The 68322-nt window shown below is 38.2% G+C and overlaps 1 protein-coding gene across 2 annotated transcripts; it reads right to left on the reverse strand.

The window, feature by feature from the left end:
- Nucleotides 1-1188: 1188 nt before the first annotated feature.
- LOC133454909 (nucleus accumbens-associated protein 2) lies at nt 1189-56011 on the reverse strand. Of its 2 annotated transcripts, none has more exons than XM_061733634.1 (7): nt 55978-56011; nt 18992-19178; nt 16829-17602; nt 11861-12037; nt 7675-7780; nt 7249-7346; nt 1189-4611 (listed from the first exon to the last, which is right to left on the reverse strand). In XM_061733634.1, the coding sequence occupies exons 2-7, from the start codon at nt 19101-19103 to the stop codon at nt 4070-4072; spliced, it is 1809 nt and encodes a 602-aa protein (XP_061589618.1). In that variant the 5' UTR covers nt 19104-19178; nt 55978-56011; the 3' UTR covers nt 1189-4069. The 2 variants fall into 2 exon arrangements, with proteins under 2 accessions (XP_061589618.1, XP_061589619.1); XM_061733635.1 differs by lacking the exon at nt 55978-56011 and adding an exon at nt 20235-20733.
- Nucleotides 56012-68322: the final 12311 nt, after the last annotated feature.

Below are 68322 nucleotides of genomic sequence, written 5' to 3' on the forward strand. Positions count from 1 at the left end.
AATCTATAAGGGTCTAACTTATGCTATACAGCAGGGTCCTAATAATTGGCACAAATTCACACCCACATATTCACAATCTAAGGCACTGTTCACACTCCTTTAGTCCTACGCTTGAGTTTATCAACACTTCCCGGCCTAGCTACTGCATCAATTTAATTTGAACTCAACTTAAATTTCTAATGCATTTAGTAGCTACGCAAAATGTTTCAGATTTAAAAATATACAACTCAAACCAAAAGGAATGTTTTTTTTTTCTTCTGAATTGACAATACGAAGTACACACTTCCTGATTATTTAAACAGTGGAGTTACTTCAACTACTTCAAATTTTCGGGTGGTTGGTACACAAAGTTGCAAGTTTTTCCATAATCTTAAGTCATAACCAAGAAATAGGTTACTTGAAAAATACATACATGTCTTTTTTTGTCATTTAAAAAAAAATAGTGCAATCAGTAATTAAGATGATGGCTCCAATAGACAAGGGGATATCTTTATTTAATTACAAGAGCAATTTAAGGGGAATAAATTAGAGCGATTATAAAGATATAAAGTAATGACTGAATCTTTTCATTTCAACATTAGAGGCATTCATAAGTGTTGTGATGAGGATAATATAAATCATAGAGTAATAAAAGCCTGCAGGCTACTTGAACATTGCTCAGTTTTGCACATTTTAGGGAAGCGCTCCCTGCTGTTTAACACGTTGGAAGACCTTGTTCACATCATCTTAAAGCCACTCTCTGCAGCAATACCACTTCTAACCACATGGGGGCATACTCATCGGCTGTGCTGACGAAAATGTCACTGACAAGCGCCCAGGCCCGGTTCTAAAAGGGTGCATAAGCATGCATTGCACCCTTAGTTTATGTGTTTGCATGCTCAGTTGAAAAGACGGGAAAAAAAACTGACAAAAACTTCAAATCTTACCAGGAATATTTGTCTTATTTCTAGTTAAAATGTCTCATTTTTAGTCAATAAATCTTATTACACTTAAAACAAGAGTAATTACCAGAAAAATAACTTGTTATTTGACAATTTTCACCTGTTTCAAGTCAATTTTCACTTGAAATAAGTAGAAGAATCTGCCAGTGGAACAAGATTTATCTTCTCATTACAAGCAAAAAAATCTTGATCCACTGGCAGATTTTTCTATTTATTTTAAGTGAAAATCTACTTGAAACAGGTGTAAATTGTTGTTTTTTCCAGTGATGAATCTTGTTTTAAGTGTAATAAGATTTTTTTAGACTAAAAATTAGCCATTTTAACTAGAAATAAGACAAATATTCTTGTTAAGATTTTGAATTTGTGCAGTGTAGATTATCTGATGGGTGAGGTAGCCCAGACTAAATGTAGCATTTTCTTTGTTCTGCAGCAATATTGCTGCAATAAAGCATTTGAAATACACTTTAAATATTCTTGTTTTACTAGTATCATTCCGCTTGAAATTATGGGAAAATGCATAATTTAGTGTTGAATAAGGTGCCAGGCATGTGCCCCCCCTCTGATCTGAGATGCAGCCCTAGTCATCATTTTCTAGAACCGGCCCTGCAAGCGCCCCATTGTTGTCAGAAGTTTTATTTATACATAGTATAGTGGCTTAAAAAAACAAAAATCACTTGTGTTTTAAGTTAAAACATCCATCTAGCCAAAATCCAGTCCCATTCATTGTGGTGCATTTGTAAAATTTCCAATTTAGCAATTTATGTAAAAAAAAAGAAGAAGAAAAAAAAAGAAATGTATAAACAGGGACTTTGTAATTGACTATATTCTATCGAGGCCTGGGCCTTTAACAAAGCAGTGCTACAGTTTACATTCATTAATCATCTTGGCCATTTGATCACAGCCCTGGTTCATCCGTGACGGACCACACGTCTTTCAAGAAAAGAAAATGTAACATCCTCATTATTATCTAGTGCAATCATAGCCCTGCCTTTCTCGTACAGAGCCATCTTAAAGCTTGCCCTAAAGAAACCAAGATACTTGGGTGACAGATGGAGAAGAATTGGGCAACGAAACATGAATAAGAAGAGATCAAATCTAGCAGGGGGAATATATAAGTGCTGTACTTTCTCCGTAGCTCTTAAAATTGTGCATTTCTGTCGCAAAGAGAAGAAAAAGGATGAAAAAAAAGGGTCTGCTCTTGTGATTAAATGGGCTTTCATTCAAGCAAAGTACAAGGGATACATACAACGTTGCATCTTTTGAACTCAATGCATGAAATAATAACGAAAGGCTGCTTGCACCGCGCTCTATGCGTGGCAACAAGCATGAAAAGAGACATCAAAAAAGAAAGCGAGTATGACAAATGCATGACCTAACCCCCCCCTCCCATCTAAAATATAGAAACAGTCTTCTTCAGAGAGCCGTTGTTTCTATCCAAGGCCACAAATGCCTGATTAATTATGTAATCAGGCTGATGTGGTGGCAATTTGCAGTCTTTACAAGTCCATTTTGCCAACTCCTCCGTTTCCCACCCTTTAACCTTCTTGAGTGCAAATGCAGCAGCACATAAGCCAGGATAAACTGCTCTTAAATTTTTTATTCAATAATTTACCCACCCACCCTTTCCCCAACAGAAGGAGAAGAAAAAAAAAAGCCAGGATGGAAGCAGGTCTGTGTAGTCTCTGTACATGTAAGATCACATCAAGGTGGAACAGTGCTTCTCTCTTCTCTTCAACCACTCAGTGTAGTGCTCGTCCTCTTTCTCTTCCATTGATTCACTCCCCTCTTTTTGTGGCGGCAGCTTCAGTTCGTAGTTAAAAAGGAAAACAAAACAAACAGAAATTCAAACTAACAGTAACGTGTCCAAGATGGTCAATCCCGGGTTACACCGAAGGCCAGTTCTAATGGTGGTTAGACTGAGGTCAGATCCCAGAGAGAGACGGAGAAACGTCATTCTGTGTTTTTTAACGGCATATAGCTCCAGGCAACAATAGCTCTTATCTTTAGATGCAGGGTTGTGGCTTTGCTGTTCTTTTCAGTAATTCTTTCAATCCATTGTTTGTATTAAATGCATGCAAGGCTGGACTTCAGTACATGTTTTCTCTCTTTGTGTCTCCAAGATGCTTGTATTTCAAAAGATTCTTCAGTTCAAGTTCAAAAGCGACATGTTTTTCTTTTCTTTTTTCTTTTGTGAACCGTGTATTGTTTGAATACGTCGGTAAAGAGATTAAAGGTTTGCATTGTAGACTGGTTAATGTTTGTTTTGTGTGTGTGGTTGGATTGATGGAAAGAGAGGTCTGGAGCAGACACAGGCATCACATTGAGGATCTAATCCGATACGTCACGGCAGATATGCATGAACAAAACCGTTGCATGTGATAGATTTGTTTTTGGATTGTGAAGAAAAGTTTAGCATTCATGGAAATAAAAAAAAAAAAAAAAAAGGTTTCGTAATGTTCATCATACATCCTGAATTAACAGGGAAAAAAAAAGATGTTGCGTTAGAAGGTGCTTTGGACGTATGTGACCTAACGTTGTAATCCTGTTTTATTTGCCCTCCCCCTGCGTCGTTTCTTCTCTCCTCTTGATCTGGGTTTCTAAAGGTTGGGCTGTTTTCAAATGCACGTTTCCAAGAAAATGAAATCATTTTTACGAGCTATTACACCACACTCCGTAAGCTTGCCCGCAAAGCAGCTGTAGCTTTTATAATGCACTGAAATGATGAATCATTACAGCTATTTGTTTATCAGGCCCTTTTTTTTTTTAATTTTGGTGCAGGAGCTCAAATACTGTGTGTTCCTCGTACAACGAAATACAGGAACGGATTAGAAGAGGGGGATTTTCTCCATGTGCTAATGACCGTCCGTGCCTGTGTCTACTTCTACTTGTCAGTGTTTGTACTTCCACCTTGGGAAAGTGTGCAAGTACACGAATGCACACATGCACATGCATGTGCGACCGACTTATCGGTAATAAGATCCATGAGTGCTCTGAAGAATTTCCATGGAGGAAGCAGAGAGAGACGGAGGATGAGTTGGTGGAAATGACGTTAGAGTTTGAGAGCAAGCAGAAGAAAATGCATGTGTTAAAAAGATTTCACAACACGAGAGGCGACCCCAAAGGGACGTTCACTGTCCGTTCACCCTCAGACCTTGTCCAAAACTTTCCACCTTCTGCTCGGTCGGTGCGTCGCCCGCGTCGGCCCCCGGGATCAGAGCCGGCGCCCCCTGCGATCTGTCTGCACCCTCCGACCCGGCCGACCCGGCCGACCCGGCCTCCTCCTCCTCCCCCCCGGGTTCCTCTTGCACCGCCGCTTCACCTTCACCTTCGGCGTTTTCCCCGGCTTCCCCGGACCCGGGGCTGCCCTCCGTCAGAGGTGGGTGAGTCCTGAAAGGGCCTTTGCGATCCGGGTACAACCTCTGCTCCAGGGTCTTGAAGTCGGGCTCGAAGGGGAGGGGGACTCCGGTCTGGGTGGCGCCCAGGCCCAGGCCCAGACCTACAGCAGCACCCATGCCCATCCCGGCACGGTACACCTCCATGCCGTCGGGGAGCATGGACTTGATCTTGGGCAGCCATCTCTTGCGCACGCGCCGCGCGTTCGTGCACATATCAGCAGCAATCACATTCATTTCACTCTCCTTGAAGTTAGGGTTAAAATTCTGACAGTAGACTGGAAAAGAGAGAGAACAGCAAAAACCCCATCATGACAAGTTTGTGCGTGGTCTTAGTGCTGGGCGGTATACCGGTTCATACCGAATACCCGTGGTTATTTTTCTTATGATATGAATTTTTCATATACCGTAATACCGGTGAGTGTGTACCAGGGGTCACCAACCTGGTGCCCGTGGGCCAGTTCTAAAAATAGCACTAATCACGAACTAGCTCTGTCTAAAATTGTATTTAATTGTGTTGCTATTCTTTTTAAATTACATTCACAGTGATGTAAACTCAAAAACAAATACACAAAAACGTAAATAAAAAAATATATATATATAAATCATGAAAAAAATGTAATATACGAACGCCGACGTAGTTTGGGTCAGGTCAGTCTAGTGCGCATGACCAACCACCGCTTTGCTGAGACGCGCTCGTGAGCGCTGCCAAAAACATGGCAGGAAAAAGGAAAAAACGTATCATTTTCACAGTGAATGTGAGAGAGAGTTCTTTTTTACTAACGTGAAAGAAAACTCTGTGTCTCTCATTTGCGATGCGACTGTGGCGACGGCTAAAGCCTGATTTATGGTTCCGCGTTACACCAACGCAGACCCTACGGCGTAGGGTGCGCGGCGCCGCGTACCCTACGCCGTAGGTTCTGCGTTGGTGTAACGCGGAACCATAAATCAGGCTTAAGCGGCACAACGTGGAGAGACATTTCAGTACATGTCACAAGATTTATTTTAAAAGGAGTAAATTTTTTGTTAAATCTTACATGATTGATCATTTGTACAAACATGGTTCAGAGTTCATGATTTGATAAAAACTGTTAATGGCTTGTGAAAATTGAAAAAGATTTCCTGCGAATTGTTGTAGAAATGATCATTTGAAAATGAAACTCTTGGAAAGGTAAATAAGAAATTAAATATTGCATGTTGAAATGTATCTGTTTCCTACCTTGTTTAATCATTCTGAATAATTATTATTGATGAATCATTAACGATTAGTGTCTTCATTAATAATGATGTTAAATTAAAGGTAAACTGTGTAACTTTGTTATTTCAGCAGTGTTTTATCAAAGTGGTAGCCCTTTGCATTACTCAGTGTCCTTGAAGTAGCTCTCAGTTTCAAGAAGGTTGGTGACCCCTGGTATGTACAGTACGTTGGGAACGCCGCGCGGCGCTACGTTCCGCCGCTGGACACTGTTTGTGAGGAGACTGTTTAGCAGTAGTGACGCACCGATTGTTCGGTAACCGAAATTGTTCGGCCGAAAATGGCAAAAAAACCCTTTCAGTGTTCGGTGGAATAAGTGGGAAAAAAAGCGATCTTAGAAACCGATTAATAACGGCGTTGTAATATAAGGAAATAGACTGGCCGCTCCCGTAAATGTTGCACCACAAACATAAATCATTGGCCAACCAAAAAGTAACCCCATAAGAATTTTACCTAACATTCACCAGGAGGTGGAACCAAAACAACATAATGCTGGAAATTAAAAAATGTTCAGTTTTTTACGTTAAATAAATATTTTCTACCTTGTAATTTTGTAAAAGATCAGTCAGACAACACTTAAAGTCTTTAAGTGTTGTCTGACTGATTCTCTCACTTCATTAGAATCATAAGTGCCACCTCATTGTAAACGTCATCATTTTGTGAGGCCATGCAAACCTGTATTTATACTAGTGTGGACATTAATGTTTTTCTACAATATTTCCTCCTCATGACAGTAAAATAGGCCATTCTAAGTCAATTTACTGCAGCAATTCCTTTCCAAATCATTAGAAAATGTGGTTAACACCCAGTTGTGCATGAAAAAAAAATACAGTGATATACCGTGAAACCGATATAATTTTTAAAAATACTGTGATTAGGCTTGTGTTGAAAAAATCGATTTCCCAATTCTAAATCGATTCTCATATTAATTCCTAAAAATCGATTCATATGTCTAAAGATCGATTTTTTTTTTTTTTTGGTTATTTTTTTGTTTACCCCCAAAAAAGGAATGTTTTGTTGGACACGAGAATAACTGGTGCCATGTTTTTGCCTTTAAATATGTTTAAAGGTATGAAAGCATTAAAGTGTTAGGTTATAATTGCATACATTGTCTATATTTCATTACTTTATATACTGTCTTGGGGTTGCATTTGCAAAAAATGCTAAAAATCAAAATCTCAAAAATTAAAAACCAAAATAGACCGAAAATGGAACAAATAAAAACGGAATGTGGGAAAAATTAAAACCGATTTCATCCGTCTCTGTTTCCTCCCTGGATGTGTTTGGTAATTCTGACCCACGATGTTTCTGAAAGCAGTTCTATCAGCATTCTGGGAGCTGATTGGTCCTTACAGCATCATTAGCTGGATCTCAATATAATACTAGTATTCATATTTTGCAGAACTACAGTCATATAATTCATGCAACAGCTCAAAAAACAGTTTTAATAACACTAACCCAAATCAATATCGGAATCGAATCGGATCGGATCAAATCAAATCTTGATAATCGATTCTGAATCTTAAAAATCGGAATCGAATCGATTCTTGACATTTGAATGGATCCCCAGCCCTAACCGTGATATAAATGTTTGGTCATATACCGCCCAGCACTACGTGGTCTCTGACGTGCATTAGGTGATTTGGAGGAATGAGCTTACGTTTGACAGCGTTGAGGACCCGGCTGTCCAGGGGTTTCCTGCTGGGGTCACTGGTGGACGAGCGGATACCCGTCCCACAGCTGTTGGCCAGAGTGTTTCTGCAGTAACACACAGTCCACACCAGGGGGCAGAGTCACCAGCGGGCACAGACAGTACATCAAAACGGGACACACAGACATACACTCACACACACACAGACATACACTCACACACACACACACACACACACACACATGCATACACACACACACACACACACACACACACACACACACAACTAACCGCATTGCACAACATGGCTACAGACGGAGTGTGAAAGTTGGTTTGTGGCAGGAGAAACAGCTCTGGTGTCATACATAGTTCTCAAATCTGAGAGAATTAGATAAAAACAGATGATGTGTGCCCGCCCGTGTCCTTTGCACTCACCTGTCAAAGAACGTGGCCAACAGACGGCGGAGTAACACTTTGTGTTTGATGCCGGCACACAAGTGGCAGTTCATCAGTTGTCCTCGTGTCATGAAGACCTGGCTGCCTGCAGAGGTAAAAGTATTCACACTCATTACTCAGGTAGAAGTATAGATACTAGAGTTTAAAAATACTCCTGTAGAAGTTGAAGTATCAACTCAAGTTTTTTACTCAAGTAAAAGTATAAAAGTACTGGTTTCAAAACTACTTAAAGTATAAAAGTAAAAGTAATGTAAGGGGGAAAAAAGCCATTAAGGACAAAAGCCATTGAAAATGAATGCATCTTAGTATAATGTAAATATATTAAAGAAGCATATATGTGTACTATTGAGCATTAACATGTGTTTCAGAGAGCAGCAGATATGATGACTAGTTGCCTATAAGTATTGTAATGGTGCAAAAAGTCAAACTTCAGAGCATGTTATCATTTATCCTAACCTTTATTGGAATGTACATCCAAGTTTAGTTGCAGGAATCTGAGGGAACGGATGTAAGAACAAAACTGGACAAGAACATCTGAAACAACCACAACCAAATTCACTCTATCCGGATGGAGCAATTTAACTGGATAGTTTTTATTTAAAGGCCGAAATGAAATAGAGTAACGAGGCTGTAAAATGTAAGGAGTAAAAAGTACAGATAATTGTGTGAAAATGTAAGGAATAAAAGTAAAAAGTCATCTGAAAAATAATTACTAATAATTACTTACAGTGAAGTATAGATAACCAAAATATCTACTTAAGTAAGGTAACAAAGTATTTGTACTTGGTTACTTGACACCTCTGGCTGCCTGTGATGTTTGGACAGAAAGACATTAACCTGATTTCCTTGTCAGTGATGAGTCTTTTTACTTTTGTTTCATTTATTCTTTCAGACTTTCTCTAAACTGAAGTCCAAATGGGAATCAGGAACTAGAGAGAGACTGCAAGATCATGACAACAGCACGATACTAAAGCCGTCTTTGACTTGCAGACTACGGGAGAGAGTTACACGTTTTCATTGAGTTTCATCGCTTTTGGAAATTATATTATACAGTAGGGCTGTTCGATTAATCGATTTTAAATCGTAATCGCGATTATGTAATTAGAACGATGTTAAAATGTGAAAATCGTAAAATCGATTTTTCAAAAAAAAAAAAATTGTAATTTCTATTTTTTTTTTTTACCTTGTCTGCACACATATTAATGATTGATACCATATTAATGATTGATGGAAATACCTCTCAATACCTGCGACAAGTGCCCCATGGGAGAGGCTCTTTAGTGTAGGAGGGGGCGTTGTAACCATGGTGATATACTAACATGCCACCGGGCATCCCTCAAGACAGATGCCGTAGACCGGCTCGTGTTCCTTGCAAAAAACTTGCAAATGTGAACATCAAATGTAATGACTGACATTACACACCTCCACCTCCTTCATGGGTTGCATTATTATTTAGCATGCAAAGACCCAGTTTAGTTTAATTAGAAAATGTCTTGTTTTATTTAATATATTTGGAAATATAACTTACTGTATGTTTGCAAGTGCTGATTTGCTGATTTTTTTTTCAGAGATAAAACTTTATATTTTATTATATTTTTTAAAACTTTTTTTCAACTTATTTTACAGAGTTTTGCACTTTATTCATTCATTTTTGGTTTAATAAGAGCAAAGTTTGCACTTAAAGCCCAATGGGGCAAATGTTCAATAAAAAAACAGCATATTTGAAATAATTTCTTTGCCTTTTGTCAATTCACAAAATAATCGTAATCGTAATCGAAAATCGGATTTTGAGAGAAAAAAATCGAGATTTTATTTTTGGGCAAAATCGAACAGCCCTATTATACAGCAAATCGACAGAAGTTGATCATGTGATTGACTTGTCATAGTCACATATGCCAAAATGTTCATCTGTGTCTCTCTCTTACACTGGGAAGCATTCACACTTGATTGTCTTACCTTAAAAGAATCAAACTGAATTAATTCAGCATGTTTGCGACTGTCAGACGTAGACATAATGCTACCTTGATGATAAGTGCTATCTGTTCTGTGGGAGAGTCTCTTGTCTCACTCCCAGCAGCAGCAATGTCTGACAGACATATGCAAAACTTCAATGTTTGTCTCATCGTACAAAAAAAGAAAAAATCACAAAAAAAAACGTTTCCCTTTGCTTCTCAGAGATCTGTAAGGTCCATTTGGCAAAGACTCGGAGCAGGCAGTCACGCTTCTTACTCCAGACCGACTTCCGTCTAGTCACTCGTCCATAAAGGCCTGATTGATGATAACTGCAGAGATGGCTGTCCTTCTGCCACAGTCTTAAATCTCTGCAAAGACAACTCTGCAGCTTTATTTTATTCCTCTCAAATCGACCGGGACGTTGATATAGGTCAAACCCACGACTGCAGCCGGTATGAATGACTTCACGTACGCTGAGCGTCCTTGCTTTACGAGCTTGTCCCGGGCCGTGCAAACACTCATCAGACGCTCTTTCAGTGAAGAGTTTCAAGTAAGGGTAGGAATTCAATTTAAAGGAACATACTGGAGGGAAAAAAAACCCTTTGTCTATAATTAGATGTAAACTTTCGTTAGGGAAGAAAATCATATGATTGGAAGCAGTTTTGAGTCAGAACGAAACGTGTTTGCAGCTTAATGGAAATGAATATCATGGAAATGTTGATACGGTCCCTCTACTTCTAACTTTCTTAATTTATAACAAATATCTCTTTAATGAAAGCAGAGGCCGTTAAATCCCCTTTCATTAGTTAGTTAATATTTATTTCGGTCAATCAACAAACAAACAAAAATCCACAAACAAGATAACACAGGTTTTTCCCTGGTCAACATTGTTATTATTTGGCCGAAAAGGTCTGGGCTGAGCATAAAGCTTATCTTGCCCACCTTTTAACTGAATAGAATATACAAAAAGAACAAATGAAGTATCATAAGTCTACACAAAAAAAATAAAATAAAAGAAAATAATAATAATAATAATAATAATAATAATAATAATAATGATGATGGTGATAATAGTAATAATAATAATAATAATAATAATAATAGCAATAATATGATAATAATAATAATAATAATAATAATTAATAATAATGATGATGATGATAATAGTAATAGTAATAATAATAATAATAATAGCAATAATATGATAATAATAATAATGATAGCTCTGAAAACAGAAAGTGAAAAGATGCTGAGGAAACCGACAAACCCAATTTAAGTTGTCATCTCATGCATGTGTGCATTCTTCTTTGTTTGCTTATTGTGTTTCTATATATGTGTCCATTACCTTTGCTTTGAATAATATCTTGTATGCTTTTATTGAGTTTGCTAGTTTAAGGTCATTATCTAATGAGTCCACAGTTTTACTCCTAAAACAGATAAACATCTGCCCTTTGTTCATTACATCTGTTGTCAATTCATATGGACTTTTGCTAGTCTGTAAATATAATTTAACCTACAACGTGTGACTTTAACAGCCTTGATGTTTCCTGTTTGTTGGGTAAGATCGAACAACTAGGGGCTTTTAACCCTTTACTGTTTTTGGGTCAAAATGACCTAATTTTCCCTTCCTTCTTTCCTCCTGCTCTCTCCTTCCTTCTTCCCTTTCTCTTTTCTCCCTTCCTTCCTTCCTTCATAAATTCCTTCCTTCCTTCCTTCCTTCCTTCCTTCCTTCCTTCCTTCCTTCCTTCCTTCCTTCCTTCCTTCCTTCCTTCCTTCCTTCCTTCCTTCATAAATTCCTTCCATCCTTCCTTCCTTCCTTCCTTCCTTCCTTCCTTCCTTCCTTCCTTCCTTCCTTCCTTCCTTCCTTCCTTCCTCCCTTCATAAATTCCTTCCTTCCTTCCTTCCTTCCTTCCTTCCTTCCTTCCTTCCTTCCTTCCTTCCTTCCTTCCTTCCTTCCTTCCTTCCTTCTTTCCTTCCTTCCTTTCTTCCTTCCTTCTTTCCTCCCTTCTTCTCTTCCTCCTCCCTTGACCCTCAGACATCTTTCCCTGATTCTTTACGTAAGTGTTTTGCGTTTTGAATCATCCAAATATCCCTATCTCACATGTGCAGGTCTGAATGCTTTTCCCAGTGCTGTTGGAAGCTGAGCCCGGTATAATACCAGTTACTGAGTGTGTGGGAGTGGACGGACGTGTTTGTATATACGACTGCCTACCAGCAACCAACTCCAGCTTCTCCCCCGGGTCCCCCTCCGTGTAGAGCTTGGGGTGGCAGCGGTAGCCGATCTGGCTGATGAGGCTCGCCGGCAGCGCCACCAGATCTCTGCGGATCAGCACACAGTTCCGACTCTCCAAGGACAAGGGGACCGCTGCCATCTCGGCCTTGTCCTGGACTAATAAGAATCAGTAGAAAACAGAGATTCAGAAGAAAAAAAAAAACATTTTAAAACTTAGCATAGCAGGTTTAGACAGTTGTAGGCAGTACTGGAGTTTAAAAAAGAATCAGGGGGGATGGTGGATTTTATCATATGGGGACAGATAATTTGTGCTGATTACAAATAATATAATATATTACAAATAATAGCAGTGACCAAAACACCTGCAGAAATACTGCAGGAATGACATAGCAGCAGTTAAATGCAGCCTTCTGTAAGCTTTAAATATCCACTGGGCTTACATCAAATACATCAAAACACAACAATAAAAAACACTTTTCTGAACTTATCAATATGACTCTGTCCTTCACAGGATAAGTAACATGGATCACTGCAAAAACTCAAAATCTTAACAAGAATATTTGTCTTATTTCTAATTAAAATGTCTTATCTTATTACACTTAAAACAAGACTCATCACTGGAAAAAACAACAATTTTCACCTGTTTCAAGTAGATTTTCACTTAAAATAAGTAGAAAAATCTGCCAGTGGAAGAAGATTTTTTTGCTTGTATGTTTACAAGCTTTCTACAGACTTTCTGATTGCACTTTTATTATTGCACTAAAAATGTGCACTATTACAGAATGGATGTTATGCTTTCTTTCTATTGTTTCATATTAATGTATACAATTTTACGTTAAGCAGGACAGGTTTCTGTTTAAGAAAGATACTTATTTTATTCAGTTCATTGTGTTATTTTGTATTAAAGTGAATTGCTGGATAATATGCATCTAATTCAATTCAGGTTCGAGTCAAAAAGTTAAGAAATCGTTTCAGGGGGAAGGCAATCAGGTTATTTATTTTTCAGGGAGTTGGCAACCCTACATAAGATGCAAATGGAAAATACTTCCAGTCTCACCTGTAGCTATCCTCTATGCTCAAATGAAAATAAAAGTTTTACAATTAAATGTGTAAAGCAGGTTATTGTAATACAATAAGGGTTTGTTGTGTTTCGTAAAGTTTTGATCTTTCTGCAGAAGTATCAGGAACTTAATTGTTTGAAAATGGGGACTTATGAATAAGGCTGGGGATCGATTCAAATGTCAAGAATCGATTCGATTCCGATTCTTAAGATTCAGAATCGATTATCTCGATCCGATTCGATTCGATACTGATTTGGGTTACTGTTAATAAAACTGTTTTTTCAGCTGTTGCATGAATTATATGACTGTAGTTCTGCAAAATATTACTACTAGTATTATATTGAGATTCAACAGCAAGTATTGCAGCTAATGATGCTGTAAGGACCAATCAGCTCCCAGAATGCTGATAGAACTGCTTTCAGAAACATCGTGGGTCAGAATTATCAAACAGATCCAGGGAGGAAACAGAGGACGAAAGAAATCGCTTTTATTTTTTCCCCATTTATGAGAATTTGGTTTTTAACATTTATGCAAATGTAACCCCAAGACAGTATTTAAAGCAAAGAAATATAGACAATGTATGCAATTATAACTGAAAACTTTAATGTTTTCATACCTATAAACATATTTAAAGGCAAAAACATGGCACCAGTTATTCTCGTGTCCAACAAAATATTGCTTTTTTGGGCATAAACAAAAAAGTACCAAAAGTTGTAATGTAATGATGAAAAAAAAAAAAAAAAAAAAACATTTTTTATTTTTTTTTTAAATCGATCTTTAGACATATGAATCGATTTTTAGGAAATGATATGAGAATCGATTTAAAATCGGAGAATCGATTTTTTCCACACAGGCCTACTTATGAAGGGTAAGGTGTTGAATCTTCCCACCTGAAAGTTTTTGCAGTAACTTCTAGATTACCTGCGGCGCACATGCACAAGGAAACAACGTGCATACTGCAGCTCTCAAATATCCAACAATGTCACCCTGCAGTTCTCTGGCTGATTACAGATAGAGTGGGTTTCATAAATGTCTGAAACTTGAGAATTTTACAAACCCCAGTGATGCCTTTGAGCTGCAGGATGCAAAGAGTGAGAGTGAGAGAGCGAGAGAGAGAGAGAGAGAGAGTGCATGAAGGCGAGAGAGCACATGTCTGTTTGCCAGTGCCATACAGTAGCGGCTCTGTGTGTTTCTCATATGTAAATGCAATCAAAAATGAATATATCATATGCCTGAATGGGTAGGAAAATGGAACCCCGTGTGAAATTATGATGGAAAACCATAACAAAAAAGCAGTACAGAGCAGCTGCTGTAGCTGCGATAAGGAGTGTGTTGTTGGTCACGATGCACAGCAATCATAACTACATAAGGCTATCTTTATGCTGAGGGAACCCACACACACACACACACACACACACACACACGAGGTATATCATCCTAAAATGTGCAGAATGCATCATTTATGAAAGATCAAATAATGTAGCTGGGATTAAATGAATGCAAGTCTGTTATTTCTCTTTCTATAACATGTCTGGACAAACCCTACATTTATTTTCTGCAAGTCATCCAGAGTCTTACGTTTGTTCTGATATCAAATGAATTTCCAACATCTGAGCCAAGGCCAGATGAGGAAGTAATGCATTTAGAGCGAGCGGAGAGATAAAACCGATACGGCGTCCGGGGCTGGAGAGTAAACGCTCAAAAGTAATGTAGTGGAATTTGCTGTGGGATAAAAAAGGGAATACTGGAAGTTTTTCCAAACAAACAAAGAAACAAACAGACCTTTTTGGCCCTTTTAAGCTGTGTAGACTTCACACAGAATCTATAATGGGGTTAACTGAGCATAATAACTAAATATAAACTCCAGTAAAGAGTTATAAGAATAATAAATAAGGTTTCTTATCGCGATACCACTAATAAATTATATATATATATATATATATATATATATATATATATATATATATATATATATATATATATATATATATATATATATATATATATATATATATATAAATATATATATATTATAGAGTCAGGCTCATTAAAATTCATAGATATTTAAATATTATATCGAGTTAAGAATAAAAGCTTTCCTATTTGTATTCAACATTTCTTTAGATTAAAATAAACAAATGATAATCTAAGAAGGCGATGGGTCTTTGAAACATGTTATGTGAGGACTGATGTCAAATACAGATGTGTTTCATTTTTGGGAGTCAAATTATGGAATGGACTTTGTGATGAACTGAAATTAAGTAGATCTCTGTTGACTTTTAAAAAAATATTGAAAGACAAAATAATTAAGGATTACAATGCAAAATGATTTGAATATCATTTAATTATGCAGAGCGATTTAGAGTAAATTTTCTTTTCTTTCTTTTCTTTTGTATCACTGATAAACGGGGTTATCTTTGGGAAGGTACAAGGTCGGCAGAAATAAGCTTCGGCTTCAGCTGCTCCTTTTTCAGTTACAGAGAGTTTGTTATTGTTTATTGTGTGGAACTGATTAGTGTAAATATGTATTAATGTTCTGTCAGTTACATGCACACAAGTTAAGCTGCATGTAATGTAATGTAACTGAAATAAACTATTCATTCATTCATTCATTTCTTCCTTCCTTCCTTCCTTCCTTCCTTCCTTCCTTCCTTCCTTCCTTCCTTCCTTCCTTCCTTCCTTCCTTCCTTCCTTCCTTCCTTCCTTCCTTCCTTCCTTCCTTCCTTCCTACTTTTTTCCCTCCTTCCTTCTTTCCTCCTGCTCTTTTCTCCCTTCATTCCTTCTTTCCTTCCTTCTTTTCTCCCTTCCTTTTCTCCATTCCTTCCTTCTCTCTTTCCTTCTTTTCATTCATTCATTCATTCATTCATTCATTCAGAACAGACTGAGTGTGGATCTGAAGCAATGTTCAAGCATCAACCAGTTTAAAAACAAATATTTTTTTTGAATTCTACAAGATACAGGGAGGAGGGGCTTGAGGGGGGGGGGCTCTGCTGTAATGAGTTGTTTGTTTGTTTTCTTTTCTAAATATGTATTGTTGATACTGATATATTAATTTATAAATGGATATATTTATATCAGTGTATATAGGTGTGAGGATGTGTTATTATTGATATTCATACAACATTTGTGTGTGTGTATGTACATGTATATACAGGACTGTCTTTAAATTAGAATATTGTGATTTTCTGTAATGCAATTACAAAAACAAAAATGTCATACATTCTGGATTCATTACAAATCAACTGAAATATTACAAGCCTTTTATTATTTTAATATTGCTGATCATGGCTTACAGCTTTAGAAAACTCAAATATCCTATCTCAAAAAATTAGAATATTCTGGGAATCTTAATCTTAAACTGTAAGCCATAATCAGCAATAATAAAATAATAAAAGGCTTGTAATATTTTGTAATGAATCCAGAATGTATGACATTTTTGTTTTTTTAATTGCATTACAGAAAATAAAGAACTTTATCACAATATTCTAATTTTCTGAGACAGTCCTATGTGTGTGTGTATATATATATATATATATATATATATATATATATATATATATATATATATATATATATATATATATATATATATATATATATATATATACATACATATATATATATATATATATATATATAGATATCTTTTGTTTTTTGTATAAAAATTAAATTAATTTTGATTATAATGAAATAGAGTTTAGAGGGTAGGATTTAATACGTTTTTACTTCTTCCTACTCCTTTTCGAGCATGTTAATTATGATGGATGCATGTTTTCATTTATATTTTTGTCTTTTTTTTATTTATTTACATTTATTTATTATTGATTATTATAGTTTGGTTTTGTATTTCAATTCATTCATTCATTCATTCATTCCTAGTACTCACTCCCGTAGGGGTTAGCCGAGCGTCCGTAGATGTGACTGTAGGCCTCCTCGGTGAGCCCGTCGTACGACTCTTCCTCGAACTCCTCGTCCTCGTTCTGGTAGGACGTGGGGCTGTCGGTGGTGGGCAGGCTGGAGGCTCCGGGGCTGCATCTCTCCCCGCCTGCTCCTCCTCCGCCTGCTCCTCCCGCTCCCCCTCCACTCGTCCCTTGCAGGTTGAAAGGCGGTATGCCGGGGATGGACGTCCCCCCGGCCGCCGTGTAGAACAGCGAGCTGGCCCGGTCCATCCTGCTCCCCAGCTCCGAGGATGAGATCTTGCTCTGCATGGAGGGGACCGTGATGGGCGCCGGGTCGCCCCCTTCCAGTTTGATCTTGCGCTGAGGCATGAGCAGCGGCGTCGACCACCCCGGCGTCCCCAAAAGCGCGGCCACCGCCAGGCCGTTGACGTTGTTGGGGCTCTGGGGCTCGGACCCCGTCTCCTCTAACGACCCGGCCGTCTGCGAGTCACAGTGAGGGGAGTTTGCCTTGAACATTAGGTCCATGCCCCGTTCGACTATATGCTGAATTTGGAGGTAGCCAGCTGTGTACATGACCACCAGCTGCTCACTAGCTGCCATCGTTAACTTCCCTGTGTAGCAGAAAGAGAGGATTTGCTCAAAGCAAGCAGGTGTGACTGAGGAAGGCAACTCAAACTGGGTCTTAGTGGAGCTGCTGAAGAGGTCACGAAAGTAGAGGCTGCTGGCAGCCAGCACGGCCCGGTGGGCTTTGAAAGCCTGACCTGGTTGAGGGAGAGAAGTTGAGAATATCGATAAAAATACTCTCCCGTGCTGATTCAAAGATCTGCGGGTCATGCTAGGGCTGGGCGATATATATCGAGAGAACCACGGACAATTGACTCTTTTAAGAGAGGGCTAAAAACCCACCTTTTTAGCAAATCATACGCTAGCTATGATCAATGATTTTTTTTTTTTTTTTTTTGTAGCACTTTGAGATTCTCCAAATGGAAAGTGCATTATAAATTAAATGTATTATTATTATTATTATTATTATTATTATTATTATTATTATTTTAATATATATCGATATATTTTCAAACGCGATATAGTACGAGACAATATCGTTTATATCGATTAAAAAAATAAATAAATTTATGATTTTGATATAGCTTATTTTGTGACAAATTGACTTGAATGTTTTATTTGAGATTTGCACAAATGTTTTGTTATTTGCACAACTGTCAACCTCAGTGGAAAAGTCTGCCTGTTACTGTCTACATTGTATTAATTGCACAGTGTATTTTAATTTAATTGTTATGCAGGAAAGAGATATTTGTTTTATTTTATTCAAGAAGCATTTTATCCTTTTTTGGATTTTGTGCTTTTAATGGACTAATGAACTGAATCATCGACTATATTAATGAATGTGTTTACACAGGACTTGATTATTTAATTTATTATTCATTTTTGTTCTAGTATTGATAGACATTTGTTAAATGATTCTGAATGATGTAATTTATTGACCATATGAGGGAGGGAAGGGGAGAGGGTGTGCTGTTGTTTTTTATTTTTATTTACTCTTTTTTTAAATTATTATTATTATTATTATTATTATTATTATTATTATTATTATTATTATTATTATTATTATTATTACTACTATTTATTTATTTTGGTTTAATTAATGTTGTGAAAAGTAAAAAAAGGGGGACAAATATTGATAATTATATTGTTATTGTAAATCTTATTTCTTTTTTTTAATGCCCTCAATAAAGACATCTATACAAAAAAAAAGAAGCATTTTTATTCTATATATGCAGGCAGTTTATTTTTATTTCATTTGTTTTATACATTCTGATATTGTGCAGATCTCTGTTAATAAAGGAACCTGTGTGACATTTGGCACGAGGCTTTGTATTAAAACTGACTGTTTTTTTAAGGGTTTGCCTCAGAAAACAATGAAGCTAACAGAGATGCTAACAGAGAAGCTAACAGAGATGCTATGCTATAATGCTTTGGGGGAAACCCCAATTATGGCACAGAAAAAATATCGATATATATCGAGTATCGCCATTCAGCTAGAAAATATCGAGATATGACTTTTGATCCATATCGCCCAGCCCTAGGTCATGCAAAAAAAATCTGCAGATTTTCTTTTCTGCTGAACCGACCTTTTACCAGAATGGAAACGTCACAGTAGTGTCCCAGCAGCCGCTGCTCGTTCAGGGAGCCCAGAACCGTGGCCCCAAAGTTCGGGATCTCCACATGGAGCAGCTGGGACATGTTGGCCAGCAGAGCGAGCGAGGGGATGACGGGGTTTCAGATATTCACCGCAGTCTGTGCCGCTGGAAGAGGCATCTGTAAAGTCAAAAATGAAAAATGAAAAATACATGGAGAAGTGGAGAAAAAAAAGGAGCAAATAGAAAATGTGTGAAAGATGAAAAGATATGCTCGGGGAATCTGCAGAGGCGAGAAGCGACAAACGCAGACGAGGAACGGGAGACGGAAAACTGAGGTCGGATTAAGTGAGAAAACAAATGCAGCTGAGAGGGAAGTGAGAGGAGCGACAAGGAAAGATGGATTTGTGAAGACAGTAGGTGAGAGATGGAAGCAGGAGTGAGGAAAGAGAAGTTAAGTCACTCCCCAGGACAAAAAAAAGAAAAGAAAAAGTATGTGGTGCCTCCTGCATGTACTGTATGTGAAACGTTGCGAAATACCTGATTAACCCGACCCGATTCCAAAGAACCTCACACTCATTGTACTTTAAGCATCGACAACAATTCCCCCTTTGATTTGATTTCCCGTTTGTCGCCTTTTGAAAACAACTTTTTCTCAGCAGCCCAGCTCACAGAAATACAACCAGTTTTTCATGTCAGAGTTGAGAGAATCTCCTGGATTTTTTGCTGACGCCGAACCCGGAGTCAGCGTTTGTTACTGTTTTTCAAGCTCCGGCTACAAGAAACATTCTGATGCAAGACATTATTTTACATTAACTTTGATAGTTTCCCCCCAAACTCCTTTTTTCGGAGCGCCTTCTCCAGGAATGTCAGCACCTTCATTCCTTTCTCTGAACCTTGTATCATTGTCTTTCCGTCTCCCCACCAACCCCCACGCGCATGCATATACACACTAGTTTCATTATTGAGCAATGCTACAGAACGGTTTCCAGGAATACAAACTGAAAAAGAAAAAAAAAAATGTCACCGCCTCTTTAACACACACACATGCTCTCCCTCTCTCTCTTTCTCCCCCTCTCTCTCCCACTTCATGCACTCCATACAGACACATGCCCTGTGGCTTACTCACATGAGTGTCCATGCATGAATCTACACGTACTGTACACACACTCCTGCACACTTCCAGTGTAGGGCCGTGTAGGGAAATGACTGTGTGCCCTGGCATGCAAACACTCACCTGGAGAAAACAGCATACAAGTTTCCTCTAGCTGCACACGTGCACGACTCAAAAAGAGCGCTCAGTGTTTCAGCCCCAGACGGCTCTGACCTGTGCGAGCCAGTCGTCCGGCCACAGAAACACCATGAAGCCTTTGGACACTTAGGAAAACACACCAGCAGCACCAGCAGCAGCAGCAGCAGCAGGACAGACGAGGAGTAGTTACAGATGGAAGGAGTAGCGCTGATGTTCTCCGTCTGGCTGACTCCCTCTTTCACTTAAAGTGTCATTCCCACTGTCTCATAGACGGCTCTCTCTGCAGTCTGACTGACTTTCCTCTTCCTGTGTCTCTTATCTCTATATCCTCCAAAAGCCCATTCTCTCTCTGCTCAAATGTCTGTCCTAGCACCGTCTCAAAGCCTCTGCCTCTGCCTCCTTGTCATTATCTGTCTCTGCTTCTCTCCCCTCTCTATTCTCCAAGGGCCAAATTCAACAAGTGCCACTGTACAAGAGGGAGAGGCAGGGGAGAGAATTGGGGGGTGGAGGGAAAGAGAGAGGAAAAGAAAGCAGAGCAGAGCGAATCAATGATGAAAGGAGTGGGAGGCTCGGTGTGTGCATGTGTCTGCTGCGAGTGTGTCTGATCAATGCAGTATCTATACGTCGCAGGGAGTGGGAGGGAGAGAAAAACACAGGCTACAGTTACAGACTGAGACAGAGACCGGGCAGAGCAGGGAGGGAGGCCGAGGGAGGGGAGGGAGAGGAGCTGCGATGGAGAAGAAAGTCATCTGAGGACAATACGAGTAGAGAAAGACAATTAGGTTGAAGCAAACTTCTGCCACATGCAGCTCGTGCAGGCAGATGTATACGGGGCCGACATCAACAAGAGAAGGACGAGAATGAGTCAGACGAGAGAGGGAGAAACGAGAAGAGAAGAGCCCACTGAGGTCAGGGCTGATGGCAATTCATTAAGACACCCAATAGTGAAACTTCCCAAAATGCCTGCGTGACGCAATTCTGGGTGAAGCAAAATAAACTGGAAGCTTCAATGTACACACTGTAGAAATTAGGGCTGGGGATCGATTCAAATGTCAAGAATCGATTCGATTCCGATTCTTAATATTCAGAATCGATTATCACGATTTGATTCGATCCGATATTGATTTGGCTTAGTGTTATTTAAAATGTTTTTTGAGCTGTTGCCTGGATTATATGACTGTAAAATAACTAGTGAAATAATCATTTCACAATAATTATTGTGAAATACCTAAGAAATAAATAACTCAAACAGGCTTTTCAATATCCATTTAAAGTGCAAAAAAGAAAGAAATTGCAACAGTTCATGCAGTAAACAAATCATTTTAGCGTATCTAATTTATTATGCACCACGCACACATATTGCCATGAAGCACCTGGCATTTTTCAGAAGTGTCATGAAACACTGTGTGTCCGACTACTGGGATTGAAGTTCACCTGGCGAAAATGATAAAAAAAAAAAAAAATAAAAAAAATATATATATATATATATATATATTAGTTAGAACTGGGGGGGCGGTTTCCATTCGAGAAAAAAGTCAAAATTTCGAGAAAAAATTCGAAATGTCGAGATTAAAAAGAAAGGAAAAAGGAAGAAAAAAAGAGAAAAAAAGAAAAAAAGGAAAAAAAAGGAAAAACAAGAAGAAAAAAAAAAGAAATAAATAAAAAAAAAAAAAAAAAATCGATCTTCAGACATAAGAATCGATTTTTAGGAATTAATATGAGAATCGATTTAGAATCGGAAAATCGCTTTTTTCAACACAGGCCTAGTAGAAATGGAGAAAATAAAAATAAAAAGTTTGCAGAAAGGTGTTTCCCACTTTTTCAAGACGACAACAGCAACAAAAAGGAGGCATGTGTTGGGTATGTTCTCTGAATCATATCAAAACATCTCTGCCAAACACCCACACAGAACAAGAGAGAAGCACTGTCTTCACGGAAACACTATCTTGCACATAAATTAATACATTAGGATAAATTCACGCCTCCGACTTGGCAGCTCAGTTTTCTCAGGTGACTTTTCCACCGTTACTTTTTCAGCTCCTGAAACGTTACCGGCGGTGGATAGAAGGATAAATGTTGCAGCCCGTGACAGGACAACAGCTACAGGAATCACAATGGATACCAGAGAGGATCCACAAAGATGTGTGTAGGAGGAAATAAATGCTAAACTGCTGTGATGGATGAGTAAGACGTTATAACATAAACACATAAATGTTGTGTAATTCTGGCGTGTCGGGGATCAAAACCAAAAAAGGCATAATGGAGACGGCTCTCTTACCGAGCTTAATCTATTAGCAAAATTACTTTCAAAAGATCTCGTTTAATCTTTTTTGCCTCAATCTGGTTAAAACAAAACCAAAACAAAAAAAAATCCAGTATTTTTATACAGGCTGCACATCTCCAGAAAGCATCACGATACACCGCGTTTCATGCTCTGCCAAAGTAACCTCAAGTGGAGAAAGTTTGCGCGCTAAACCGAGCAAACTTTTTATTCTACAGTCACAGCGGAAATATAAAAGGGAGGATATCACAAAGGCTTGAATACAGTGAGTCAGACTTTGGTTTAGAGAGCTTTGCCCCAGCGGTGTGATATATATGCACATATAAACACACATGAGTGAGCACACACACACACACACACACACACACACACACACACACACACACACACACACACACACACACTAAAAGCTCAGTAGAAACAAGTCTGCAAACACGCTAATGCAAACAGACATAAACTCACTCAACCTGCTTTCTCACACACACACACACACACACACACACACACACACACACACACACACACACACACACACACACACACACACACACACACACACAGATAAATCTGTCTGTCTGTCCCTCTGGGGACATGCCAGACCTCCTGTCCATCGCTCTGTCCGTTGCTTATTGTGACCACTGTGTCCTTACATTGCCTCTTGCTTCCTCACCCCCCCTCCGCCCCTCCACACCTCCACCTCTTCCCTTTCTTTCTCTATCCTTCCCCATACTGCATACCACGTACCCACTGTCTCTCTGCCAATTAATGCACACAGGGCTGCATTGCAGTGAGGTTGGCGCGTGCCACGGCAGCAAGCACAGTACAGAGTCTACAGACATGCATGTACGTGCCAGCCAGGCAGAGCGAGGAGGGGAGGGTGGTGGAGGGACGGGGGGGTTAAGAGGAGGAGGAGGAGGGAAAGAGCAAAGGAGAGTGAATGGAGAATATGTTGAGTCAGGCAGGCAAGGCAGTGCTGTGCCACATTAAGCACATACACAATCACATAGCTGCATTCTCATGCGAAAGTATGCACAGATGAATACGAGGGGGGGGTGGCTGGGGCGTGATGAGGAAAAGTACCAGGGAATTCACACGAACCTAAAAGTTCTCATGTGAGCGCACACATATACACGCGGCATGCAAATCCAGACCTACTGCGGCTGCATTAAATATAGACTTTGCACGTCCCTGATAAAAAATATAAGGCACGAACTCCCTCACCCGTTTTTGTCTAATAATATATGTGTGTGTGTGTGTGTGTGTGTGTGTGTGTGTGCTTTCCTGTACTCTCTGTCCCCGTTTCCTGCTGAGCGTGTTTGCATTTCCACGTCAAAGTTTCTCACATACCAAGGCGTGTTTTTACAATCATCATCGTACACTCTGCCCAGCTGTGACATTTGGCTCTCCAACGTCGTCTCCGTGCATGCATGCATGTGTGTCTATGTTGCGGAGACACGCACGGCCGGGGCTCAGATACGGCATTCAAATGTCGTCCTGATTGCCGTCTTTGAAATGTGTAATCAAGGATTCCCGCGGTGTTATTAGGTGTAGCAGGAGGTCCGGTCCTATTTGAATAATACGGAGAGATGAGAGGATTGGGCAGATGGCAAACAAACACACGCAGGCGTCGCACATACTGACAGGTTTTAATTACTAGTTACACTGTGGCTGCGTACCAGCTGACAATGGGGTGACGGTCCAACCACGATAACCAACAAATGTGCGGTTTATGATCACGCATCCCACTTTTTTTTTTTTTGGTGAGTACTTCAAGTAAGTTCAGTAAAGTTGGAGGAAAGTGAGACAGAAAACTATGAGAACATCTCAACGATGCACGGAAAGGAATCAACGTTAATTGACGTTGGATTAAGAGTTTAAGAGATTAAGAGAGGGATGGGCGGTATGGAGTAAAAAATGTATCACGATCATTTCTGGCATTCTTTCTTTCTTTCTTTCTTTCTTTCTTTCTTTCTTTCTTTCTTTCTTTCTTTCTTTCTTTCTTTCTTTCTTTCTTTCTTTCTTTCCTTCTTTTTTCCCTTCCTTCCTTCCTTCCTTCCTTCCTTCCTTCCTTCCTTCCTTCCTTCCTTCCTTCCTTCCTTCCTTCCTTCCTTCCTTCCTTCCTTCCTTCCTTCCTTCCTCCTGCTCTCTCCTTCCTTCCTTCCTCCTTTCCTTGTTTTCTCCCTTTCTTCTCCCCTTTCCTTCCTTCCTTCCTTCCTTCCTTCCTTCCTTCCTTCCTTCCTTCCTTCCTTCCTTCCTTCCTTCCTTCCTTCCTTCCTTCCTTCCTTCTTTCCTCCTGCTCTCTCCTTCCTTCTTCCCTTCCTCTTTTCTCCCTTCATTCCTTCTTTCCTTGTTTTCTTCCTTCCTTCCTTCCTTCGTTCCTTCGTTCGTTCCTTCCTTCCTTCCTTCCTTCCTTCCTTCCTTCCTTCCTTCCTTCCTTCCTTCCTTCCTTCCTTCCTTCCTTCCTTCCTTCCTTCCTTCCTTCCTTCCTTCCTTCACGTACGTTGTGCGTTGATTTAACACAGAACCATAAATCAGTTTTACACAAAAACATCATCAACATGAATTTATCATTTTTACCGTGAGATGATAAATTCTTACCGTGGGGAATTTTTTTGACGGTTTATCGTGAACGGTAAAATATTGCCCATTCCTAATTAAAAGTGTAGCAACCCGCCCGAAAACCAAAAAAAAAGAAGTAAACAGTGGAACTTTAGTGGCGATCTGAGCAGGAGCAACATCCTTCCTGCTTCGCTTATGTTGCCTCTATACAATTTCAATATGAACAGTCCCCTCGTTATAAATATTCAGATCCTGCAGTTGTTCTCATGTCTAAAGTGTACCAGACAACAGATTCTATCCACGTTGAGACGGCAACGCTCCCTGGCAACAGTTCTACCAATCGGGAACGAGCGGGCGTCTGCCTAGGTCTGTCTGAGTATCATTATGGGATGTTGAGAAAGAGAGAGAGAGGGAGAGAGAAAGAGAGAGAGTGAGTGAGAGGGGCTGCTTATCACTGTTTATAATGCAACATCACTCTCTGTGCATAGACCCTGCTGAGTGAAGTTGTCTGCACACAATCATGATCAAAAACACCTTTTTCTGAAGAAAAGAAACAAAAAAAAATCCCTATGATTCATGCAGTTACATAACACGGAGACAGCTATGAAATTATTTGTTGTGGGCTGAATGTTGTCTGCTACCTCTCCACTTCTATTCTCCTAATATGCACCAATTATGTGCAACAACAATGTCAGACTAACTTATGTCTGACGAGGGGAGAAAAGGATGTCTGATTCTCAGTTTTAACCCTTTTAACGACACTTGAAAGGAAACAGAAAATCACCAAGTGATTATAAAATCCCGCTGAAAATCGCATACGGGGGTGGGACGATGCCAGCCACAGCCTGAATCAACACAAAATCTCACATTTGATGGATTAAATTCTTCTTCCCCCCCCCCCCCAACAGAAATCGTGTTTATAAGGACACCTACTCTGTTTTATTGGGGCGTTTTGGTGTAAGAGTGTAGGCTAAATCCTGGCCTTTTCCTAATCCCAACCTAGCAGTTTACTTCCCAAACCAAAGCCGCTTTTGTGGCGTAGACCTAAAAAACAGCAGTTGAGGGTGAAACACACCTCTAAAATAACACCCAGTTGACTTTAGGGGTAAGTTTGGAGAATATAAAAGATCTGTGTCAGACCCGAGTCAAAGCTGGGTTTCCAAAACGAAAGATAGGGAATTTATTCCTCTGCCATCTCTCTTACATCCTGATGCAGACTTAGTTGCATATTTATGGGCATGCCAAGTAATGGCATGACCATATTGCAATCGTCCAGAATGGCCCAAAGGGCAATGTTGCTAGCATTTTGCTAACAAGCTAAAGTCGCAAAAGTCCCACGTCACACCAGCGGGTGTACAGCATCACCCCGCTCTGATGTGGAACAAAAAAATCCCCAAAAAATAAAACACACCCGAAAAAATGAGAAAAAACATGAAAATGAAGGAGATATAATGGTATACAGAAAAGGTTTCCCTTTTCTTCCTTATTATTCGTATTATTCCGCACATTTTTTCGTCCGTTAATACGGCCCGAACCGCAACGTGCACCCATGCATGCCATACATCGTTGGATGCGTCTCCATCGTGCCTCGATGGGTATTACTTTTCTCAGTCAAAAGTGTTACCGTGGCAACGCTAGATGCCAAAAAGCAAAAAAAAAAGGCAAAAATTCGGACGCTTATTGCTCGGCCGAGCTTTATCGGAGAGACATCGTTCAAACTTTCAAACACTCGGCCCGATTCGCACTAATGGACCGTAAAAACTCATTATGGCATTATTACAGTTTTTGCGATATTGACCTTTAATTTTTTATTTTTTTTTCCGTTTGACTTTGGACGCATGTTGCTAGGCAACAGTTTATCGTAGAGACATCTTACAAATGTTCCCCGACTCGGCACGCTTTGTACTTCAACATATTCAAATTTCATGAAGCTGGGATTTAAGGAAATGTTTTGTCTAAATCCATGCCAAATGTCCCCATTCATTCGGTGATAATAGGGTGATAATAACTACTAAATTGGGTTTAGAGCTGACTGGCATGTTATTTAAAACTAGGATAGCCGTTAACCGTAGCCCTCGATGCAGAAATGCAGAATAATTGTAGCTGTCAGTTTCCATAACTGATGTTTTGTCTGTCAGTTTTCATGTGTTGTCAGTTTTTTCATTCTTGTAATTTACATTCTGTTCAGTATTCCAGCTTTCTAGAAAAAATCTTTCCTTCAAGCTCATTAAATTAAAGATTTAATTGCACTCTGACAGCTGAATTCACTTTAAACCTTCTGCTGAATTTTTACCAGTACATCTTTAAAAAAAAGTATTAGAAATTAGAGTATTAGAAAAAAAAAGAAAAAAAAAGGAAAACGAAATGGGCACTGGGGAACGTTTACGTCTATTGCACCATCCGATACCACGTAACCCTTGTATAAACAGAACCAAATTCTTCTTTCCCCTAAAAGCCAAAACAGAAAGTTAAAGGGGACCTATTCTGAAAAACAGGTTTTTTCTTGCTTTAACATATATAAAGTGGTCTCCCCTCAGCCTGCCAACTCAGAGAAAGAGGAAAACAACCAAATTCTGCAGTGTCTGTACAGCCGCCCGGATGAGCCGTCCAGTGTGTTGTGGATCTACGAGCCAATAAGATTCTGCTCCCTTTCGTTCCGTAACCAAAATGCAAACCACGACCACAACTAACCACCACGTGTCCTAACTTCATGAGAGCGTCCGACTATCGTAGCACTGCGTGACATCGGACGCTCTCTTTACATCTCCCTCCAGCAGCTGCCACTTTATTGAGGTTTTTGTAGTGAAATGAGGAGGAATCATAGAGATAACTTCTCATTTCAACTAACTGGACCAGCCGTTCTGCGTCCATGACCGTTTCCTACAGCGCTTTCAACCGGCTTTCAACGCGAGTGACAGGAAGAAAATAGAAACGGCGCTGCGTCGCGCTGCGTCGCTCGTGGCCAGTTAGGACAGGCCAATAGAAAATAAAGCAATGGAATTGATTTTGTCGCTGACGCTCGCTCGCATCGCATGCAGTTAGGACACGTTGAGGACACGGTAACGGTGTAACTCCACCAGCTGGAACTTCCGTCTTTTTTTCGTAGCGGTGTATTGTGTCATTCAGGCAGCCAATCAGCACATGCCTCATTATCATAGCCCCGCCTAGGGCTGGGCGATATGGACCAAAAGTCATATCTGGATATTTTCTAGCTGAATGGCGATACTCGATATATATCGATATTTTTTCTGTGCTATAATTGGGGTTTCCCCCAAAGCATTATAGCATAGCATCTCTGTTAGCATCTCTGTAAGCTTCATTTATTTCTGAGGCAAACCCTTAAAAAAACAGTCAGTTTTAATACAAAGCCTCGTGCCAAATGTCACACAGGTTCCTTTGTTAACAGAGGTCTGCACAATATCAACATGTATAAAACAAATGAAATAAAAATAAACTGCCTGCATATATAGAATAAAATGTTTCTTGAATAAAATAAAACAAATCAAACAAATTCCTGCATAAAAATTAAATTAAAATACACTGTGCAATTAATACAATGTAGACAGTAACAGGCAGACTTTTCCACTGAGGTTGACAGTTGTGCAAATAACAAAAAATTTGTGCAAATCTCAAATAAAACATTCAAGTCAATTTGTCACAAAATAAGCTATATCAAAATCATAAAAAAAAAATTTAAATCGATATAAACGATATTGTCTCGTACCATATCGCATTTGAAAATATATTGATATATATTAAAATCTCGATATATCGCCCAGCCCTAGCCCCGCCCACTCAGAATCCTGCATAGATAATGAGGTTAGAGAATGGGAAAATAAAGACATGGTTTAGAGGCTGAATTTCTAATTTATTTAGCAAAAACAATCAAAAGCTTGTTTTTAAGACATTCAAGGCCTGTTTAAAATAGGTATTAGATGCCATAATAGGTCCCCTTTAAGTTAACTTCCTGTTTCGAGTCACCAAACGGAGGAGGACTGGCGCGTGACTTGTTGAATAGACCTAGCCTTGTAGCATTAGCATCATGTTGGCAATATGGCATCATTCTCGGATGGGAAATCCCACCGGAGAAAAACTGCAAGATGCTCGTTATGCAAGGCCGTGGTTTCCAGAGGTGGCACAAAGGTTGATGGCAATAACACTGTTGAACCTTATTAAGCATTTAAGGCGCTATCATGTGGAAAAAGCACACATTTATCAAGGTTTTCACACACTGAGTCGGCTTTTTTAAAAACTACTAAAGGGAACGACTCGAGAATTCACTGTCCTGGAGGATCAGCGTCTGTTGTCGCTTCAAAATGTTGGGTTTCCTGCATAATTCAAGATCTAGAGCCGCGGTACAGTTTCCCAGGTTGGACACGCATCTCTGAAGCCTCCGCTCTGCGGTGCTCGGAGATCTGGCATGAAGGGGGTTTTCCCCACCGAGGGAAAAGGATTTCTTTCTTTTTAAGACTCAAACCATTGATTTTGCCAGTCGTATAGTTTCTGCGGTCCTCTCCAACAGATTTCCTTTTGCTTTTTCCCATCCGAGTGATCACTTACACTCAGAGGTGGGTAGTAACGAGTTACATTTACTCCGTTACATTTACTTGAGTAAGTTTTGGGAAATGTTGTACTTTTAGGAGTAGTTTTAAATCACTATACTTTTTACTTTTACTTGAGTAGATTTGTGAAGAAGAAACTGTTACTCTTACTCCGCTACATTAGGCTACGTTGAGCTGTTACTTTTCTTTTATCCCTTTTATCCACGTACGCGTCAATCTCATGACATCACTGAGTGATTCTTTGGGAAAAATGTTTGTTTTTGCATGTTTTGTCACATTTACACAGACTCAAACACACACAGAGTTTCTATGAGTTCATGTTTGTTCTAGTTCTGGTTAAAAAAGAAAAGTACAAAGGGTTGAAATGTTGTGCTACTTGTGCTTAATTTATTTTTTTATTCTGTTATTTTATTTATTTTATTATTTATTAAAGTACTTGAATTTACTTTAAGATTATTTTAATTTAAGCTATTTTTTTTATTAATTTTAATTTATTTTATTGATTTAATTTGCTTGAAGATGATTATTTTGTACTTTTGTCTGTTTCAACGGTTGTGTTAAAAAAATTTATCAGACGTTACTCAACAGTTACTCAGTACTTGAGTAGTTTTTCACCAAGTACTTTTTTACTTTTACTCAAGTAATTATTTGGATGACTACTTTTTACTTCTACTTGAGTCATATTATTCTGAAGTAACAGTACTTTTACTTGAGTACAGTTTTTGGCTCCTCTACCAGCTCTGCTTACTCTGAGATCTCCTTGGTTTTCATGCTGGTGGCCTCAGTCAAACAGCTGCCGAATGTCAGCTCAAGAACTATTATCTGCTTCATTTGTCTTCAGGTAACGAGGGAATGCACCACAATTAACCAATTACCTTCTTTTCTGTCAGTTATCCAGATACCTGTGAGGCCTTTGTTTAAAATGGTTGTAAATCCTTATGTTTTCTCAAAGTCTACACTTTGTTCACATTGTGAGGTCAGAGAAACTACACACCTACTAGTTAATAAGAGGTGTCTTCAGTATTCACATTCATTACTCAGGTAGAAGTATAGATACTAGAGTTTAAAAATACTCCTGTAGAAGTTGAAGTATCAACTCAAGTTTTATACTCAAGTAAAAGTATAAAGGTACTGGTTTCAAAACTACTTAAAGTATAAAAGTAAAAGTAATGTAAGGGGGAAAAAAGCCATTAAGGACAAAAGCCATTGAAAATGAATGTATCTTAGTATAATGCAAATATATTAAAGAACCATATATGTGTACTATTGAGCATTAACATGTGTTTCAGAGAGCAGCAGATATGATGACTAGTTGCCTATAAGTATTGTTATGGTGCAAAAAGTCAAACTTCATGTTCATGTTATCATTTATCCTAACCTTTATTGGAATGTACATCCAAGTTTAGTTGCAGGAATCTGAGGGAACGGATGTAAGAACAAAACTGGACAAGAACATCTGAAACAACCACAACCAAATTCACTCTATCCGGATGGAGCAATTTAACTGGATAGTTTTTATTTAAAGGCCGAAATGAAATAGAGTAACGAGGCTGTTTTTAAAATGTAAGGAGTAAAAAGTACAGATATTTGCGTGAAAATGTAAGGAGTAAAAGTAAAAATAATTACTCCAGTGAAGTATAGATAACCAAAATTTCTACTTAAGTAAGGTAACGAAGTATTTGTACTTGTACTGTTACTTGCAAAGATACTCTGCATCAGGTAACGATGGATAAAGTTGTTGCAGAAAATTCCAGTATGAGTTTAGTCTGTGGACGGCATGAAAACCAGACGGAGGGAAACACAGAGGAAGAGTGTTTGTGTTTGTGTGTGAGGGATTCTCCCGAGGCGAAGACATTGCTAATGGACTCCAAGTGGCTGTGGGAGGTAAACAAACAAACATTTTCAGCGGCTACTATCTCACACCTGACTGTGCCGACTGCAGCTGCGCATGAGCGGCAAAAGATGTACAACCCTACCCCAAAACTCCCCTGGACATACCGGACGACTCATGGGCAAGGAGGAGAGATCTGTGGGCAGTGACAGTGCAGACGGGGTGTGGGCAGTACTGGAGTTGAGGGGGATGAGGGGGATGGCATCCCCCCTGAAATAAAAACGGTCCAAATCATCCCCCCCTGTAAAACTCCCATCCCCCCTTTCCATCCCTTATGTCATTTCATCAATGAATGTGGTTTTACTGCTATTTCAACATTTAGTCATCACCAGAAAAATAACACCAGAAAAATAACTTATTTGACAATTTTCACCTGTTTCAAGTAAATTTTCACTTGAAATAAGTAGGAAAATCTGCCAGTGGGACAAGATTTATCTTCTCATTACAAACAATAAAATCTTGTTCCACTGGCAGATTTTTCTACTTATTTTAAGTGAAAATGTACTTGAAACAGGTGAAAATTGTTGTTTTTTCCACTGATGAGTCTTGTTTTAAGTGTAATGAGATTTTTTTTACTAAATTGAGACATTTTAACTAGAAATAAGACAAATATTCCTGTTAAGATTTTGAGTTTTTGCAGTGTAGCAATATTTACTTTCAATTTGATCAGCTACACTGCAAAAACTCAAACTTTCACCAGGAATATTTGTCTTATTTCTAGTTAAAATGTCTAATTTTTAGTTAAAAAATGTCATTACACTTGAAACAAGAGTCATTACCAGAAAAATAACTTATTTAACCTGTTTCAAGTACATTTTCACTTGAAATAAGTAAGAAAATCTGCCAGTGGGACAAGATTTATCTTCTTATTACAAGCAAAAAAATCCTGTTCCACTGGCAGATTTTTCTACTTATTTTAAGTGAAAATCTACTTGAAACAGGTGAAAATTGTTGTTTTTTCCAGTGATGAGTCTTGTTTTAAGTGTAATGAGATTTTTTTTACTAAAATGAGACATTTTAAATAGAAATAAGACACATATTCTTGTTAAGATTGTGAGTTTTTGCAGTGATCCATGTTACTTATCCTGTGAAGGACAGAGTCATATTGATAAGTTCAGAAAAGTGTTTTTTATTGTTGTGTTTTGATGTATTTGATGTAAGCCCAGTGGATATTTAAAGCTTACAGAAGGCTGCATTTAACTGCTGCTATGTCATTCCTGCAGTATTTCTGCAGCTGTTTTGGTCACTGCTATTATTTGTAATATATTATATTATTTGTAATCAGCACAAATTATCTGTCCCCATATGATCAAATCCCCCCTGATTTTTTTTTACAACTCGAGTACTGGGTGTGGGGGGGTACTGAAAGGTACATGAAGGGAATATAAATTGAGAGAAGTGACAGGAAGTGTGGAAGTGAGAAGACAGGAGAATAAAAGGAGATGGGAAAGAGAGGGAGAGAGAGAGAGTATGTGGAAGATGTAGGAAACAACAAGAGGAAAGTTGACAAAAGGCGTCAGATTCAAAGTGAAAACGGCGCCAGAAGATAGTTTGACTTTGAAAAGAAACTGGGCTGATGGCAAAAATTAAATATCATAAAATAAGAAAAGAAAAAGTTCCCATTCATGACGCTATGACGTGGCTTAAGGTGTACTTTTCTCACTTATTCTTTAAACAGTTTGGAAGTCGCTTTTTTCAAGCAAGGCAGCAGAGAAAGCGACGCACTCGCTGTATTCTTAGAAATTTCATTTCCTTGGATTAAAAATTGCAGATAAAAAGGACTTGAGCAAAACGTGAAGTGAGAAAGAGTTTTTTTCAGCTCTTATTGCAGAACAACAACAGGGGCGTGTGGGCCGTTCCAGTTTATGGCAACACATTACGGTTACAGTGGGGAACTGAACCTTTGGACTCACGTAATAATCTGAACAGACACTTAACACAAGACCAAACAGAAGAAAAAAGAAAATGCCCCAAATTTCTCACTCGTAGGGAAGCGAAACGGTTAACATCCCAGCAGACGGTCACCGAACGAGTGTGCATGTGTTTATAGGGCTGGGGATCGATTCAAATGACAAGAATCGATTCGATTCCGATTCAGAATCGATTATCAAGATTTGATTCGATTCGATTCCGATATTGATTTGGGTTACTGTTAATAAAACTGTTTTTTCAGCTGTTGCATGAATGATATGACTGTAGTTATGCAAAATATTACTACTAGTATTATATTGAGATTAAACAGCAAGTATTGCAGCTAATGATGCTGTAAGGACCAATCAGCTCCCAGAATGCTGATAGAACTGAAACAGAAACATCGTGTGTCAGAATTACCAAACAGATCCAGGGAGGAAACAGAGACGGATGGAATCGGTTTTATTTTTTCCCACATTCCGTTTTTATTTGTTCCATTTTCGGTCTATTTTGGTTTTTAATTTTTGAGCATTTGGTTTTTTAGCATTTTTTGCAAATGTAACCCCAAGACAGTATATAAAGTAATGAAATATAGACAATTAAAGCTGCAAGCAGCGATGAACGGGCCCTCGCACTCATGGCCACCGCCCCCATAAGCATATCAGAAATGACACCACCCACGACTTCCTATGTCAAACCATTCAAAAGATATAGCAGAAAAAAGGGAAAACCAATCAGAAGAAGGGGCGGGGCTAATTTTCACCAATTATGGTCCAGGACTTGATACCGAGTCCCATGACACCACCCACGACTCTTTATGTCAAACCATTCAAAAGTTATGGCAGAGAAAAGTATTCTAGGGGGCCCCCTAGAAAATAAAATGCCACTTGATGGGTCCGTACAGTAAAATGTCAGGTTTATTTTTTATTAATTTTTGTCTTTTTCCCCCCATGCAAACCATGAAATATAAAATGTATCGCCAGGCCTGGCTTGCATGCAAAATTTGGTGACTTTTGGGGAACTATCAAATATGGACCAATCAGATGAAGGGGGGCGCGCCTTATGGCATCTAGCGTCGCCATGGAACCACTCTTGAAAGAGAAAAGTAATGCGCATAGTCACAGGATGGAGACGCATATTTTGATGTATAACACACCTTGGTGCACGTTACAGTTTGGGCCGTATTAACTGTCGAATGAATGGCATAAATTGCTCCAAAATTACGCGATTAACTCAGAATGTTCAAAATGGCCGACTTCCTGTTAGGTTTCGGCCATGGCGCCAAGAGACTTTTCTTTAAGTTGCAACATGATACAGGTGTGTACCGATTTTCGTTCATGTACGTCAAACCGTATTGTGGGGCTTGAGGCACAAAGTTTTTTCTGTCTGAACCAATCAGATGAAGGGTGGGCGCGCTTTTTGGCGTCTAGCATCTCCACGGTAACGCTTTTGAAAGAGAAAAGTAAAGCGTGGTGTCGCAGGATGGAGACGCACATTTTGATGTATAACACACCTGGGTGCACGTTACGGTTCGGGCCGTATTAACTGTCGAAGGAATGGCATAAATTGCACCAAAATTACACAATTAATTCAAAATAGCAGACTTCCTGTTTGGTTTCGGTCATGGCACCAAGAGACTTTTCTTTAAGTTGCGCCATGATACAGGTGTGTACCGATTTTCGTTCATGTACGTCAAACCGTATTGTGGGGCTTGAGGCACAAAGTTTTTTCTGTCTGAACCAATCAGATGAAGGGTGGGCGCGCTTTTTGGCGTCTAGCATCTCCACGGTAACGCTTTTGAAAGAGAAAAGTAAAGCGTGGTGTCGCAGGATGGAGACGCACATTTTGATGTATAACACACCTGGGTGCACGTTACGGTTCGGGCCGTATTAACTGTCGAAGGAATGGCATAAATTGCACCAAAATTACACGATTAATTCAAAATAGCAGACTTCCTGTTTGGTTTCGGTCATGGCACCAAGAGACTTTTCTTTAAGTTGCGCCATGATACAGGTGTGTACCGATTTTCGTGCATGTACGTCAAACCGTATCGTGGGGCTTGAGGCACAAAGTTTTCAAGGGGGCGCTGTTGAGCCATTTTGCCACGCCCATTAATACAAACCATTAAATATCAAATTTTTCGTCAAGCCTGGCTTGCGTGCAAAATTTGGTGACTTTTTGGGCACGTTTAGGGGGGCAAAAAGGCCCTCCTTTCGTCAGAACATTAAGAAGAAGAATCATTCCTACAGATACAATAGGGCCTTCGCACTGCAAGTGCTCGGGCCCTAATTAATGCAATTATAACCTAACACTTTAATGTTTTCATACCTTTAAACATATTTAAAGGCAAAAACATGGCACCAGTTATTCTTGTGTCCAACAAAACATTCCTTTTTTGGGGATAAACAAAAAAATAACCAAAAGTTGTAATGTAATGATGAAAAAAAAAAATACATAAATAAATTTAAAAAAGGAAAAAAAAAGAAAAAAAAATCGATCTTTAGACATATGAATCGATTTTTAGGAATTAATATGAGAATCGATTTAGAATTGGGAAATCGATTTTTTCAACACAGGCCTATGTGTTTAGCAGCAACATGTGCAGCTTAAAGACGAGGATGCAGGCACTGGTGCCACCAGGAACTGAAGAGATATCCCACAGGACCCCTCCAGCACGGCTCAAACAAAGCCCAACTATTAGATTATGAGCTGCACGTAACAATACCTTTGGATAAACAATCAGAACAGTAAATATAATATATAATATACCCGTAGCCCTGGATTGTGGGACAAATATTCCACTGTACTGTGCTCACTTTCTTGTATTTTCTCTCTCCTCCTCCTCCTCCTCCTCCTCCTCCTCCTCCTCCTCAGAACTGTCATGTTTGCTGTTCTCACCACTACTTATCATCCTCTATTACATCTTCCTCTCCGTCTTCTACAAGGACAGACCTCTCTACAAACATGAAGCATGCACGATTGATGGGAGCTTCCTTTCCTGCTTTCAGGTCAACTCACGACAGAAGCACAGTGAGATGTTCACATTTTTAAGTTTAAACCGCTGCAGATGATCGCTTATAAGCAAGGTGACTTGCTGGATCGCAGCTAGGAGGTTCTGGCTAGGGCCCTTTTCCGTGTGGAGTTTGCATGTTCTCCCTGTGCTTGCGTGGGTTTTTCTCCGGGTATTTCAGCTTCTTCCCACATTGGTGATTCTAAATTGCCCCTAGGAATGTGTGCGGTTGTTTGTTTATGCAGTTTGCGACCGTGCAAAGGACCAACGGTCCGTTCAGACAGTAGCGCTGCCATAAGTTTCACAAGAGCCGCCATGATCCACGACGGGAAAACAACGGGTATAGATAACGGATGGATGGATAACACGCGTTCTGAAACTGAAAATCAAATGGATTGTGATTTTAAAAGCAGATCATATTTCATTTCATTTCATTTCAATTTTATTTATTCCGTATTATGGAAATGGTTCACATACATGTTCCATTCCATGATGGAAAAGGGGCAAGAAGAAGAAAGCCTTATATTACAAGCCCCTTTCTCAAAAGAAAATAAAACAATTCATATGAAGATGGTCTGTCCGTCTGTTCAACAGTCGCTGCTTATGTAATACCAAAAAAATAATAATAATAAAAAAATAATAAGAAAATATATACAATAACTCACCAAAAACAAAAAAACAGCAAAAGATATTTTACCCGTTAAATTCATATTGTCTGATTATGTTGTCTTTATACAATTTCTTGAACTGGTGAATATTTTTACAATCCTTTAAATCAATTGTTAAGGAGTTCCATAATTTTACACCACATACTGAAATACACATTTGTTTTAAAGTAGTTTGTGCAAACGGATGTTTAAAATCAAATTTCCTCCTATGGTCCTTATCTTCTGAACTAAACACAAAAAAACTTATATTTTCAGGCAATATTCTGCCTTTTGCCTTGAACATAACTAATAAAGTCTGTAACTCAACAATATCTTTAGGTTAATGAATCCTGCATTGATAAAGAGTCCATTGGTGTGTTCTCTTGCCTCCTTTTTATGTATGATCCTTACTGCTCTCTTCTGTAAAATAAACAAAGGTTTGATATTTGTTGTGTATGTATTCCCCCAAACTTCGACACAATAACTAAAATAAGGCAAAATAAGTGAGCAATACAAAATTTGCATTGTCTTATAATCTAAAACATGTTTCACTTTGTTCAAAACAAAAATATTCTTTGATACCTTAGGTTTATCATAAATTACCTGAGATTTCCATGTGAGGTTTTCATCTATAATTACACCCAAAAATTTAAACTGATACACTCTTTCAATAGCAGATCCATCAATACTGACTTTGCTGTGATACTTTCAGAGAAGAAAAGGTCTAAGCACTGACCGAAGCCCTCAAAACGGCTACAAAAGCTAAATTTACACTTTTCTTAAATGAATTAAAACATGATATAATTGCAACGGTCAACACTTGGGTTCACTAAGTCCAGTGCAAGGTGCAAACACACAGATAGGTCCACAGAGAGGAAGTGAACATGAAACAGGATTTGCCTTTGGCTGCACAGCAGGAAACTTGTGACTCTGCTGTAAGAAGGACATAAGCTACTGTTGCAGCATCTTCTGCTGGAGCCACTCGGGTTGTGAAGGAGATAATTGGTTTCTCAGTAGCCGAAACCTGCATGTGGACAGTTGTGATATTATATTCCTGCAGATATATCGCTCGGGGGGCCGTGTTCTGGGTCTCTGGGAAAATACAGTCACAAAGCAGGTGTCTAAATGTTGCTGGAACTTCCTAATCATGACTCCAACACACTGTGTTCACTTCCACTCGGATGAATAAATACCAGGCCTCATTAATGCGTGAGAAAGAAAGTAATCCTCTTCTAAATTCTAAGGAATTAGGCATCAGAATATACCTTAATGAAAAAAAATCATCCAGTCGTTACCAGGTCTTGAAATTATGTAAAAAAGTCCTCAATTGAGCAACGGCACATGACGCAGCACTAGGAGCAGAAGTTTAGTTTTTTCACATTTTTTCCTTTTTTCTTGCTAATAATAAGCTAATAAAGTAAAAAAAGTAAATAACTTAAATAACAACATTAAAGCTGATAAAGTACAAAAAAAATTATGAAATCATGCATTAAAGCTAATAAAGAAAAATAAATAAAATAATGACATTAAAGCTACTAATGGAAAAAATGAATAAAATAAAATCAGCTGGAAAACATAAAACTTTCAATTAAAAACTCAATCAGAAGAATAGTTTAAGTATTTTGACTCATATTTTGGTACATAAATAAGAACACAACATTTTGTTATGTCCTGTTCATTCCAGGTTTCTCTTACATCATTTTAAGCCCCTTTTTAATAAGTTATTTAATTATATCGCAACAGTGGAAACCTTGGAATTAGAAAAGGGTGTACTTTCTTTTGTAAGTAAAACGGTAATAACCAGTTCAATGCCGCTTTTTTAATTATTATTTTTATCCTTACTAATCTCTGTTTTTGAATACTTACAAGTCCAACACCGTTTTAATTTTATGAGTAACTAATAACAGTTTATTTATTACTTATTGGTGTGCCATCTGCATCACCTGACAGCCGAACTGGACTTTTTCCTTTTATTGAAGCGTTTAGGATCACTAAACCTCGATAACGGAGAACCTGCACAAAACCTTTTCTTCAGGGACAAACAAAAAAAATATACAAGTGGAAAAAATAATTGAGATAAATGACTAGTAAAAAGTGTGTGTTGGGGGGGGGGGGATACCTTTGTTAATATTCTCAGTAGGGATGGGCGGTATGGACTAAAAAAATTATCACGATAATTTCTGGCATTTATCCCGATAACGATAAAAAAAATACCAATATAAAAACGTCATCAACGGGAATCTTTCTTTCTTTCTTTCTTTCTTTCTTTCTTTCTTTCTTTCTTTCTTTCTTTCTTTCTTTCTTTCTTTCTTTCTTTCTTTCTAGGCTCATTTCTTTCTTTCTTTCTTTTTCTTTCTTTCTTTCTTTCTTTCTTTCTTTCTTTCTTTCTTTCCCTCTTTCTTTCCTTCTTTCTTTCTTTCTTTCTTTCTTTCTTTCTTTCTTTCTTTCTAGGCTCATTTCTTTCTTTCTTTCTTTCTTTCTTTCTTTCTTTCTTTCTTTCTTTCTTTCTTTCTTTCTTTCTTTCTCTTTCTCTTTCTTTCTTTCTTTCTTTCTTTCTTTCTGGATCTTCCTTCCTTCCTTCCTTCCTTCCTTCCTTCCTTCCTTCCTTCCTTCTTTTTTCCCTTCCTTCCTTCCTTCCTTCCTTCCTTCCTTCCTTCCTTCCTTCCTTCCTTCCTTCCTTCCTACCTTCCTTCCTTCCTTCCTTCCTTCCTTCCTTCACGTACGTTGTGCGTGGATTTAACACAGAACCATAAATCCGACTTTACACAAAAACTTCATCAACGGGAATTTATCATTTTTACCGTGAGATACAAATTCTTACCGTGGAAATTTTTTTTGATGGTTTATCATGAACGGTAAAAATATCACCCATCCCTAATTCAGACTCACTTAAAAAACACGTAAAACCTAAATGAATCCCTAATTCTCAGTTTAAAATAATTTATATGCTGAATAAAATAAAGTTTCATGACAAATGAGTTAAATGTATGGATAATCTCAATGAAACTAATTAAACCAAACAATATCAGCACAGAGAACTTTGAAGTTCTTCTTTGTTACAGTCAGGCAGAACAAATGCTGTTACAGCATCTGGAGGAGCTTTTTCAGAATCAAATACGCTTGTTTTGCCGTATCGAATGTTGGCGAGTTCCCAGGCGTTTAAACCCCATAAAACTAAATATCTAAAATGCCAGATATTTGATTGCAGTGCGTTGGCGAGTCTCACAAATCATGTCTCACAAGTGTTTATACACAGGGATTGGTAACTAACAATCCAGCGCTGATTGCTTTTGATCTGGGCCTTTTATTGGCAACATCACAAACTGATCAGTGATGAGAAAATAAGATCTGAGTTTATGTGAATCACTGAAAGTCTTAAAACTAAAGACTAGAGTCGTTGCTGAACCTTGGATATTCCCTTTAAAATGATCCTCAGTTATGGACAAACTGTTCATGAGATTGGTTTCTCAAGTGCCCCGATAAGGTTTGACATTACAGGAAGTCTAAATGTTTTCCACCCGTTTCTGCACAAATATACTTTTATTTTTTATAACCGATGAGACGACGTAACAGTGAAAAACTGGAATGAATTAGCATGAAAAGAAAGTTTATGAGTGGGAAGTTTGCAGTATGGATGGGTGGTATGGGATAAAAAATGTATCACGATAATTTCTGGCATTTATCCCGATAACGATAAAAATGACGATAAAAAAATACCAATTCAACTCCACCTTTGTAACTATAAATCTATCACCACATTCAGTCTTTGGAGCCAAATCACTGCTCTAAAAGATACTAAATACTACTAAACTACACCAATGGGAATTTAACTTTCTTTCTTTCTTTCTTTCTTTCTTTCTTTCTTTCTTTCTTTCTTTCTTTCTTTCTTTCTTTCTTTCTTTCTTTCAGGCTCATTTCCTTCCTTCGTCCCTTCCTCTTTTCTCCCTTCCTTCCTCCTTTCCTTGTTTTCTTCCTTCCTTCTCCCCCTTCCTTCCTTCCTTCCTTCCTTCCTTCCTTCCTTCCTTCCTTCCTTCCTTCCTTCCTTCCTTCCTTCCTTCCTTCCTTCCTCCTTTCCTTGTTTTCTCCCTTCCTTCTCCCCTTTCCTTCCTTCCTTCTTTCCTTCCTTCCTTCCTTCCTTCCTTCCTTCCTTCCTTCTTTTTCCCTTCCTTCTTTCCTCCTGCTCTCTCCTTCCTTCCTTCCCTTCTTCCTTCCTTCCTTCCTTCCTCCCTTCCTTCCTTCCTTCCTTCCTCCCTTCCTTCCTTCTCCCCTTTCCTCCCTTCCTTCCTTCCTTCCTTCCTTCCTTCTTTTTCCCTTCCTTCTTTCCTCCTGCTCTCTCCTTCCTTCCTTCCCTTCTTCCTTCCTTCCTTCCTTCCTTCCTTCCTTCCTCTCTCCTTCCTTCCTTCCTTCCTTCCTTCCTTCCTTCCTTTCTTCCTCCCTTCCTTCCTTCCTCCCTTCCTTCTTTTTCCCTTCCTTCTTTCCTCCTGCTCTCTCCTTCCTTCCTTCCCTTCTTCCTTCCTTCCTTCCTTCCTTCCCTTCTTCCTTCCTTCCTTCCTTCCTTCCTTCCTTCCTTCCTTCCTTCCTTCCTTCCTTCCTTCCTTCTTTTTCCCTTCCTTCTTTCCTCCTGCTCTCTCCTTCCTTCCTTCCCTTCTTCCTTCCTTCCTTCCTTCCTTCCTTCCTCTCTTCCTTCCTTCCTTCTTCCTCCCTTCCTTCCTTCCTTCCTTCCTTTCTTCCTCCCTTCCTTCCTTCCTCCTTCCTTCTTTTTCCCTTCCTTCTTTCCTCCTGCTCTCTCCTTCCTTCCTTCCCTTCTCCTTCCTTCCTTCCTTCCTTCCCTTCTTCCTTCCTTCCTTCCTTCCTTCCTTCCTTCCTTCCTTCCTTCCTCTCTTCCTTCCTTCCTTCCTTCCTCCCTTCCTTCCTTCCTTCCTTCCTTTCTTTCCTCCCTTCCTTCCTTCCTCCCTTCCTTCTTTTTCCCTTCCTTCTTTCCTCCTGCTCTCTCCTTCCTTCCTTCCCTTCTTCCTTCCTTCCTTCCTTCCTTCCTTCCTTCCTTCCTTCCTTCCTTCCTTCCTTCCTTCCTTCCTTCCTTCCTTCACGTACGTTGTGCGTGGATTTAAACAGAACCAAAAATCAGTTTTACACAAAAACGTCATAAATGGGAATTTATCATTTTTACCGTGAGATACAAATTCTTATTGTGAGGAATTTTTTTGACGGTTTATCGTGAACGTAAAATATCGCCCATTCCTAGTTTGCAGAGATGCTTTGAGACACAAAATGATCTCTGTATGGACTCGCCAAAGACCTTTAAAGGTGTCCCATTGACTCTTTCCTAAATTGGACTTTTCTTTTAGTCCAGAAGAATCCCACAGATTTGATATCAGGGCGAGAGCCGGAGTGTGGTGAGGGCCAAATCAATAGCTGCACTTAATGCTACTGGAGGAGCCATTAGATGATTTAGCCACAGCAGGAACATGCTTTACTTTAGGGTGCTGAGATCAATCTCCATGCAGTGACTTCAGAGACAATCCCTATATTGTAAGGGGGGGACGACCGCTGTCAGAAGTTCGGCCGACACAAAAAGAAGGAGTTCTTTCACACCGAGCAGTGACGATAAAGTATCAGTTTTTGTAGAAAAACCCTTTTGTGCAAGCGGTCAATTCTTTTTATATTATTATTTTTTAAATAAATATCTTGCAAATATTTTCCGTTTACTTGGTGTTTACTACTTTTTTCTCTCTCTTGTACATACTCTTTTTCTACTTTTTATATTGCTCTTTTTTATTATTTAATTATTTATTGGTTATTTCTATTTTAATTTTTTTGTATAAAGCGTGTGTGTGTTTTGGCTGCTGCACGACTGAATTTCTCCTCAGGGAGATCAATAAAGTCTACTATTCTATTCTATTCTATTTTTGAGTCCCCCTCTTCCTTTGTCCTTGAGTTTGACCGTGAACTTTATTAAATCACAATTACGATAAAAGTTGAAAAAGAAGAGCGTGAACCCTGAGATCTTTGAGTTAGGGCTGGGAGATATATCGAGATTTTAATATATATCGATATATTTTCAAACGCGATATGGTACGAGACAATATCGTTTATATCGATTATTATTATTATTTTTTTTTATGATTTTGATATAGTTTATTTTGCGACAAATTCACTTGAATGTTTTATTTGAGATTTGCACAAATGTTTTGTTATTTGCACAACTGTCAACCTCAGTGGAAAAGTCTGCCTGTTACTGTCTACATTGTATTAATTGCACAGTGTATTTTAATTTAATTGTTATGCAGGAAAGGGATATTCGTTTTATTTTATTCAAGAAGCATTTTTATTCTATATATGCAGGCAGTTTATTTTTATTTCATTTGTTTTATACATTTTGATATTGTGCAGACCTCTGTTAATAAAGGAACCTGTGTGACATTTGGCACGAGGCTTTGTATTAAAACTGACTGTTTTTTTAAGGGTTTGCCTCAGAAAAAATGAAGCTAACAGAGATGCTAACAGAGATGCTAACAGAGATGCTATGCTATAATGCTTTGGGGGAAACCCCAATTATGGCACAGAAAAAATATCGATATATATCGAGTATCGCCATTCAGCTAGAAAATATCGAGATATGACTTTTGGTCCATATCCTCCAGCCCTACTTTGAGTTACTCTTTCATTGCAGTCAGGCAGATCAAATGTTATCTTAAACCATCTGGATTTGCTTTAGTAGACACATCAAATGGCCTTCTTTGGATCACGTGTTTCCCAATCATTTAAATAATAATTGTAAAAAAAAAAGAAGAAGAAAGAACTTTAAGACATGTTATGAAAAGAAACAAATTTGTTTGTAAAACCAAATCTATCGATCACAGATTATTTTGTAAAAAGAAAAATACGATATGGGGGTCGGTTTGACAATTTTCCCTTTTTTACCATTAAGAAAAAAGTCTTTTGAAAAAGCTGATTTGTAGTTCGCAGAAAGACACAACTTGAAAAAAACCAACAAACTGTGCATTAAGGTTTCCAGTATGAAGTCAAGAGCAACTACAAAAGTAACAGGAAGAGACTAATAAACTTCAAAACTACAGAAAGGAAAATAAATCAATTACACCTATGAAACATTGCAAACCCAAAAGTTTGCGCTGCCAGGATTGATCCCCCTCCACAAATTCACAGTTCCTGGCCTGCCTGAATAAAAACCTCACCTGTAGTCCAGTCTCTTTCTCTATTTACTAGTTCACATCCCCCTGTAGAGCATTTGGAGATCAATGTTTAGTGGCTGTCTGGGCAGAGAGCAGCACAAACATACAGGACTGTCTCAGAAAATTAGAATATTGTGATAAAGTCCTTTATTTTCTGTAATGCAATTAAAAAGAGCTGAGATGCTACAGTGGCAGCAGTGAATGTATGGAATAAATTAGATAGAACAGGGTTCGGCAACCCACGGCTCTAGAGCTGCATGCAGCTCTTTAGCGCTGCCCTAGTGGCTCCTGGAGCTTTTTCAAAAATGTTTCACCTTTTTTTCCTTTTTTTCCCCTTTTTCTTCTTTTTTTTCTTCCTTTTTTTCTCTTTCTTTTCTCTTTTTTTCTCTTTTTTTTTCCTTTTTTTCTTTCTTTTCTTGTTTTTTTTCCTTTTTCTTCTTTTTTTCCCTTTTTTCTTCTTTTTTTTCTTCCTTTTTTCTCTTTCTTTGTCTTTATTTTCTCTTTTTTTCTCTTTTTTTCCTTTTTTTCTTTCTTTTCTTGTTTTTTTTTCTTTTTTCTTCTTTCTTTCCTTTTTTTCCTCTTTTTTCCTTTTTTCCTTTCCTTTTTAATCTCGACATTTCGGCTTTTTTCTCAACATTTCGACTTTTTTCTCAACATTTGAACTGTTTTCTCGAGATTGTACTTCAACATTAATCTCAACATTTTGACTTTTTTCTCTAAATATTGACTTTTTTCTCCACATTTTGACTTTTTTTTCGACATTTCTCCTTTCACCATTTTGTCTTTATTTAATTGGTGATTTGCTTTGATTTTTAAGGATGAAGGAAACATGTAGATGCACCTTTATTTTAAAAATATTTTTTATTTTTTGAGGAATGTTTGTTATCCCCACAGAGGCAATTTGTTTTGTCAGCCTTTCTCTTACTTTTTGCTTTTATGTCATTAATTTAATTAATCTTTTTGAGGGTAGGCAAATAATAAGCTTTGCTTCAGCCTACCCCTTTTTCGGTCTAGATGTTATTTGTTTATTTGTATATTGGAAACTTTTTTGTTATGTTTTCTTTGAACAATGTATTCGTTTTCTTGTTGTCATTTTTATTCTTGGTTTTCTTATTTTTTTTGTGTCATGACCGAAAATAAACTAAACTAAAAAAAAAAAAACAAAAAAAAAATGTCATACATTCTGGATTCATTACAAATCAACTGAAATATTGCAGCCTTTTATTATTTTAATATTGCTGATTATGGCTTACAGTTTAAGATTAAGATTCCCAGAATATTCTAATTTTTTGAGATATTTGAGTTTTCTTAAGCTGTAAGCCATGATCAGCAATATTAAAATAATAAAAGGCTGCAATATTTCAGTTGATTTGTAAAGAATCCAGAATGTATGACATTTTTGCATTACAGAAAATAAAGAAGTTTATCACAATATTCTAATTTTCTGAGACTATCTTGATCATACACCTGAAACAAAGTTCCAGGCATCCAGACACACAGACGTTGTTGCCAGGCAACAATTTCTTCCATTATTTCTTCCATTTCCTAAACCCGCTGGGAGACTTGAGTCTACCCCGGTACCCCCAGGTGAGAGGTGAGGTACAGTCGAGATCATTTTTACTGCTTACATCTGAATAATTTTCCTCCCAGGTTGTATATCAACTGAGAAATGACTGATGGTTGGTTTTACACACCGTGCAAAGACGGAATTTCGTTATTTTTATTATTATTAAAAAAAGGAGACACAATGAACATAGTGGTGAGTCATTTTTTTGGCCCGTTTTAGACGACAACATTTTAGAGCGCTTGCTTGGCTGACAGGTCAGTGCCAGCCTGGCAGGTGGTCAGCGGTCAGCACTTGATCATTTTGTTGTGAACACCTCAAAGATTCATCGAGGACGCTGACCCGAGGCCGTTGACGGCAAAGCCAAGGAGTGAGCGAATCCCCGCTTGAGTTACGACCGGCGAGTGACCAAAGGCATCGCGTGAAATCACCCTGAGGAAGGGAGTGCCAAAGGGGAAGCCCACTAAGCAAAGGGAAGCACACACAATGCACCACACGGCTGTTAATTTCCTCCCTCGGACACGTTTTAAATAATCAAGTCCTACTTTGCATCTCTAGCGTGTGTCTTGTTAACAAAACGTGATTTACAGAGCAGAGCCGTCTGGGAGATTTGCGAGGCCCTGTGCAAAATGGCCGGAAATGCGCGAAATTTTTGGGTTTTTTTCGGGTCAGATCGGGTGTCTATATGCGCAATTTTAACTCTCCAATTAGCAAAATACTGGATACCTTCCCCTGCCTCATCATCATCTGGGTTTGCCTCGACGCGGGGCCCCACGGCTGCTTGAGACCCGATCTGATCGGTAATTTTTGTAACAAATTTATCAAACAAGCCTTTCAGAGAGGCATTAAACTCTTCCATTTTCTTTAGTTTTTTTCTTTTTTCATCCCCTGATGGAAATTTCCTGAATCTGTCTCGTTCTCTCGACATTGTGTGACAGTTTGTTCCAACTCCACCGTCTGGATCAGAGCAGCTTGTGTCTGCGCTTGGTCTGATCAGTTGTATTGAACAACAGCATCATTGCACATATATTTATTGATATGCACAGACTAATACACATTTAAGTCTGTAATGGAACATGACTGTTGATATTTATAAGGGAAAAAAACTAAAAAAAACTAAAAAAAAAAAAAAAAATTTGAAAAAAAAAACAAAAACGCCCATAGCGCGATGCCCCTTGGGGTGCGAGGCCCCGTGTGGTCGCATGGTTTGCACACCCCTTGCGGAGGCCCTGTTACAGAGCAGCTGGGCGACCGAATCGTCGTCAGGTCGCGTCGTGTCTGGTAGGTTGTCTGCACTGTGTGACGCACCGGACGAGCCTCCGTGACCAATCAAGTGTGGCTCACGTGCAAAACGCCTGAGTGGGGACTGCATTAGGGCTGGGAATCGATTCAAATGTCAAGAATCAATTCGATTCCGATTCTTAAGATTCAGAATCGATTATCAAGATTTGATTCGATCCGATTCGATTTCGATATTGATTTGGGTTAGTGTTATTAAAACTGTTTTTTGAGCTGTTGCGTGAATTATATGACTGTAGTCATGCAAAATATTACTACTAGTATTATATTGAGATTCAACAGCAAGTATTGCAGCTAATGATGCTGTAAGGACCAATCAGCTCCCAGAATGCTGATAGAACTGAAACAGAAACATCATGTGGGTCAGAATTACCAAACAGATCCAGGGAGGAAACAGACAGATGAAATTGGTTTCATTTTTCCCACATTCCGTTTTTATTTGTTCCATTTTCGGTCTATTTTGGTTTTAAATTTTTGAGCATTTGGTTTTTAGCATTTTTTGCAAATGTAACCCCAAGACAGTATATAAAGTAATGAAATATAGACAATTTGTGCAATTATAACTTAACACTTTAATGTTTTCATACCTTTAAACATATTTAAAGGCAAAAACATGGCACCAGTTATTCTCGTGTCCAACAAAACATTGCTTTTTTGGGGATAAACAAAAAAATAACCAAAAGTTGTAATGTAATGATGAAAAAAAAATAAAAATTAAAAAAAAAATCAATCTTTAGACATATGAATCGATTTTTAGGAATTAACATGAGAATCGATTTAGAATTGGGAAATCGATTTTTTTCAACACAGAACTAGTCTGCATGCAGACGGGCGAGCGAGAGAGAGAGATGCACTCGTTCAACACCTAACAAGTGTCGCGCACACGTCTGAAGTCGAGAGAAGAGTGAAAGGAAGGAAGGAAGGAAGGAAGGAAGGAAGGAAGGAAGGAAGGAAGGAAGGAAGGAAGGAAGGAAGGAAGGAAGGAAGGAAGGAAGGAAGGAAGGAAGGAAGGAAGGAAGGAAGGATATGAGCCTGAAAGAAAGAAAGAAAGAAAGAAAGAAAGAAAGAAAGAAAGAAAGAAAGAAAGAAAGAAGAAAGAAAGAAAGAAAGAAAGAAAGAAAGAAAGAAAGAAAGAAAGAAAGAAAGAAAGAAAGAAAGAAAAATTCCCATTGATGACATTTAGTAGTATTTAGTATCTTTTAGAGCAGTGATTTGGCTCCAAAGACTGAATGTGGTGATAGATTTATAGTTACAAAGATGGAGTTGAATTGTTATTTTTTTTATCGTCATTTTTATCGTTATCGGGATAAATGCCAGAAATGATCGTGGTACATTTTTTAGTCCATACCGCCCATTATGGAGCCAAATCAAGGCCAAAAGTTTTGCTAATTTGAAAATAAAATTTGAACCTGAAAATTCTTTTTTACAGTTTCAATTTTATTTTTTTCAGTATCAGATCTTTTTTTCAGTTTCAAATCTTTTTATTTCAGTTTCAAATCTTTTTTTTTCAGTTTCACGTCTTTTTTTTCAAGTTTCACTTTATTTTTTTTCAGTTTCAAATTTTTTTTTCAGGAGGAAAACTGGAAACTGAAAAAAAAAGATTTGAAACTGAAAAAAAGATTTGAAACTGAAATAAAAAGATTTGAAACTGAAAAAAAAGATCTGATACTGAAAAAAATAAAATTGAAACTGTAAAAAAGAATTTTCAGGTTCAAATTTTATTTTCAAATTAGCAAAACTTTTGGCCTTGATTTGGCTCCATAGCCCAGCCCTAGCGTCTATTATTGTTTTGTTTTGTCATGTGTAATGTATGCCTGAATGTATTAAGCGTTAATTTGTGTGTTGTGTGTATGTCGGACCCCAGGAAGAATAGCTAATGCTGTGGCTAATGCTAATGGATATCCTAAATAAAACAAACAAACATAGCATTGCTGCATTGTGGGTAGCATGCGTTGCAGCAATGCAGGGAACCAGCTTTTTTCTCTTCATAGTTCGAGCTAACTGATGAAATTGCACATGGAGGCGAGACCGGGTCTAAATAAACGTCTCACTTGTGCAGCGAGCGGTTGTTTAGGGTATGACGAAGGCATGTCAGACAAACCCCCCCCCCCCCCTCGCTGCAGCGCTGCAGCGCTGTTGCATGAGCCTCCCGTCAATGTTTGCACCATGGACTGAGGACAGGAACAAACGAGCACTAGATGGAGAGCAACTTTCATGCCGGTGAAATTATATTTCATTTTAGGAGGAAGAACTGCAGTAGGAAAGTGCTTTTCAATTAAGTTCTCTTTAAAGGCTAAAGAACACCGAACCATCACTGCCAATTAGTGACACCATAGAATGTAGGTGTTTGGGAAGGAAAAGAAAGGAAAAAAACACATTAAGATAAAATATGCAGTCTCTAAGTATTTTTTCCGCTTACAGACTATTTTGTAAAAAGGAACAGATAATGTGGTGGCCAGTTTGACAATTTTCCCTTTTTACCATTAAAAGTGGTAAAAACACTTTTCGAAAAAGCTGATTTGTAGTTTGCACTAGGGATGGGCGGTATGGACTAAAGATGAATCACGATCATTTCTGGCATTTATCCTGATAACGATAAAAATGACAATTAAAAAAAAACAACTCCACCTTTGTAACTATAAATCTATCACCACATTCAGTCTTTGGAGCCAAATCACTGCTCTAAAAGATACTAAATGCTACTAAACTACACCAATTAAATTGAATTGATAAAAAACTATTAAATGAGTTACACCTGTACTGCAAAACTGGAATAACTCAAGCTCTTTCTTTCTTTCTTTCTTTCTTTCTTTCTTTCTTTCTTTCTTTCTTTCTTTCTTTCTTTCTTTCTTTCTTTCTTTCTTTCTTTCTTTCTTTCTTTCTTTCTTTCTTTCTTTCTTTCTTTCTTTCTTCCTTCCTTCCTTCCTTCCTTCCTTCCTCGCTTCCTTCCTTCCTTCCTTCCTTCCTTCCTTCCTTCGTTCGTTCGTTCGTTCGTTCGTTCGTTCGTTCGTTCGTTCGTTCGTTCGTTTCGTTCGTTCGTTCGTTCGTTCGTTCGTTCGTTCGTTCGTTCGTTCGTTCGTTCGTTCGTTCGTTCGTTCGTTCGTTCGTTCGTTCGTTCGTTCGTTCGTTCGTTCGTTCGTTCGTTCGTTCGTTCGTTCGTTCGTTCGTTCGTTCGTTCGTTCGTTCGTTCGTTCGTTCGTTCGTTCGTTCGTTCGTTCGTTCGTTCGTTCGTTCGTTCGTTCATTCGTTCCTTCCTTCCTTCCTCGCTTCCTTCCTCCCTTCCTTCCTTCCTTCCTTCCTTCCTTCCTTCCTTCCTTCCTTCCTTCCTTCCTTCCTTCGTTCGTTCGTTCGTTCGTTCGTTCGTCCGTCCGTCCGTCCGTCCGTCCGTCCGTCCGTCCCTTCCTTCCTCCCTCCCTCCCTTCCTTCCTTCCTTCCTTCCTTCCTTCCTTCCTTCCTTCCTTCCTTCCTTCCTTCCTTCCTTCATTCCTTCATTCCATCATCAACGGGAATTTATCGTTTTTACCGTGAGATACAAATTCTTACCGTGGGGAATTTTTTTGACGGTTTATCGTGAACGGTAAAATATCGCCCATGCCTAGTTTGCACAAAGACACACCTTGAACAAACTGTGCATTGAAGTTTCCAGTGTGAAGTCAAGAGCGACTACAAGAGTAACAGGAAGAGACTGATGTTGAGGGAGGTGGAGAACGTAAACACGCAGCCCTGATCGCCCTGCTCTCTGCTACACATGTGTGGCATCAGGGAAGCCCAAACATGGCTGTCGCAGGAGCCCGGCCAGCGCCGCGTAAAAATGAGGACACATCGTTCAGCATCAGTGCCCAACCGTCTACAAAACAGGAACACATGAGAGACAAAGACGTACAAACGGAGCTGTGTCCGGAGCAAACAGAATGCTCTAATTCAGTCTCATCAAAAGACACAATATGCTGTTTAAATTCATACTCCGTGTCACCAAATGCGGCAAAAGATTTCCTGCGATAATAACCAACCTCGCAGAGTGCATGCATCATGAAAGACGGTTTGTTCCAGGGCTTTCCCGGCCGAGTCACCTTGGATAAACCGCTTCATGTTGGTGCAACTCTTAGTTGGATTCTTGTTTATCTCTGTCTCACATCAAAGTTCGGGTAAAGCAGCGCTGAATCAGGCAACCCACTTACTCGCAGCAAAAGGAAGAAAAAAAAATCCCTCTGAGTTTTCATGAAATGTGCAGATGTGGGTCAATCAGTTGAAGATTAGTAAACTGCAATCGTCAAGACGTGTTTGTGTGACGCCTCCCTCCAGGGATTTTCATTTTACCTCCCACGTGGACGACAAAGGCGCTCTCTGCTCCGTGACCGCGTTTCAATGCTAGGCCTGTGTTGAAAAAATCGATTTTCTGATTCTAAATCGATTCTCATATTAATTCCTAAAAATCGATTTGTATGTCTAAAGATTGATTTCTTTTTTTTGATGATTTTTTTTTAATTTTTTCATCATTACATTTTTTCCTGGTGAACTTTAGTCCCAGTAGTTTTGAAAACTCCTGAACTAAATGAACTTTTCTTTAGAGAAAATGCTGGACATTTCAGCTTAAATTTCTAAATGTTATATTAGTTCAATGAAGTTCATATTATCTATATTTACTATAGCTTGTTTGGTTTCTCTGTTATCGGACACGGTTTGTCATGAAATACCTGAAAAATGCCGGTGCTTCATGTCCAGCTGTGTCTGGTGACAGAATAAATCAGACAAGCTAAAATAATTAGTTTACTGCTTGAGCTGTTGCAATTTCTTTCTTTTTTTGCACTTTAAATGGATATTGAAATGCCTATTTGAGTTATTTATTTCTTAGTTATTTCACAATAATTATTGTGAAATTATTATTTCAATAGTTATTTTACAGTCATATAATCCAGGCAACATTAACCCAAATCAATATCGAATCGGATCGAATCAAATGGTGATAATCAATTCTGAATCTTAAGAATCGGAATCGAATCGATTCTTGACATTTGAATCGATACCCAGCTCTATTCAACGCTCTATATCAGAGATAACGCCGACGAGGCGGGGATCACCTTCAGGTCTCATGAGCTTTCCGTCCGCTCTCTGTCGAGTCATATGGGCTCAAATTAATGCCATAAGTATTTTGTATCTGTATATAAACTTTGTACTTGTAGAAATATGTTGTGCATGTGCAAAAAATATTTAATATATACAATATATTGTTTTTCGGCACTAACTTGTTCTCTATAGCTGATATAACATGAATTACTCCTATGTGGGATCAATAAAGTTCTTATTTTTGCCGTCTGAGAAAATTAAATATATTATATTTGGTGCCTAACTGTTTCTCAAGTATATTAGTGCGTGTGTGAAAGAATAAATGAGACGTAAAACGTACATTTCTTTGTAGAAAGGTGCTTTATGAAAATAAGTCCATTTACTTGTATTAGTTTGCAGCGCAGTCTTGAACATCCAATATGGCGGCGACGTCAGTAGGCGATGCAATGTGCTGATTGGCTCTCCAGAAACGCTTTGAAACCCGTGCCAAAGATCGCTGATTGGCTCTTAGTTTTGGCACGTCAAAACACTGCCATAACTCGTAGTTGTAAAAAAAGTTTGTAGCTTTTGAAAAAAAGTTTGTAGCTTTTGTAAAAAAGTTTGTAGCTTTGTAAAAAAAAGTTTGTAGCTTTGTAAAAAGTTTGTAGCTTTGTAAAAAGTTTGTAGCTTTTGTAAAAAAGTTTGTAGCTTTGTAAAAAGTTTGTAGCTTTGTAAAGTTTGTAGCTTTGTAAAAAAAAGTTTGTAGCTTTTGTAAAAAAAAGTTTGTAGCTTTTGTAAATAAAAGTTTGTAGCTTTTGTAAAAAAAAGTTTGTAGCTTTTGTAAAAAAAAGTTTGTAGCTTTGTAAAAAGTTTGTAGCTTTTGTAAAAAAGTTTGTAGCTTTGTAAAAAGTTTGTAGCTTTGTAAAAAGTTTGTAGCTTTTGTAAAAAAGTTTGTAGCTTTGTAAAAAGTTTGTAGCTTTGTAAAAAGTTTGTAGCTTTTGTAAAAAAGTTTGTAGCTTTGTAAAAAGTTTGTAGCTTTTGTAAAAAAGTTTGTAGCTTTGTAAAAAGTTTGTAGCTTTTGTAAAAAAGTTTGTAGCTTTGTATCTACAACTACAAATATTTTTTGCAAGTGCAAATATTTTTTTCACACGCACAAAATATTTCTACAAGTACAAATATTTTTTGCAAGTACAAATATTTTTTGCACACGCACAAAATATTTGTAAGTTGTAAGTTGTAAGTTGAGTACAAGTTTATGTACAGATACAAAATACTTACTGTATGGCATTCATTTGAGCCCATAGAGTGATTCTTTACCCGAGAATCGATTCATTATCCTGTTAATCGGAGAAAAAAAAAAAGTCGCGGCCTGAATAATAATCGCAACTGAATTTGAAACCAAAAGAAAAAAATCCTGCGTACAATTTTAGGTCATGACTGTTCCTGTCAGAGGTGGGTAGAGTAGCCAAAAAATGTACTCAAGTAAAAGTACTGTTACTTCAGAATAATATGACTCAAGTAGAAGTAAAAAGTAGTCATCCAAATAATTACTTGAGTAAAAGTAAAAAAGTACTTGGTGAAAAAACTACTCAAGTACTGAGTAACTGTTGAGTAGTTAGTAACTGTTTATTTTTTTAACACAACCATTCAAACAGAAAAAAGTACAAAATAATCATCTTCAGGCAAATTAAATCAATAAAATAATAAAATTAAAAAAAATTAAATTAAATTAAAATGTATTTTTTTTTAAAGGTTTTTTTGGGCTCTAGTGGCCCTTTATTGAGATGCAGACTGGAAATGGGTAGAGAGAGAGAACGGGGAAGACACGCAGCAAAGGTGCACGGGCTGGATTCGAACCCGCGACCACTGCAGGAGGACTGTAGCCTCAGTATATGGCCCGCTGCTCAACCCACTGCGCCACCGAGCGGCCCAAAATAAATTAAAATTAATAAAAAATAAAAAAATGCTTCAATTAAAATAATCTTAAAGTAAATTCAAGTACTTTAATACATAATAAAATAAATAAAATAACAGAATAAAAAAGATAAATTAAGCACAAGTAGCACAAAATTTCAAGCCTTTGTACTTTTCTTTTTTAACCAGGCAGAACTAGAACAAACATGAACTCATAGAAACTCTGTGTGTGTTTGAGTCTGTGTAAATGTGACAAAACATGCAAAAACTAACATTTTTCCCAAAGAATCACCCAGTGATGTCATGAGATTGACGCGTACGCGGATAAAAGGGATAAAAGAAAAGTAACAGCTCAACGTAGCCTAATGTAGCGGAGTAAGAGGAACAGTTTCTTCTTCACAAATCTACTCAAGTAAAAGTAAAAAGTATAGTGATTCAAAACTACTCCTAAAAGTACAACATTTCCCAAAACTTACTCAAGTAAATGTAACGGAGTAAATGTAACTCGTTACTACCCAGCTCTGGTTCCTGTACATATAATAGTGACTACTCTTATGGAAGCGTCATAGTAATCCTGTAGCTAACACATTAGCCGGGGTACTGAGTGGGGGGGGGGGCTGCCGTGAAAACTACCCGCCTCAGATTCCTGTCTTTTTCCACTGGCCCCGACCGGCGAGCCGCCGGGCCGTCAGGACATGAGGAGCACATACGAGATAGGTCATGATCGCGCAGGAGGGGCCGGCGTATCTGCTTTCCTCCGTTATTATCTCATGCACAGATTAGCCCGCTTTGTTTACTGGTAGGAGTCTCGAGCCCGGCCTGACGTTTGCAGCAATTATGTACAGTATGAAGTGAAGGAGCATGGAAAATTGAGGTGGGCTGCAAAGATAAATGTCATCCAGAGTGCTCTCTCTCTCCCTCCTTCTCTCTCTCTCTCTCTCTCTCTCTCTCCCTCTCTCTTTCTCTCTCTCGGTTTCTGCATGTGTTTATGAGTGTGTGTCTGTGTCCACACCATTCGGTTTATTTATATGTTCACAAACGTGTGTGTGTGTGTGTTTCTGTAAGCTTCATCCCCTGAATTATAGGTTTAACTTTCACACTAAGTCAAGCGTCCCCTTCACTAAAAGACTTAAGATTCGACAAAGTTTTAGGGCCCCGTTCAGCCTAGAAGATTTGGGACCTTTCATTAAAACATGCAAATATAAGACGTATACATCTCCATAGCTCCTTATTTAAATGATACAAATATAAAAATGGCTTCTCTTTAAGCTAATATAGACTAAACGGATTTACAAATGCCACCGAATGTAGCAGAAAAGCAATGACCATGAAGTATCATCAAGTAAAAAATCTAATTTTCCATCCTATTTGAGACCGACTATCTCATGACCGTTGCAGCAACACATCTCCGTCATTCTTCTCAGTAATCTGTAATTCCCTGACATGGCTATGTGCTTCTATTCATGCTGAAAATACTTGGAACAATCAAATGCGCACATGCTCTCTTTCTTCTTTCTTTTTGGGATTTTTTTCTTCTTCTTCTTCTTCTTCTTTTTTTTTTCCTCATTCAGGCACAAATTCACAGACATGCACGACCGCAAGCTTTTACTAACGCACTCACACAGCACAGGCACGACATTCATGCCATGTGATCGTGCTAGGCATTATGCCAACAGCCAAACATGTCACTTACCAGAAATCTCTGAGACAGAGTGAGAGAGAGAGAGAGAGAGAGAGAGAGAGAAAGAAAGAGAGAGAAAGAGAGGCACACAAGCACAGGCAGAAATCCTGCACATGTATCAGTTTGAGAGCGGTACAGTACATGCACTGGGAACAAGAAACTTAGCTTCGTGTTACCTGCTAAGGAGCCTGGCGTGAGGTTCGCTGATTCTGAGAAAGAAAAAAAAAAAGAAGAGAAACACGTGATGTTTAAGATCTAATGTGGAATTGTTCTAGGAACATGCCATGTTTACTGTTCATTGTCTAAATTCTTGGAAGACTTCCTGAAAAGCACATAGCAAAGCCTAAGCAGCCAAAATTCATTTCACTGATCCTCTCTTTCACTCATTCTGCTCCTTTCCTACTTTTCTTTTCCACCCATCTAACTGTGTGTTTTCAGCGTGAGCGTGAACTGCTGATATCTTTCTGCTGGGAAATTACAAAAAAGGTGTAAAATAGATTTTATACTTTGGAAAAACTTGGATTCAGTGCCACATCATTATCTCTGCCTGTACTTCAGCCCACTGGTGAAATACAATTTATTTGCTGCAAAAGAAAGAAAGAAAGAAAGAAAGAGACACACAAGCACACAGTGTTCCCTCGCCGAGGACGGCCAAAACGTCTCTTCTTTTGATACATTAGACGATTTGTTACAAGCGCTCCGTGAAAAAATGCCACATGAGAGGGACGTCAAAACATTTGCATGTCAGCCGGCAGGAACGAAACATTCAAACCTGCTAGATTGTGTTCAGATTTTGTAAACATGTATGTGTGGTTCAGAGCTTGAACTTAAAACTTTGGAGGTTTTTTTTAACATACAAGCACTAACACCAGCAAAAAAATGTAAATAACTTGACAAAAAGTTAAACCAAGAGTATATGTAATAGAAATATTGTTAACAGCTGAATATTTAAACGATTAAATCTAATAAACTCTAATTAAAATAGAAGAACAACATATGCATTCAGTAAGATACCGAATAATTGTTATGTAACAAACTTTTGTAGCGTTTTGAGCGTCATGCGAAAGAAAGGTTAGTTGCAGTTTCCAACTGGCCACCAGGGGCTGGTTCCAAAAACCAGTCAATCTCCATTGACCTCCCTGTGAAATGTCCAATTTTCCAGCAGAAATAAACATATTTAACGCCTGGTTTAAGTCTCAGTCGTTAGATTTCACACCCATGACAACTCAGAGGGGGAATTAATAAAGAGAGTTTATATCAGGGGTCGGCAACCCAAAATGTTTTAGAGCCATATTGGACCAAAAATACAAAAAACTAATATGTCTGGAGCCGCAAAAAATGACAAGTCTTGTATAAGCCTTAGAATGAAGGCAACACATGCTGCATGTTTCTATATTGGTTATAACTGGGGGAAGAGGTTTTTTTTCATTATGCATCTTGGGAAAAAAGTCGAAATGTCGAGAAAAAAGTTGAAATGTCGAGAAAAAAAGTCAGAATTTTGAGAAAAAAGTCAGAATATCGAGAAAAAAGTCGAAATGTTGAGAAAAAAGGTCAGAATTTTGAGAAAAAAGTCCGAATTTTGAGAAAAAAAGAGAAAAAATAAAAAAGAGAAAAAAAGAGAAAAAAAGAAGAAAAAAAGGAAAAAAAAAAAAAAAAAGGAAAAAAAAGGTGAAACATTTCTGAAAAAGCTCCAGGAGCCACCAGGGCGGCGCTAAAGAGCCGCATGCGGCTCTAGAGCCGCGGGTTGCCGACCCCTGGTTTATATAAACCAATAAATGTCTTTCTAATATTGGCAGTCGGCTTAGCCAATTGCTGGCCGTTATCCGTAATCTTGGCGCTACCACACTTCGTGAGGCAAACCGCCCGTTAGTGTTAACCCAGCATCGGCTAAACGCGACAGTTTTTGATTTCTCACGGCACTTCTGCAGATATTTGGGCTGAAGGAGCTGGGAGCAAAGCTAACTTTGATTGACATGTGGTGGGCGTGTCCCTGTGATGGGCGTGGCCCATCAGTGGGTCACATGACCGAATGGTTCGTCCATTGTTATATATAGTCTATGCCAGTGGTTGACTCTCAAACTGATGGTTCACAATGTTTTTTATTCCTTGGATGTAAATACACTGCAAACACACTAGGACTGGGGATCGATTCAAATATCAAGAATCGATTCGATTCCGATTCTTAAGATTCAGAATCGATTATCACGATCCGATTCGATCTGATTCGATTCGATCCGATATTGATTTGGGTTACTGTTAATAAAACTGTTTTTTCAGCTGTTGCATGAATTATATGACTGTAGTTCTGCAACATATTAATACTAGTATTATATTGAGATTAAACAGCAAGTATTTTTTCCCCATTTATGAGAATTTGGTTTTTAACATTTATGCAAATGTAACCCCAAGACGGTATAATAAAGCAAAGAAATATAGACAATGTATGCAATTATAACTGAAAACTTTAATGTTTTCATACCTTTAAACATATTTAAAGGCAAAAACATGGCACCAGTTATTCTCGTGTCCAACAAAACATTCCTTTTTTGGGCATAAACAAAAAAGTACCAAAAGTTGTAATGTAATGATGAAAAAAAATAAAAAATAAAAATAAATAAATAAAAAAATAAAAATCGATCTTTAGACATATGAATCGATTTTTAGGAATTAATATGAGAATCGATTTAAAATCGGAGAATCAATTTTTTCAACACAGGTCTAAAGCACACCATAAGAGCTATAAAGGAATAAAATAAAATAAAACAGACTTAGTCTTTCCACATTCATATAAGTTTCATCTTAAATACAGAGCGACACAGCTGCTCGCTCGGCTACCGTTAACTGCAATACATGAGTAACCATGGCAACCAATCACAAGCTGGATATAAATACGGTATAAAATTTGCAAATAAAACAAATCCTTATCAGCAGGTGCTTTTTGTGTCAGCTAGGCTCCACTTTAGCACTTTAGCATTCCTGACACTAGTTTAGTCTTTCAGACACACTTTCTACCCCCGTTAAACTTTAACCGTTAAACTCAGAAGCGCCGGATGTTTACAAGGTCTCGGTGAGACGCCTTCAAAATAAAACCACTAAATATCGGTCTCCTTAATATATGACAAATAAAATAAAAGCCTGGCTTTAAATAACGTTAATGAGAAAACAAACATAAAAACACATTGATAGAAATACTCATATTAAAGGTAATTTACAATTTCCATTTTTATTTAATTTTTTCGAAAATGACGTTTTATTATTATTATTATTATCATTATTATTATAATAATAATAATAATAATAATAATAATAATAATAATAATAATAATAATAATAATAATTATTATTATTATTATTATTATTATTATTATTATTATTATTATTATAGAGAAAAACCCACAGTTTTTAATGCCGATCTTGTCATTTTATTTAGTTTCAGCTACACCTTTTAGATGTGAAAATTGTGAGACATTAAACTGGTCCGCGGTACAGAAAAGGTTGGGGACCCCCGGCCTATGCTACTAATTAATGCAATGCTACTTCCATGCTACTTGGTTTGGAAACTTCGATATTTATGTGAGTATTTACCAGGATACATATATATACCATATTTTCTGGACTATAAGCTGCACCTGCATACAAGCCGCATCCGCTTTATTTAAAAAAAAAAAGATATGCAAGCTGCAGATATTTATGTTGTTAGATAACACGGCAGCAACTTTGCTGATTAAAACGGGACAGAACCAAGAGAAAATAACCGCTATTTATTTATCTGTTTGGAATCTGCGTCTACCTACTTCTATCTGCTAAAGAAGTAGCCGCGTATTCTTCTTTGCATTTATTTAGTCTTAGTTTTGATTCTAATTCTGGTTAGAGCGCCCCCTAGTGGTGGAAGAAAAACCACAGAATAGCCGCACCTTTGTATAAACCGCACGGTTCAAAACCAATGAAAAAAGTAGCGGCTTATAGTCCAGAAAATACGGTATATATTTTCACCCGACCATACTTTTATCTGATCTTTCCCCTGGCCGTCACATGTTTCTGATTTATGGAGACCAGTAAGTATTTTTTCAGTGGCTCTAAACCTGCTTTGGGAGTCCATCAGTCAGGGTGGAAACATACATTATGTCTGCCACATGTGTCGGCAGACAGGTTGGTCTGTCAGTTGATGTTGAAAGAGATTTACTGGTCTGATGAAACCTTTGCAACCGTTTGCTCACAGGTCACATTACTTGCCATTTGTGTATGTCATGTTGATCTCAACTGCTGAACTTCACTTTCAGCTCTGCTAAGGGAACTTCTAGCCTGCATCACATTCCTTTACAGACATTTATGGCATTTTTTTTTTAAACTTTTGCTGCTCTCTACATGCCTTGTTAGGCCCTCACTCTCAAAGTGGGTTAAATACGACCTAAAACCAGCATACCGGTACCAGTAACATCCATCCCGACAGTTTATGCCATCAATTTCAGGCCACGTTTACACATTTTCCAAAAACGGACTGGGGCAGAAAAACGAACCCGGATAAACACACTGTTATGGTTGCTATGAGCATCCAAACCTGCAGGGGGCAGTGTAACGAGAAGCGTAAAGTCATGCTAGCCAATCAGAATCCTGGAAAAAACCGTCAACAAATGACACGTGTGAAGCCTGAATAATATGGTTCCGCGTTAAATCGACGGCGTAGCCTACGTACGGTGGGCGTCGCTGCGTAGCCTGCGCCGTAGCTCTGCGTTGGTGTAACGCGGAACCATAAATCAGCCTTGCCTGCCAGTTACTTCCAAGATGGAACGAGAGTCTTTCGTTTGGAGTGACAGAGAAGTGGAGTTACTTTTAAGTGTGACTTTAGAATATAAAACAGGTAAAATACAAGAAAATATTGACGGTGGCCAAACAAATTGTAAACACAGGTCGCACACATGATGCTGGTGACCAGGGGCATCAATTGGGTATGAAGGTACGGCAGCCGCCACACCTTGGCTTCAGGGGTTAAATGTAAATGTTTGTTTTTTTAAATACATTTATGGAATTACTCTGTGTCTATTTGTATTGATTATTCTATTACTTAATACATATAGAATAACTACAAATGCAAATCAGAACATGATCGATTTCACTAGTTATTATACACTGCAAAAACTCAAAATCTTAACAAGAATATTTGTCTTATTTCTAGTTCAAATGTCTAATTTGACTTTTTTTCTTGTAATGAAAAGATAAATCTTGTTCCACTGGCAGATTTTTATACTTATTTCAAGTGAAAATGTACTTGAAACAGGTGAGAATGGTCAAATAACAAGTTATTTTTCTGGTAATGACTCTTGTTTTAAGTGTAATGAGATTTTTTGACTAAAAATGAGACATTTTAACTAGAAATAAGACAAATATTCCTGGTTAGATTTTGAGTTTTTGCAGTGAGCGAGACTGCATTTGAAAAAGTTCCTATTTTCTTGACCACACAGATTAGCTACATAAACTTCTGTGATGAGGATTTGCTGGACGTGTTGATTGATACTCTAGTTAATGTGACTCGTAACCTTGTCATACCTTAGCTTTGACTGAATTGACGCCACTGCTGGTGACGTTTCTGTTGCATAATGTGACGTTCTGTAGCCTGAATCTGTTTCCCTCCGTTTACAAGCAAACGTGAAAAGTTTTTGAAAATCTCCACTTTGGCCGGAGTTTTCAGAAATGATCGTTTTTGGTGACTTTGAGCTTCGTTTTCGTGTAAACGAACGGCCAAAACGCATGAAAACACCACCGTTTTTGCTCCGTGTAAACGGGGCCTCAGAAGGAAGACACTCAAACTTCTTCAGCCACTCTCACTGAAAACGGCACGACTTCTTTGTTACTCATGCACATCCACTAACCCGCCTGTAACGGTGCGGCAGCCCGTTACCACTGTACTAATCAGATAAATGGTACAAAATAAAGGACTTCCTGGTTGGGGGTGGGGGGCCCTGATTGAAGGTCTGAACGGACATCTGAACTGTGGGGCTGTGATGTCACAAGGGAGATGGGATTATTGTATTTGGGGCTTTTTTATTGTGTTGCAGAATGAAATAAATAATTTCGTTTTTGTAGTAAGATCTTAAATGGATGTAATGAAGATCTTACGAAAGATATGAGCCTGAAAGAAAGAAAGAAAGAAAGAAAGAAAGAAAGAAAGAAAGAAAGAAAGAAAGAAAGAAAGAAAGAAAGAAAGAAAGAAAGAAAGAAAGAAAGAAAGAAAGAAAGAAAGAAAGAAAGAAAGAAAGAAAGAAAGAAAGAAATATAAATTCCCGTTGATGACGTTTTTGTATTGGTATTTTTTTTATCGTTATGGGGATAAATGCCAGAAATTATCGTGATCAATTTTTTAGTCCATACCGCCCATCCCTAGTCCTCAGAACTTCTTCAAGTGTCACGTGACATGATAGAAAGCTGATATTAACCAATCTACAACCAATATTAATGTCGTTGTCCTGCTGAAGTGTGATTGGTTCGGATGAAATATACTCAACAACTAAAACTGGACTGTTTTTTTTTTTCATAACGAGAGATTAAACAGCTTTATGATTCTAATATATGTGAGAGGAAATACGAAAACATCTTACAAAAAAGTTAATCCTAGTTCTAATGTAAAAAGACTGTTAGTAAGTTTAAAAAGAAAAAAAAAAAAAAGTAAAATTCTCACTACATATTCGGGCGACGCTACAAAATGCAGAAACGGCTGTGTAGTGAACTTGACAATGAACTGACAATATTGTTTATATCAATTAAAAAAATATATATTTATTAATTTTATTTTTTTAATGATTTTGATATAGCTTATTTTGTGACAAATTGACTTGAATGAGATTTGCACAAATGTTTTGTTATTTGCACAACTGTCAACCTCAGTGGAAAAGTCTGCCTGTTACTGTCTACATTGTATTAATTGCAGTGTATTTTAATTTAATTGTTATGCAGGAAAGGAATATTTGTTTTAATTTATTCAAGAAGCATTTTTATTCTATATATGCAGGCAGTTTATTTTTATTTCATTTGTTTTATACATTTTGATATTGTGCAGACCTCTGTTAATAAAGGAACCTGTGTGACATTTGGCACGAGGCTTTGTATTAAAACTGACTGAAAAAAATGAAGCTAACAGAGATGCTAACAGAGATGCTATCCTATAATGCTTTGGGGGAAACCCCAATTATGGCACAGAAAAAATATCGATATATATCGAGTATCGCCATTCAGCTAGAAAATATCCAGATATAACTTTTGGTCCATATCGCCCAGCCCTAAGTGAACTACAGCGCCTCCCTCATCATATTCGCTGATGTGATCGTGCTGCAGGTGTTGAAACTGTTTGTCGGCGTCAACCTTTGGTCGCTGAAACTGTTTCTCTGCAGTGTTTGCATTTGAATTGAACAAAAGTTTTGTGTCGCTTTCAGAAATAGCCAAAATATGTCCAAAAAAACAACTAGGTCCTTTTTCTTTGGTACGAGCTGTTATCTGTGAGTTCTCCTCCGTGCTGCTTCCTGCGCACACGTGCAGTAGTATAGTCCCTTTAAGGGAGCAGTACGTGAAGACACACCGGGACAAGTAACAGAGGATAACGGCAAGGTTACATCGGTTATAAGTTCTTAATGTCAGTTTTGATTAATTTTCGCTTAACTGCCCAGACCTACTTCCACCCAACTTTTAATCCCTGTAATTGCAATGGGCAGACATCAGTCTCTGGTATACAGTAGTAGCAGCTCTGCTTCAGTTAGCAGCTAAATTAGTCCTGAGAACATTTATATTACAAAGGATTAATAATACAATTAAACTGCAAAGAAGAGCTGATCCCACCCTGACAATACTCTGCTAATATTATGTCAAAACTTAATTTTCATAACATGCCAAATAAACTCAGGAAAACAGGAATTTCAGTGTGCCTGACTGACTTCTTTAACTGATTAAATGAAGTATTGACATTTATCCATTAGGGCTGGGGATCGATTCAAATGTAAAGAATCGATTCGATTCCGATTCTTAAGATTCAGAATCGATTATCAAGATTTGATTTGATCCGATTCGATTCGATTCCGATATTGATTTGGGTTAGTGTTATTAAAACTGTTTTTTCAGCTGTTGCATGAATTATATGACTGTAGTTCTGCAACATATTACTACTAGTATTATATTGAGATTCAACATTAAGTATCTGCAGCTAATGATGCTGTAAGGACCAATCAGCTCCCAGAATGCTGATAGAACTGCTTTCAGAAACATCGTGGGGCAGAATTACCAAACAGATCCAGGGAGGAAACAGAGACGGATGAAATCGGTTTTATTTTTTCCCACATTCTGTTTTTATTTGTTCCATTTTTGGTCTATTTTGGTTTTTAATTTTTGAGCATTTGGTTTTTAGCATTTTTTGCAAATGTAACCCCAAGACAGTATATAAAGTAATGAAATATAAACAATTTATGCAATTATAACCTAACACTTTAATGTTTTCATACCTTTAAACATATTTAAAGGCAAAAACATGGCACCAGTTATTCTCATGTCCAACAAAACATTCCTTTTTTGGGGATAACAAAAAATAACCAAAAGTTGTAATGTAATGATGAAAAAAAAAAAACATAAATAAATAAAAGAAAAAAAAAAAAAATAAATAAATAAATTAAAAAAGTAAATCGATCTTTAGACATATGAATCGATTTTTAGGAATTAATATGAGAATCGATTTAGAATTGAGAAATCGATTTTTTTCCACACAGGCCTATTATCCATGCAATATATCGCCCCCTATAATTTACCAATTGGTTTTGGTTCCAACATCAAATCGAGTTGTTTTAGCGCCTAAACCTTAACTGAAGATTGTGCTCATAAACCAAAACCTAACCAAGTAGCTGTTATGTCTAAACTTAAGCAAACAGTCGGCGTAAAAGTGTCAAGAACTGAAAGTAATTAGCACATGACTGAAAACAAAAAAATGTGATGAAAAAGTATCTCAGTTAAGTTTCATGTTTACGACTCCTGTGAATTTCCTTTTACACCACTTGCACCTTTTCAACTGTTTATAAGAGATCACTCCACAATAACACAACATATGATATTTCTGCTGATGATTTCTTACTCTACAGTCTTAAATGTTATTCATTTCACACTAGGGATGGGCGGTATGGACTAAAAAATGTATCACGATAATTTCTGGCATTTATCCCGATAACGATAAAAATGACGATAAAAAAAATACCAATTCAACTCCATCTTTGTAACTATAAATCTATCACCACATTCAGTCTTTGGAGCCAAAACACTGCTCTAAAAGATACTAAATACTACTAAACTACACCAATTACATTGAATTAATAAAAACCAATTAACACGTCATCAACGGGAATTGATCCTTCTTTCTTTGTTTCTTTGTTTCTTTGTTTCTTTGTTTCTTTGTTTCTTTGTTTCTTTCTTTCTTTCTTTCTTTCTTTCTTTCTTTCTTTCTGGCTCAATTCTTTCTTTCTTTCTTTCTTTCTTTCTTTCTTTCTTTCTTTCTTTCTTTCTTTCTTTCTTTCTTTCTTTCTTTCTTTCTTTCTTTCTTTCTTTCTTTCTTTCTTTCTTTCTTTCTTTCTTTCTTTCTTTCTTTCTTTCCTTCTTTCTTTCTTTCTTTCTTTCTTTCTTTCTTTCTTTCTTTCTTTCTTTCTTTCTTTCTTTCTTTCTTTCTTTCTTTCTTTCTTTCAGGCTCATTTCCTTCCTTCCTTCGTTCCTTCAATCAGTTTTACACAAAAACGTCATCAATTTATCATTTTTACCGCTATATGACAAATTCTTACCGTGGGGAATTTTTTTGACGGTTTATCGTGAACGGTAAAATATCACCCATTCCTATTTCACTACAACAAAGTATAACAGTTAGGCCTAAGCCACTCATAGAAACAGACACCAGGTAAAGATCCTGGTTTATCGACTTTTAAGAAAGAAAAACATTAGTTTGTGGTTATGAGCTTTATAGGGTTTATTGGGATTAAAAATGTACAGCATCCTTCCTAAATCCTAGTATACATAAACAATAGAAAACGTGAAAAGTTCTTAGTTTCCATGTTTTTGTTTATTCTACTCCCAAGGCTTCAACTTTTCCTACACACCACTATCAATCTTTCTATTTATATTAAAGAAGAACCCATTTTTTTGTCCTGAAAGTTTCATCTGGAAAAACAAAACAACTTTTCTGGCTTCGTGCCGGTAATTTGAAACGAAATTCTGCTACTGAAAACCCACTCCTGATCCATATCTCTGCAGGAATGCTCCGTCTTTACGTTGATGCTTCTTCACGGATAATGTTTGCTTTAAAAAGCATGGAACATGAAGTGAACACACCAGTCTGAGCAGGTTTTAATCCCCTCAAGGTTTCCCTTGAAAAGGCTCAGCAATACCTAGAAAGTGCCTGGCTATTGTTTAAGAATATGATGAACGACTCGTGCCCTGTATCGCATACCATCAGCAGTGACTCATCACAGTCTGAGGGAAATCATAGATACATAAACACACGCCCTTTACAAACACACACACATGCAAGGGTGCACCGAGCATGAAGGTGTACACACAAACACACAGGCTGACATGCATGCACACACACAATCACACACACAAACACACAGGCTGACATGCGTGCACACACACAATCACACACACAAACACACAGGCTGACATGCATGCACACACACAATCACACACACAAACACACAGGCTGACATGCGTGCACACACACAATCACACACACAAACATACACCAAGTGAGGCAGTTATATATGGACAAAAAAGGTCAGAACAGACGTGGGACATGAGGACATGTCTTACCCTAGTAAGGTCAAATGCTTGGTCTGCATCAAGCAACAACAACATCTAAAGAGATTGCTGAAACTACTCACACTGGGTTAAGAACTGTCTAATGTATTATTTAAACCTGGTAGAATCATGTCGGAGAAACTTGGTCGGTAAAAAAATATAGTTATGAGTATTTGTCATCAGAAAAAGGTTTGGTGTAATTTAGTCGAAGCAAATTTAACAATCAAAAATTCTCAGCACTGATGAATAGTGACAGTTAGGGATGGGAATTGATAAGATTTTTCCGATTCCGATTCCATTTTCGATTCTGCTTAACGATTCGATTCTTTATCGATTCTCATTTGGAAAAAAGGAGAACAAACAATTTTAGTATCAACTTTGTTTTATATCTTTGAACAAAAAAATATAAGTGAGGTTTTAAGACGCCCAGCCTTGGGCTCCTTGATGGTGCCAGGGGGTCCCCACAAAATTATTTGTAATATAAAATATGTATTTAATATAAAATAATAATAATAAAATAAATATTATTCTGTAGAAATTAACTAAATACAACTAATTATTTTGTGGCAATTACACAAGAATGTCCAGTAACATGTTCAACACTACAGACTTAGGGTGCTTTCACACCTGTGGCCCGTTTGTTTTGTTCCGATTCAGGGGCTGAATCGATACAGTTGTTCCGTTTCTCGTTCGTGGGGTTTGTGTTCACAAGGCCAACGTCTGTACCGTTTCAAAGCTGATAACAAATTCTATGCGCTAACCAGCTGCTCTCTGATTGGTCAAATGAACGCGGAAGGAGTTTCCTCTTCCGCACCCCGGGATAAACAACACGCCCCTTTCAGCGCAGCGCAGACCACAGCCGTTGGCTTTAGGCTGATTTATGGTTCCGCGTTACACCAACGCAGAACCTACGGCATAGAGTACGACGTAATCTCTGCGTCGATTTAACGCGGAACCATAAATCAGCCTTTAACCCTTCATTTATGTGCTATCGGCGCAGAGCGGAGCCCGGCAGCGGACGAGAGGCCGCCTGCTGCAGCCGGGTTTGGGCTGCGCAAACCCTGCCAGAATTGAACATTGTTCAAACAATGTTTAATTTGTGCCGTGCTGGGAAGTGGGAAGACATCTCGCACGTCCAATAGGAGAGAAGGTGGTGGAGGCTGCACCGACTCCTCTCCTTGCGCCGCGGCAGCACATACACAATGAATGGAGTTGTATCGGTTGCTGTGTGGATCATGTTCTCACTCCAAATAAAAAAAATGAACCGTTTCAGGTCTCGATTGGAATCGGGCCGAGACCACCTCTCCTAGGCGATCTCGGAACGCTTGTTTTGTACCGTTTCAGGGCGCGATTGCTGTGTTCACATATACCAAACGTTCCGATCTTTAGGGGGAAACGTTCCCTGTATCGGAACAACTGCTTGAAACGGTACAGGTGTGAAAGCACCCTTAGTCACTGCTGATGACATTCATCTATTCTGGCCTGATACTCTTCCCTGCCTTGATGAAAGGAGAATCTAGCGGTAGATGCTCTTTAACTTCTCCATAGATGAGCTGACGAGCTGCAGCTGTGTCAGGAGCTCTTCTGAAGCATGATTTATGGTTCTGTGTTAAATCGACGCGCTCCGTACGGCGTAGGGTACGCCGTATGGAGCGCGTCGCCGCGTACCCTACGCCGTAAGCTCTGCGTTGGTGTAACGCTGAACCATAAATCAG

Source organism: Cololabis saira, chromosome 11 (genome assembly GCF_033807715.1).
Source record: "Cololabis saira isolate AMF1-May2022 chromosome 11, fColSai1.1, whole genome shotgun sequence".
Taxonomy (NCBI): domain Eukaryota; kingdom Metazoa; phylum Chordata; class Actinopteri; order Beloniformes; family Belonidae; genus Cololabis; species Cololabis saira.

What these genes read in the sequence shown, in the direction of transcription:
- LOC133454909 (XM_061733634.1), bottom strand. Translation starts at nt 19,103, where the DNA reads ATGTCCCAGCTGCTCCATGTGGAGATCCCGAACTTTGGGGCCACGGTT. An exon ending in CGTTTCCATTCTGGTAAAAG is followed by an intron (nt 17,603 to 18,991) that starts GTCGGTTCAGCA and finishes TCCCTCAACCAG; the next exon opens with GTCAGGCTTTCAAAGCCCAC. An exon ending in GGTCCTCAACGCTGTCAAAC is followed by an intron (nt 4,612 to 7,248) that starts GTAAGCTCATTC and finishes TCTCTTTTCCAG; the next exon opens with TCTACTGTCAGAATTTTAAC.